Below are 72,089 nucleotides of genomic sequence, written 5' to 3'. Positions count from 1 at the left end.
TCGCTGCCATAGGCCGGGGTAGAATTTATGTGTTGGATTGCTATGTCCTAATGCTCCTGCTGTGATTCGTTTACTGGTTCATGAGGGCCTCTGCTATCTTCACTTGATATGCCTGAAATCGAGTAACAAACTTATTATTTTCGTCTAAAATTGTCAGACTACATGCTTTATACACTATAACCAATTCACCAAATATTTGTAATTGATGTTTGTGGGTTACGAACAGCATCTTCAGTTTGTTAGGATCAGCAACCGACCTTCCAGTACTTGTAATAAGACTGGCGATGTAAGCAACTCTTCTGCTATAATCTCCCATATTCCAATATTCTTTGAAGACATTTTCTCGCTGTTCATCAGAAATACGGTCCTTGCACTTCATTCTACACACTTCCAGCCTCTTATATGAGTTTCTTTTGACAAGTTTTCCTCTCTTTGAAACGTATTCCTTTCCATGGTTCCTGTTTACCTTCCTCTGAAACCTTGTATCAGGTGTTTCGCCTTTTAAACTCATTTATTTTGTTGCTCCATCTCAGAAGTATCCTCTGATTCCTCTGTGATATGAAAGTTTTGCAGATTTCACTGGACCCTGCAAAACAAAACATTTGAAATCATGGTTGTATACATCATCACTGATGTATGACAGAAAAAAATATTTAAACGTATTTCTATGATTTCTAATACATTTAAATGTCATACAATTTGATTACCTAACTGGCTTTCTGAATCAGATGAACGCGTTTCAGCTTGTGGGACATACATTGTATCTTTCTCGAAATAACTCAATACTAGACAAATGCCATTTGAAATTAATGGGACATGATTTGAACCTGCAGAAAAATAGAAAAGAGCACAAGAGTAATATTAAGACTCATACTGTTACCTCATGAAATAAATAAAAAACGGTTCTATATGAGGTTTGAACTAATACTATTCGTCAATAACCACTGGTAATAGGAGTCGATCCCTGGTGTAGGTACTCAAATTTATGAGTCATCCATTCCCAAATATATTTTGCACATTGGAACCATTCTTCAAAGTCGTTCACTCCACACCATAAAAACTTTGGTAGGTAATATTTGGGTTTTACAAGCAAGCTGATGAATGATGAAAATAGTGTGTTATCTTAATACAAGGTGGGAATGCCAACAAGAGTGTAATGTAATAATGGAAATGTAATGTCACAATTCACTTTTTTATAATAGCCTCTACCAGGATGTTGCTGGTAACTGCAGAGAGAATGGCAACAACAATATTAATGTAATAATGTAAATACAATGTCACTTACATTGTTACATATAAGAAAAGAATTAGTAAACATGTGTTAAACCTGGAAAAATACTGTTACCCTAAAACCTCATAAAACAACGCCCTTCAGAATGTTATTTAAAAAATCAACTTGTGTTTAAAGATGTAAGCCTTGAAATATAATTGTATGAAGGGGCACAAGTTAATGTATGTTCTTTTCCACAACAACAGATAATGTGCAAAGGGGTATAAGTCAACTGATATCCCTTTCCCCAGCAAGAAACTTCGTTTTCAGAAGTCTTATCAAACCCATAAAGTATAACTCGGGAAAAACCTCTCCATGTAACTTATACCCCTTTCCTCAAGCAAGATCAGACATTTCCGAATGCACTGGATGTAATAACTCAAATTGGCCATTTTAGGACTTATACCCTTTCCCTGTGGGCGACCAATTATTGGTGATCAACATACATACTTAAAAATTTTGCACCAGTAACACACTCTATGGATCCATTATGTACTTTATGTTTTGTTATATTAGTTTTTTTATTATATTAAATGAGTATTTCACCACACCTACGTTTGCACTTGGTAAGTACTCTAGCATGCGTACATTGATTCTCTTGCAGTATCTGCAGCCGGTACAAACGAAAATTTTTTTTGTAGCTTGTAAGCCTTAACATAGTCAGAAAGTAATTGTGCGAATACGTATGGTAGCTGCAGGACACGACAATATTACAATATAAATGATCAGCTTATTCCTACGTCCATTACTACCCATAACAACGGATATTTTAACCATTCTCTGACCTCCAGCATCATCCCAATGGCCTGGAAAAATGGGCTGATAAAATGTCTACCTGAAAAGGAATCTGCCAAAGAACCTTCTGACTACAGGTTCTTTTGCAGTCTATCACCATTATCTAAAGCTTTAGAATACACAGTTCATGATCAGCTTACCAATTACTGAACACCAAATGGTCTTCTGGATGAATAACAATTTAGTTTCCTGAAATGTCGCAGCGTGACGACTACTACTCTCATAAAAGTAACTGGCGAATTGCGTTATAATTATAAAAAATAGTTAGAATGGAAAAATTAAAGGATAGTACAACTGTATTGTTATAAAATGTTCTGTGTGTACAAAATTGTGCTATTGTTCAGTCACTTCACCTTTCGCTGTTTCTCCTTTTTTTGTGTCCATCACTATATATATTTTAATTACATTTGTCATCTTCTGAAAGTTTCTCCTTCTTGTTAATCTGGCGAAAATATGACCATGGACTTACTTTCTTACATTTGAATTGCAGCTGCAGGCAGCCTATTCCAGGGAACACCAGTGTCTCTCAAGATGATATAAAACATGAAGGAAATTCCTCCCAGCCGGACGAAGTGGCCGAGCGGTTCTAGGCGCTACAGTCTGGAACCGCGCGACCGCTACAGTCGCAGGTTCGAATCCTGCCTCGGGTATGGATGTGTGTGATGTCCTTAGGTTAGTTAGGTTTAAGTAGTTCTAAGTTCTAGGGGACTGATGATCTCAGAAGTTATGTCCCATAGTGCTCAGGTCCATTTGAACCATTCCTCCCAACTTGGCTCCACTTCACTTCATTAAAAATACTTAATTCCGTTATTAAATCTTCTCTCATTCAGAATCACATGTAATACTACACACTTGTAGCTCGTCATACTCTCAGCAATACATCTTAACCATTCTTCTGCTTACAAGAGAGTGAAACAAAATCTTGTTCAAAAAAGTGAGTGATGTTGTTTGTTAATTTGTCTGTAGCTTGCTGTGCATTCATAACTAATGTCTTTGCCAACACTTATTGTTGGTCTTTGATTCCATCATTATTACTGTTCCATTTTTAATAAATTTTAACTTTACCATATCTGGGTGGTCTTTCACCATGTACCAGTACAATTGCCTTCACACTATATGTTACTATACTACAGAAATTTACAGAGTTTTTACATGCACATAACTTACATTTACTTTTGCTGATAGGCGTCGATGCCTTTTATTTGTCGGTTTCTCTTTTATTTAATGGAATAGATATGTTAGCTTATCCTATGTATTTCAGAGTTCTACAAGAAATTAAAAGATTATATACCTCATATGATAGTTTCTTACATGTTTGAATTTAGTGCACTGACAGTAATGTTCAGTTTCCTTTGGCCTCACTGCCAGGTTTAGCACCTGCACACTAGTAGGTTTAGTAGCTAAGCACGAGCCACTAACGAGCAACTTGCTAGTTGCTACCATTGTATGTGCATGCACTCATTTCTTCTTCACATTGACTGTCACACTTTCACCTGAGTATTACATATTAAAGAATTTCTGTGGAGTTTGTCTTCATTCTGGGTGCAGTGTGTATGTGTGCTTGTTGTTCGAAATCCGACGCTGTAGCAGAAGATCTCCAATCTTACAGCCTGGACGTCATTATTACCCGTCGTACTCGCATTTTCAGTGGAGAGAACCCAGGCCAACAGCATCCATCGACAAGGTAAGTACTGGCTCGAACAACTATAGTTCATCAGGTTACCCTCCATTCGGAAAGTGGGTGCACTCAGCATCCGTTATGTAGCTTATAAATTATAGATTGCAGCAATCAGTGGTCCTTTTTTAAATTTTATTACGTAAATCCAGATTTCGGCTAGCCACTAGCCGAAATCTTGATTTATGTAACAAAATTTAAAAAAGGACGACTGATTGCTGCACTCTATAATTTATTAACTATAGTTCACTTATTAATGTATCAGGCGTGGCGAAACACAATACTCAGAGATTACTTCATTGCGCATATATGTTAATGTGACCACTTTTCACCATTTATTTTGTTGCCATCAAAACATGGTATAAATTGCTTGTCTTTAAAGTTCACTCCTTTACATGGAGTTTCGTTTTCAACGAAAATTTATACAAGCACTGAGTTACAACAATATATTACAGGATAACTTATACCTATGTCTCACATTCTGCACACCGCTTATAGTAGGAACATAAATTTCTTATGTTTTAAAGCATCACAAATTTTTCATCAACTGGATTCTGTTACTACAGTTTGCTTGTTAGTTTTAACTTATCTCCCTTCACATCACATATACAAATTAATTACATAACACATTATTATGGTACAACACATGCATATGATACATTTATATGTCATTTTATAGATAGACTTTTCTCTTTTATGGAAGCTCATCTCTTTCTTATTCACATTCACAGTAGGACTAAAACGTTACACATGACTGGCCTAACTATGCTTGGCGCCGCCCCCTTGCTTGGGAGGGAAGGAAGGAAATACTCATCTACTGGTTCAAGGATTTATGAAGAAATGTTACTCGTACAATCATGTACTAGTTGCCAAGGAACTCTTATTTCAAAGAAAGGATGTGTACTGACTGATCATTCATGTACTATCATGTTGTTTCTACATGCACTAGTGCTGTTTACTTCAATTCACATGTAGCTTAGTGTTAATTATGAAGGAGTTCGAATCATTGTAGACTTATCTTTCTCAAATGCATGGAAATGTCATCTTTTATGCTTGCATGAAACACATTAAAAATTAAGTGGTTTTATGTAAAATCACATGCTTAAATGTAAATATGTAATTTGCAGCAAATAGGTACTGGTAAATGTCACGGAGCTATAGTGGAATGATGCATTTTTCATTTGCCTTATGACCTTTGTTCAAATATTCTCATTACTAAATTGTTTACTCGAGGTGCTGCCCATTTATTCATTTGGTACCTGCTACTCTTGATGTAATTCTCCTCTTGTGCGCTGTGACAAGCACTGGTCGCTGAGAGAAAAAAACTTAAAAGTAACTTAAAACTAATTACATTACATAGCTCAGTGGTGTCACTGATACATTATATCTGTCTGCAGATTTTTCCATACTTTGTTTAAATACATAGATCCTCGTTTATTCTGTTACCTTGTATGATCATTTACCCTGCAAAGAAAATTACTTGACATTTCTTACTATAGTTTATAGTTTCTTCTTAGCTTACACATCTCATATATTTTTTCCATAATGCTTCCCTTTGCTTGTAAATATATTGTATATAGCTTAGTATTTAATTACATCTCTGTGTACATGTATCAATAGATTCATTAATTGTTAGACAGTAGATGTAATTCTTAGTAGTGCTATTTGCTTTTATTTAAGTTAGGTACTTGTACATATTGCATTCTCATTTGGTTACGCCTTCTGCCAGTCTGTCACTCATGGGCACAGGTCAATGCCTCCTCTCTTACTTCTGATGTCAGCACATATTGTTGAGTGTGCACAGCTGAGCCATAAGGTAATTCTATGAAGTGGTGTATTACTTCTCAATCCTGTTGATTTTACGCTTATGTGTACAAATCAAAAGAATTACTTTATCCTAAAATACTCTCCAGAAAAAATTACACTTAGAGTTATGTACAATATGTACAATTATCTTGCGATAGAAAGAAAAATGTTACCTTGCTTCATCATTCTATAACAGCTTTTATATCTTTGTGAAGGTGGAGACCCTTGTCTCTCCCTGTTTTCTCATAGAATAATCTGTACATTCGAGGATAAGGTATTTTAGAAATTATATATGGTCCAGAATAGAGTAATTGCCACTTCTTATTCAGTTTGCCAATTTAAGGTGCGTCCTAAAGACGATTCGTTGCCCTTCAAAAAATTGTGTAACATGTTTCAATTTCTTATTATAAATTTTCTTTCTATACTCGGCCCTGTTTTTGAGTGTAATCATGGCTTGTTTGATTTGTCTTGTAGTGTCATTTCTGTAGTGAGTACTTCTGGTATGGGTGACTCCCACTCACTCGTTTGTTTTGTGTGGAACATCAGTTCGTTAGGTGTGAAACCTGTTGAAGACAGTGACGGCTTGTTGACAATTTGGATGATAGGAGTTACGTATTCTACCCATCAGGTGTGTTTGTGAGGGGTGTATAACCTAATAAACCGGTTAAATTCTTTAAAAACCCGTTCAACTGTGCTTGCTTCTGGGTGAAAAAGGCTTACTAATACCTGTTTTATGCCCAGTGAGGTCATAAATTGTTTCCACTTTTGCCCAATGAAATTGAAGCATTATCAGTTAGTAGTACTATTGGTTTACCTAATCTTCTCAGATAGTCTTCCCCAATTCTTTTTCTGGTATTTGTGGCTATTGCATTTTTAGTGGCATACATTTTGACATGTTTCGAGAAAATATCGTATAGTGCCACTACATATCTTGTACCTCCCTTACTTCTTGGATATGGATCAGCTATGTTCAAGGATACTCTGTCAAGAGGGTTTTTTGTCACTACAAGGTGTAGCTCAGTATATAGGGTGTATCAAAATGAACATACCGCTTTTGAGGCGTTGTACCATTTATTACGTTCAACTCACAATTACAAATAATACACCAAATGAAAGAGCAACTCAAACAGTTTTGTTTGTATACCTGTGCACAATGGTAAGAGTATGGAATGACAAAGAGTGACAGAAAAACGTGTGGAACAGGTGCGAGTCTTTTCATGCTTAGCCCCAAGAAATATCCCCATGGAAAGTTTATGGGCTTTTCTTTTTCGGTGAATCGAATGTAACTGATGGTTCTTATCTTGATGTGTTACAGCTATGGCCCATGCCTCAATGGGAAGAAGCCGAACAACATATCTTTATTTGGGAGCAAGATGGTGCGCCGCCTCACTGGCGTAACTCAGTATGTGACTGGTTAAATTACATTGTATCCATCTGGTGGATTGGGCGCGAGGGGCCGGTTGACACAGCATTTTAAGCATGACCTCCAGGTTCACACATGATCTGATGCAACCATGTATATGTGCCTCCAATAGCAGCTGATCTATCCGACTTTAGAAACGGTGTTATTGCAATATTTAGTCCTGACACAATGATCAAGGTTTCCAAATAACTCACTTATCGACTCAATTAGTGATCAGTGTTCACACAGAAAAATTTTGAGAAAAAGTGTTTGAGTTTCTCTTTCATTTCGTGTATTATTTATAATAGTAAGGTGAATGTAATATGTGCTACAAAGTCTTAAAACCTGTATATTCATTTTGAAACACCCTGTAGTTTTACGCATTGGAGTGTTTTGATTTTTGACATATCGCACACTTTCTGAATATCTGTAGGACCCTCCTTTTTAAATTTGGAAGATAACAAAGTGTTACAATTTTTTCAGTATATTTACCTACTCCATGATGTCCCCATACCTCAGGTGTTTGTCTTATAAATTCGTCAGGAATACACACACACACCATTCATCATATTTTTTATGTTTCTTACGAAACAAAACGCCCTTTTACTCCAGATACCATTTACTCACCTTCCCACCTTCATCTTGCTTAAGGTTTTGCATGACTTTACTCCATCTGTGATCTTGCTGTTATATAATTTTCATTTGCTTACAAAACTTATGGTAATCACACTGTTGTGTTGTACCTTGCATTAACAGCGTTTTGATTTCTGCATTTTGCTCTGTTAATTCACTAAATTCTTCTAAACTTCGTGGTAACCTAGGCAAGGCATCTGCAATAACATTTTCACTTTCTTTAATATAAATGACCTCCACATTGAATTCTTGTAAAAATAGACACCACCTAGCTAATCTACAGTACAATAGTTTACATGTTAAAAGATGACAGCGACTGATGGTCATAGTAAACTTCGGTATTCTTACCCCACAAAAAATATTCAAACTTTTTAAATGCCCATACTACAGCTAAACTTTCCAATTCTGATACAGAGTAAGATCTTTCTGCTTCTGATAATGTTCGACTAGCAAAACTGATGACCTTGGGAACTTCTTTACCTTCTTCTTCTCGCATGTGGAACAAGCATGCCCCAGCCCCTTTAGATTAGATTAGATTTAGATTAGATTTACTTTCATTCCAATTGATCTGTAGTGAGGAGGTCCACCAGGAAGTAGAACATGCCAGAAAAACAATAATACATGACAAATATTTACAACTCAAACAAATAAGCTAATGTACCATTCCACAGCTCCCAAGTGGAATGATTGTCATTTTTTTTATCAACACTATATGAAAGAATCATTTTAGAAACACCAATGCACTGAATTTAAAATTAAAAAGTTTTATTTATAAGCTATGGTAATCACATGTGCACACACACACACACACACACACACACACACACACACACACACACACACACACACACGAGTTGGGAGTAGAAAGAGTTGGCCACCAATAAATCGTTTAGGCTTTTCTTAAACTGAATTATTGGTTGTTACCCTCTTTTGCCTACTGGCAAATTATTGAAAATGTGTGTTTCTGAATAATGCACACCTTTTTGTACAAAAGTAAGTGTCTTTAACTCCTTGTGAAGATTATTCTTATTTCTAGTATTGATACCATGAATCGAGCAGTTGGTTTGAAAAAGTGACATATTTTAATGGCAAATTTCACTAAGGAATAAATATATTGGGAAGCAGTAGTTAGTATCCCTAGTTCCCTAAACAGGTTCTGTAGGATATTCTTGAGTTCACACCACATATAACACTTACTGCACGTTTATGTGCCCAGAAAACTTTAGCTTGGCTTGATGATTTACCCCAAAAAATAATCCCATATGACATTATGGAATAGTATGCTTTCTTTTTCATTTTTATATCCCCTATGTCTGGCACAATTCGCATTGCAAATAGAGATTGTTAAGATGCTTCAGCAATTCTGTGGTGTGCTCCTCCTAGTTGAATTTATTGTCAAGCTGTAATTCCAAGAATTTAACACTGTCCACTTCTTCTCTCTGCTTGTCACCGTATGTTAGGAATATACTCGTGGGACACTTCTTACAAGTTCAGAACTGCATGTAGTGTGTTTTTTCAAAGTTTAGTGACAAAAAATTGGCTAGGAACCAGTGATTAATGTCCACAAATATTTTGTTAGCCGATCTTTCTAAGACTACACTTGATTTGCTATTTATTGCAATGTTTGTATCATCAGCAAGCAAAACGAACTTGGCATCTGGCAATGTTACTGATGAAAGGTCATTGAGATACACAAGAAAAGTATGGGCCCCAAGATGGAACCTTGTGGGACCCCACATGTAATTAGTTCCCAGTAGCTTAATATATGTCTCTTTCCTAATAACACCATTTGTTTCATGCTATAGATATAATATTTGAACCATTTTGCTGCATTTCCTGTTACACCACAATATTCTAATTTATTTAAAAGGATATTGCGATTTACACAGTCAATTGCCTTTCACAGATCACAAAATATACCAGTTGCCTGAAATTTTTTGTCTAATGAGTTAAGCACATTTTCACTGTAAGTGTAGATATCCTTCTCAATATCAGAACCCTTTAGATATCCAAAATGCAACTTTGGCGGTATGTTATTTGAGATAAGATGGTTATAAAGCTGATTATAAATTAGTTTTCCTAAAATTTTTGAGAATGCTGACAAAAGTGAAATTGGACGGAAATTTGATGCTATCTCTTTATCTCCCTTCTTAAAAATAACTTCAGCACATTTCAACCATTCAGGAAATATTCCAATGATAAACGACTGGTTACACAAATAGCTTAATAGTTACTTAACTCAGAATCATATTCTTTAATTAACTTTGTTGATATTTCATCATACCCACTAAATGTTTTTGATTTTAAAGATTTTATGATTGACATTATTTCTACTGAGGTAGTGAGGTCAAATTCATATTATGGAAGTCACTTGAAATGTCTGGTCTGAGGTATTCCATAGCAGCATCTACAGAATCTGACAACCCCATCTTTTCAATAACAGTTATAAAATGTTTGTTAAAAAGTTCTGCAACACTGTACACATCAGTCACCAATGTATCATTTACTCTTAATGCTATTTGTTCCTCTTCATGTCTGGTTCTACCAGTCTCCTCTTTCACTTTATCCCGTATTGTCTTTATTTTGTTATCTGATGTGCCTGAGATGAGGCATCTATGCATAGACAAAAATCCTTGGACATGTCAGGGTGGCTAAGAATGTTTGCATTGACTAATGTCAGCTTAATGTTACTAAAGTCCTTCTGACTCTTATCATCCCATAAGCAAGGCCTATTTTTCGTAGCAAGTTGAGTAAAGCTTTACTGTTCATCAGTTACTGTGGTACGAATTTACGAAAAAGGGTGCTAGTTCTAAGTAAGCTTTTAGTTGTTTTTTATTTGTTGGAGCTGTACAGTTGCATATGGCATCAAGTTTTTTCGGATCTGTGTTGTTCTGACACAACACATCCTAAAAATTTGACTTGCTCCTTACTAGAGCAAGACTTTTTTAAATTGTCTGTTACTCTGTGTTTGTAAATCGTTGAAATTTCAGTTCAATCAGCTTGATATGCTCTAACCAAGTGGGTGTGACTATTAGCATGTCGCCTACATAAACAGTGACTTTGCTAAGCAATCGTGGTCCTAAGACCTTGTCCAGTGCAGAGATAAACCCTCCTGTACTAATGTTGAGTCCAAAAGGTAGAATACAGAATTCGTAACTTCTGCCACTAGAAACAAGTGCTGTATATTTTCTACTTTCTTCGCCAAGCTTTATTTGCCAGTAGCACAGCTTGAGATCAAGTATACTAAACTATTTTATATTGTAAAACTTTAAAAGCTGTTCGTCCAAGTTGTCTGGCCTTACGCATACTGGTACTAAATCTTCTTGACACATCTAGCATCGAGAACTAATTTTACAGATTCGTCTGGTTTACTTACTGGTAATATAGGACTACAATAGTTAGAAAATGAAGGTAGTATAATTCCCCATTTAATCATATGATTGTACTCTTCCCTTACTGCCTCTCATTTTGCCCATGGAATAGGATATGACGTTACACAAAAGGTTTCATTTGGATAAACTTCAAATTTATATTCATAGTCTTTGATTAATCCTGGCTCCTTACTGAAAACATTTGCATACTTAAATAACAAGTTAGAAAGTTCTTGTTGTTGCATTTCATTTAGTGTCTACGGTTCACTTAGTTTCTGCTCTACCATTTCGTAACTAACATCAGTGTTTGGTTCTTGTTCAGCATCAAATTTCTTTGTGAGATATATAGTCGGAAAGGAATATTGTACTATTACATTTGACTCTTGTTTGTTTTTGTTATTTTTATCAGGTGTTTTGACTAAATCAATCGAAAAATCTGATCCTTTACATAAAAGTGGCATTTACTATTACCTATGTCAATCTGTGTTTTGTGTGTTCTAAACATGTCCATGCCAATAAGACGACTAACTATAAGTTTGTCAATTATAAGAAAATTGCATTTCACTGTAAAATATTCAGTTTGTAATGGAGTAAGTGCTTGATGTTTTACCAATTTAGTCTTGCTGCCCGTAGCAATTTGTACCGTGCAATTTTTGACAGGAAATGTTGAAAATTTGCTTCTCTTCTTCGATTCACATAAAAATGCATTTGACATTAGGTTGGTAGTTGAACCTTTATCTAAAATTAACTATGTGTCAATGTTAAGTATTTTCACCTTAATGATTGCTTGTACTTGTTCTTCCTGGATATTATTCATTGTATCTAACTCATGCTGATACAGATCATCCTTGGTGTCACTGTGTTTGTCAAATCTTATGAAACATGTTTGTACTTTTGCTTTGACGCCATTCCCTGAGAGGTCAATAGCCTGGGGCTTAACTACGACTGGTTGGTGTTTTCCGACGGTGTAGTGTGACTTAATTCATTACTTGGAGTAATTTCAGTTAGTTGCACAGTGTGGGTACTTCGCCAAATTGTATCGTTGGCTGCTCGCGACGTTCCTTCGCGAGTGCTCGTGTTGTCATTAATAAAAGCTGCTGTACCATTATTTTGTTACCCAAAGGTTGGCTGCGGTACAGCGTAAGGTATTGTTGCCACTCATAGGCCACTGCTGCAGATGATTGTTACTGTTACTGTTTATGTTCTGCATATGGCCTTGTGATGGTGGATTGTACTTCGCTCATGCATTTAAATAACTCTTGTTATTTTGAAAATTTCTTTTAAATCGTTTGTTTTTTGCCATTCCCGTTGCCATACTCGCTACCTCTGGGTATTTAACTTTGCTGTTGCGTGTACCATCCCTGCTGTGTGTTTAGATCACGTTTCATTGACTGGTTTACATAACTATGTTGTTTTTGTACCTGGTTTTCTGTTGTTCTATTCGGTACAGATCTTTCGTCATAGATTAAGTCGATAGAATCAAGCACTGACATAAAGTATTCAGTGTCATGCTCTGGTGTTGTGACTAATTTTTCTCTAATGTGCGATGGTAAACGACTTTTCAAAATTTTTAATACGTCTATCTGTGTCTTGTTCAGGTATTTTTCAAAGTATTTGTGTCGATCATCGTATTTGCATTGAATGGTGCAGGGTTGAAAACCTCGCATTGGAGTCTTTCTTGTTCTGCCTCAGACCAGTATTTGTCGAAAAAAGCTCGTTTAAATTGTATACAGGGTGGTCAATTGATCGTGACCAGGCCAAATATCCCACGAGATAAGTGTCAAACTAAAAAACTACAAAGAACGAAACTTGTCTACCTTGAAGGGGGAATCAGATGACGCTATGGTTGGTCTGCTAGATGGTGCTGCCATAGGTCAAACGGATATCAACTGCGTTTTTTAAAATAGGAACCCCCATTTTTTATCACATATTCGTGTAGTATGTAAAGAAATATGAATGTTTTAGTTGGACCACTTTGCGATAGGTGGCGATGTAATAGTCACAAACGTATAAGTACGTGGTATCACGTAACGTTCCACCAGTGTGGACAGTATTTGCTTCGTGATACATTACTTTTCTTTATGTTTTACTGACAATGCGTATCACACTGAAACATTGCTCTAAATTTTCCACAATAAAGCTCAAGGAAATAATAATGAGGAAAAGGTTTCTATCAAAGGAGGTGCCACCAAGTGTAACCATTCAAGCAGCTTGCATAGCTGTCCTACCTTCGCTGTGCTGAACAAAACCGTTTACTATGGAAAATTGTACGTAACCTAGGACTAACTCTTATTCCTTTCCAAAAATTTGTCTTCAGTTTTTAGCTTTATGCTTTACTTGGTCCCTTTTATGATTCAAGCAAACATAAAATACAGACATTTCGTTTTTATGACTAGTATCAATATCACAGGAATTTTTTATTATTATTATTTATGACTAGAATCAATATCACAGGATTTTTTTTATTTTTTTAACAACTGGTGTCCTGAAGTCGTGGTACTTAGGTCACCAGTTGTATTATAATACTAAAAAAATATAATTAAAAATGGAAAAGTTAAACGATAGTGCAAGTGCATTATTATTAAATGTACTACATGTACAAAATTTTGCTATTGTTCATTCACTTTAACTTGCATCATTTCTCCTTTTTTCTATGTCCATCACTATCTATATATATATAAATTATATTTGTTGTCTTCTTGCTCATCTTGCAAAAATATGATGGTGAACTTCCTTCCCTACATTTGAATTGTAGATGCAGGCGGCTGACTCCAAGGAACACCAGTGCCTCTCAAGAGAATATCAAACATGAAGGAATTCCTCCCAACTTGGATACACTTCACTTCAATAAGAATACTTAATACTGTTATTAAGTCTTCTCTTATTCAGAATCACATATAACACAAAACACTCATAGCATGTCACACTCCAAGCAATACATCTTAACCATCCTTCTACATACGAGAGAGTGAAACAAAATCATGTACAAAAAAGTGAATGATGTTTTTTGTTCATTTGTCTGCGCCTTACTGCACATTCATCTTTGCTGATGCTTATGGTCAGTCTTGATTCTGTCATTATCACTGTTTCATTTTTTAATAAATGTTAACTTTACCATATCTGGGGGGGGGGTTATTTCACCATGTATCTGCACAGAATTCAAGTAAGCTATGGACAAACAAGAGGTGACTATTAGGTGCTTTATGGGTTTCAGCAAAGCTGTCGACTCTGTCGTATTTGATATTCTACTTGCTGAACTCAAAAGTCAAAAATTTGTTCAACTGCTGTACAATGGTTCCACTCATATCTTACATCCTGCCAACAGTGTGAATAATCGGAACAGAAAGGTCACAATGGAAGAATGCAGTACCACAAGTCCTACAAGGGTCAGAATTTGGCCCATTTGTTTTCTCATTGTATGCTAATGATGTATCGACTACCATCTCCCATTGCAAATATTTAGACAGTGACGACCTTCAGTTATACCTAACTGTAAGACCAACAAATCTGCACACAGCCATCAAAAACGTAAATGCTGATTCACTTGCTTTATCAGAGTGGGCACAGAACGTAAGTTTGTAACTCAACTCATCTAAAATGAAAACAGTCTTCATCGCTCACAGAAGATTTATTACTACTCAGTTCAGAGTGTCTTTTCCACCTTTAATCCTGAACAGCGCAGAAATCACCTTTTCTTTCTTCTGCAAGCAATTTTGCGATAGTCCTGGATGATCACCTATACTGGACTGCATACACAACTGCAGTCTGTGAGAATTTGTCAGTATCACTTCATTCACTGCACAAACACAAAAAGTATTTCCTCTCAAGCTTTGCAAGGAATGCATACAGTCACTAATACTCCTCATCCATGATTATGGTGATCTTATTCTTCAAGGACTTTTGTATGACAGCTCACATTTTCCTGGAACTGTCGATGTATGCTATTTCGACCATATCATTCCTGCCTATGCACGATTATCATGGTTACATGTCAATATGAATAGAGATTATCATACCCTGTGTTTACTATATCGTCATCTCAATCACTGCACTCCTTCTTATTTATCTTCAATCCTTATGCTTCTATCTGAACTACACAACAGAAATACTCAACAAAGTAAAATCATCTCTGTACCACAATGATATGTTCTCTAAATTAATTTTTTGTATCATTAACCTGACTTTCGAACAATCTTTATTAAAAAAATTAGGCAAATTAAAATCGTTTCAAACTTCAAAATACAGCTAATGGTCCACCTTCTATCACAATTGCTATCTAGGGGTAGCATCTTTCATTCATAATCAAAAGGTCTTTGGTCTCAGGTTCGAATCCCATTACTGCTTAAATTTTCGTTAATAATCAGCATTGACGGTCGAAGCTTTGGCATGAGAAATCACCCCTCATTCTGCCAATGGCCTTGTCAAAGATGGCGGGAAACTGCCACTAAAGGCGGAAGAATCAGCTAAATATCAATGGCATGAGGATGCAGAAGGCAATGGAAACCATTCATAAAATACACTTAATGTGTATCTACAGTACATGTGGCCTGTAACTGAAGAAGTGTCATGATGATCTCTCCATTGGCAAAAGCTTCCAGAATAGTCCCCCATTCGGATCTCTGGGAGGGACTGCCAAGGGGGAGCTTACTATGAGAAAAAGATTGAATAATTAATGGAAGGATAATGTTCCACAAGTCAGGCTGTGGAAAGTCGGAAGCTTGAAGATGGTAGGGAAACTAAAAAAATCTGAAAAGGGAAACGCAAAGGCTCAATCTAGATATAGGAGGGGTCAGTGAAGTGAAGTGGAAAGACGACAAGAATTTCTAATCAGCTTCTTACAAGCGAGTAATGCCTGTGACTGGGCAGATAATGCTGTTTTTATCAAGACCGACACAGACCGCATTTTTGACAAGCCCACTACCTCCCCGAACTTGTTTCCCTAAATGCTCTACAAAGGACTGAGGCCTCATGGACACAAAGGATTCCCCATCAGCTCTGGTACAGACGCGAGGCGGGGTGAATACGTTTAGCTGTCATTCAGAGCCTTTCGTTCCTTGGCAATGGAACGAAAGCCAACAGCAGCATAAAATGGTATAACAGGAGTAGGATTCGTTATGAATAGGAAGGTAGGACAGAGAGTGTGTTACTGTGAACAGTTCAGTGATACGGTTGTTCTTATCAGAATCGATAGCAAACCAACAACAACAATAGTTCAGGTATACATGCCAATGTTGGAAGATGAAGATGAAGAGACAGAGAAAGTGGATGAAAATATTGAAAGGGTAATACAGTATGTAAAGTAGAGATGGGCAAACTGAAACACGTAACTGTTTCGAAACAAATGAAACAGTACAATGTAATGTTTCGATACGCTGTTTCGAAACAGTGAAACAGTTCGTGTTTTGTAATCTAATAAACCTACACATTTTATCATCTTGAATGTCTACTGTATAAGTATGTCCACATAAACACAAATGAGTTGCGAGAGCGCTAATCATATCCCAGAAAGTATGAAATTATCACTTAGGCGTCTTGGCAGTTTCGTATTTCCGCAGAAAATTCGCTGCTTTCGTGTCGTGTGGCTTTCATACTTTTCAATTGGCTGAGGACAGCCGTAGCTGAAGACAGAAAGGCCACCACGAACGGAACTGGAGGTGGGAGCAAACTGCAGAATCAACGGATATGCTACTGGAATTCCCACATTCCGTTAGTATGGGTAATATACCCATCCTGCTAATTGCCATGCACACAAAGGGAATCATTGAGGATAATAGGCACTGTGACTATAGACTCACAAATAACGCCAAATAATTCGAAAAAATAACAAAAATAACAGAAAAAAATTTTGTCTTTCAAGGCGTTTCGAACCGTTATTATAAATTCACCATGCTTCCTAGTCCTTCCCGTTCACCATTACACTATCAGTGATATGTCAAACAGATTGCTTGCAATTATAGCTACATCAGATTTATGTATATGTCTAATAACTGTCACTCTACGCTTTTTTTTATTCAAAATGTTGTAGGCTTACTTACGTTTCTTAATATGTTTACTGTACATGAACAGAGAAGCGTATGTTATCAAAAAGTGTAATTTAACTGAATGATTTTCACATATTTATTATTTTGAATGTGAATAGTATGCGTTGTTTCATTGCTTGGTTAGTGTTTATAAAGCAGATATTACGCCATTTCGGAGTATGACAGTCAGCTAGAAACGAAGCTTTATTTTCGGATATCTTAAGCTTCATGCTATTGTTTGTCACAAAGATTTTGACACTCTTGAAAGTGTTTCATGAAGTGGTATGTTAAATGTGTTTCAGTACCTGTGCCGAGCCCGAATCTCGTCCGACACAGAGGGGAATGAAACATCACTGTTTCGATACAATTAGTCCGTTCCAAGCACTGGTGGACTGAAACAGCCTTATTCTGAAACAACGATACAGTTTCTGTGTCTGGCTTGAGACCGAATGTGGCCCAGTTATCCGAGACAGGGGTGGAATGAAACACCACTGTTTCGAAACAGTGAACCGTAGCCGTTCCGAAACACTGAAACAGTTCCACGTATCGATACACTGTATCGAAACATAGAAACAGTGGCCAAGTCTAATGTAAAGGGATACGAAACCTAATAGTAATGGGAGACTGGAATGCAGTTGTAGGGGAAGGAGTAGAAGAAAAGGTTACAGGAGAATATGGGCTTGGGACAAGGAATGAGAGAGAAGAAAGACTAATTGAGTTCTGTAACAAGTTTCTGCTAGTAATAGCTAATTGAAGAGAAAAGGACCTCTCTAAAAAGGGCCATTATTTAAGTTAGGAAGGAAATCATAGGTACAAAGAAGGTAGCTGTGAAGAAATCATGAAAGGAGGAAGTACAAAAAGGTTCTGGGAAACTCGGGAATAGTGAAATACAAGTCGCTGAGGAACGAAATAAATAGGAAGTGCAGGGAAGCTAAGAAGAAATGGGTACAGGATAAATGTGAAGAAACCGAAAAAGAAATGATTGTCAGAAGGACAGACACAGTGTACAGGAAAGTCAAAACAACCTTTGGTGACATTAAAAGCAAGGGTGTAACATTAAAGAGTTCAACAGGAATTCCACAGTTAAATGCAGAGGAGAGAACGGATAGGTGGAAGGAATACATTGAAAACCTATAGCAGGGGGAAGATTTGTCTGATGTAAAAGAAGAAGAAACAGGAGTCGACTTAGCAGAGCTAGGGGATCCAGTATTAGAATCGGAATTTAAAAGAGCTTTGGAGAACTTAAGATCAAATAAGGCAGAAGGGATAGATAACATTCCATCAGAGTTTCTAAAATCATTGAGTGAAGTGGCAACATAACGACTATTCACGTCGGTGTGTAGAATGTATGAGTCTGGCGACATACCATCTGACTTTCGGAAAAGCATCATCCACACAATTCCGAAGACTGCAAGCTCTGACAACTGCGAGAATTACCAGACAATCAGCTTCACAGCTCATGCATTCAAGTTACTTACAAGAATAATATACGGAAGAATGGAAAAGAAAACTGAGGATGCCCTAGAAGACGATCAGTTTGACTTTAGGAAAGGCAAAGGCAAGAGAGGCAATTCTGGCATTGCAGTTAATAATGGAAGCAAGACTAAAGAAAAATCAAGAGATGTTAATTAGGATATATCGACCTGGAAAAAGCGTTCGACAATGTGAAATGGGGCAAGATGTTCGAAATTCTGAGAAATGTAGGGATAAGCTATGGGGAGAGATGCGTCATGTACACTATGTACAATAATGAAGGCGGAATAATAAGAGTGGACGACCAAGAACGAAGTGCTCATATTAAATAGGGTGTAAGACAAGAATGTGGAGTTTCGCCTCTACTGTTCAATCTGTATATGAAGGAAGCAATGATGGAGATAAAAGAAAAGTTCAGTAATGGAATTGAAATTCAAGGTGAAAGGATATCAATGATACGATTCGCTGATGACATTGCTATCCTGAGTGAAAGTGAAGAATAATTACATTATCTGCTGAACAGAATGAACAGTCTAATGAGTACAGAAAATGGACACAGTAAATCGAAGAAAGACGAAGGTAATGACAAGTAGTAGAAATGACAACAGAGAAAAACTTAACATCAGGATTGACGGTCATAAAGTAGATGAATTTAAGGAATGCTGCTACCTAGGCAGTAAAATAACCAATGACAGACAGAGCAAGGAGGATAGCAGACGGAGACTAGCAATGGCAGCAAGGGCATTCCTGGCCAAGAAAAGTCTGCAAATATCAAATTAGATGAGGAAGAAATTTCTGAGAATGTACATCTGGAGTACAGCGTTGTATGGTAGTGAAACATGGACTGTGGGAAACCAGAACAGAAGAGAGTCGAAGGATTTGAGATGTGGTGCTACAGACAAATGTTGAAAATTAGGTGGACTGATAAGGTAAGGACTCAGGAGGTTCTGCGCAGAATCGAAGAGGAAAGGAATATGTGGAAAAGACTGATAAGGAAAAGGGACTGGATGATTAGACATCTATTAAGACATGAGGGAATGACTTCCATGGCACTGGAGGGAGCTGTAGAGGGCAAATACTGTAGAGGAAGACAGAGATTGGAATACATCTAGCAAATAATTGAGGACATAGGTTGCGCTCTGAGATGAAGAGGATAGCAGAGGAAAGTAATTCGTGGTGGGCCACATCAAACCAGTCAGAAGACTGATGACAAAAAGAAATCTCTTCTTGCAGATCACTTTTTTCAACCGCCCCTTCTCCCTTCACTTATCCCTTCCCTTGTCTACAGAGCTCTCTTTTAAAATTATCTGCTTTCCTAACAGCCATAGTCACTTCAATTTCAATCCTTTCTTCTTTCACTATCACTTCCACTTCTCCCAATATCAAACATTGCTAAACTAATCAATATCATTATTAGTGATATTATTATTATTATTTCTCTTTCCTGTCTCAGACGTTACGTCTGGTTAAGAATGGAAGATGACGCGGACCTTGATCAAGCATGACTTCCTTTTAACTGTATGGCATATGTTACATTGCATATGTTACATTGGATTTAGGAACTTTTGGGTAATTGAACAAGTATCAATAATTACAGATTTCTGTAGTTGCATGTATAAGTTTGGACGTAGCTGTATTGTGTTGATGTACTGGTGGATATTGTGTGGTATGACTCCTTTAGTTGATAGTATAATCGGTATAATGTCAACTTTATCCTGATGCCACATGTCCTTGACTTCCTCTGCCAGTTGGATGTATTTTTCAATTTTTTCTCCTGTTTTCTTCTGTATATTTGTTGTATTGGGTATGGATATTCCGATTAGTTGCGTTAATTTCTTCTTTTTATTGGTGAATATGATGTCAGGTTTGTTATGTGGTGTTGTTTTATCTGTTATAATGGTTCTGTTCCAGTATAATTTGTATTCATCATTCTCCAGTACATTTTGTGGTGCATACTTGTATGTGGGAATGTGTTGTTTTATTAGTTTATGTTGTATGGCAAGTTGTTGATGTATTATTTTTGCTACATTGTCATGTCTTCTGGGGTATTCTGTATTTGCTAGTATTGTACATCCGCTTGTGATGTGATCTACTGTTTCTATTTGTTGTTTGCAAAGTCTGCATTTATCTGTTGTGGTATTAGGATCTTTAATAATATGCTTGCTGTAATATCTGGTGTTTATTGTTTGATCCTGTATTGAAATCATGAATCCTTCCATCTCGCTGTATATATTCACTTTTCTTAGCCATATGTTGGATGCATCTTGATCTATGTGTGGCTGTGTTCGATGATACGGGTGCTTGCCATGTAGTGTTTTCTTTTTCCAATTTACTTTCTTCGTATCTGTTGATGTTATGTGATCTAAAGGGTTGTAGAAGTGGTTATGAAATTGTAGTGGTGTAGCCGATGTATTTATATGGGTGATTGCTTTGTGTATTTTGCTAGTTTCTGCTCGTCCTAGAAAGAATTTTCTTAAATTGTCTACCTGTCCATAATGTAGGTTTTTTATGTCGATAAATCCTCTTCCACCTTCCTTTCTGCTTAATGTGAATCTTTCTGTTGCTGAATGTATGTGATGTATTCTATATTTGTGGCATTGTGATCGTGTAAGTGTATTGAGTGCTTCTAGGTCTGTGTTACTCCATTTCACTATTCCAAATGAGTAGGTCAATATTGGTATAGCATATGTATTTATAGCTTTTGTCTTGTTTCTTGCTGTCAATTATGTTTTCAGTATTTTTGTTAGTCTTTGTCTATATTTTTCTTTCAGTTCTTCTTTAATATTTGTATTATCTATTCCTATTTTTTGTCTGTATCCTAGATATTTATAGGCATCTGATTTTTCCATCGCTTCTATGCAGTCGCTGTGGTTATCCAATATGTAATCTTCTTGTTTAGTGTGTTTTCCCTTGACTATGCAATTTTTCTTACATTTGTCTGTTCCAAAAGCCATATTTATATGACATCTTCAATTTTTTGGTCCTGTCCTCCTCAGTTGCGCGTAATACTACGGTATGTTGATGATTTTCACTTATGGACCGTCTGACAGCAACTGAATAAAACACAATTTTAGCGCCATACGCGTTTCGCCTTTATTTTCTGCAAGGCATCATCAGTGGCCTGTAATATGTACATATGTTAGCTATTTTATTTACATTTTTGTCAATGTGCCTATAGGTTATAAACAGTTCTGGTGGTTGGTATTTCCTATTAAGTAGTAATGTTTTGAACTGTACTTACAGGTTGCGTAGACAGTTTCTTACATATTACGCTCCTGTTGCATTTTTGGTCTTGTTCTTCTTCCTATGAGCGCCAATTTGCTGTTTTTTCTGCATTCCACAGCACTATGCACTGAACGCTTGTTTTAATGCAATGTTTTGGTTTCTGTTGCCGACTGTCAAATGTTTTTGCCAAAGATCGAATATTACTGCCAAACTTATGAGTGTAACTATCGAAGTATCTGTGGTCTGTTCATGTATGTCATGTGTATGTGTGTGTGTGTGTTTTGGTGTGATTTTTTTTTTTTTGTGCTGTGTAATTTAATTTTATTGCATTTTTTTTTTTTTTTTTTTTTTTTTGAGGGGGGCTGTGTATGTATGTGTGTGTGTGTGTGTGTGTGTATTTTGGTGTTATATACTTTTTTTATGTTATCATTTCCTTTATTAAGTGTAGTAAGGAGCCTGTGCTGATGTGTGTTTGTTCATTTATCACATGTTTGTTTTCTGCTATGGCTTTCTGGATGTGGAAGTTTTCTTGCATTTGTATAAGATGTTTGTCATGGTTGCTTATTCTCATTATTTTCATTTCTTGTTCCATGTTTGTAGGATGATGGTTGTAGTGTTTTAAATGCTCTGCAAATGTGGAATGGTTTGTTTCATACTTCCAACATCTGATATGTTCTTTGTATCTTGTTTCAAAATTTCTGCATGTCATGCCTATGTATACTGCCTCACAACTTTGACATTCAAGTTTATATATTCCTGATTGTTGGAATTTGTCCCTCTTGGTAGCTGGCTGGCTTAGGTGTGATTGAAGGGTTTGCCCAGGCTTATATGCTATTTTGAAGCCCTGTCTCTTTAGGATGTTTGCAACTCTGTGTGTTAGTTTATGTGTGTAGGTCATGGTGTACCATCTGGTTCTTTTCTGTGTGGTGTTGTCATTGTGTGTGTTTGTAAGTTTTCAGCTTGTGAGTTCTTTTGTATTGTGGAAATGTTGTGTTTGTTTTTTATTTGTGTTTTTATTTTTTGATTGAGCCTGTGTACCACATGTGTGTCATACCCGTTGTTCCTAGCTATTTGTATGATCGTGTTCATTTCTTGTTCATAATTTCTCTTACTGAGTGGGATTCTGTTTAATCTATGTAACATGTGTCTTAGTGCTGCAAATTTCTGGCTTTTGGGGTGGTTGGATGTGGAATGTATTATTGTGTCCATGGCTGTTGGTTTTCTAAAGATGTTAAATGTATGTTTACCATTTTCTTTTTTAATTGTAATGTCAAAGCAAGACAAACTGACGAGAAAAACATTGCCTCCCCTATGAGGGAATTATGTGAACGATTTGCTAGCACTACAAGAGATACAAGAGTTTGGATCAGTGTGGGGGTGAGTGGCAAGCATGGATAGCCAAAGTGGTTAAGGTGACCACTCACGATAAGCAGGAAACCTGGGTTTGAGCACCGATCTGACAAATTTTCATGTGTCTGTGGTTATCATGTAACGTTGATCGATAATAACACACTTGAAATATCATAAATCCATTTATTAGACACAAAGCAAGAAGAACAAAACATGGCAGTAAACAAGTTGCGTGCTGAGAGAGACATAGAACAAAAGCAGTTCAAAGAGGCCAAAGTCAAAGATAGGGCGCTCTGCGCCAATGACGCCACAGAGCCCCAGCAGTTCGGAGCACAGTGGAGAGAGGCTTCATCATTCGAAATCGTAATCCTCATGCCAGCACAGCAGTTGTTGGTGGCGGCCGGTGCGAGAAGTTGGAGCGCTGAAAACTGAGCTGCAAGAGTCCCTTGCATCCAATTGCTACATACGCAGAGAGGCGTCGGTCGAGGGCAGGTCGGCGGTGTCGGGAGGCGGGGTGATGAGAGAAGCAGATCGCTGATGAGGTCCAGATGAGCGTGGAGATGACTCACCAGGCAGACAAAATGTGCGTCGTCGACCAAAATACCATAGATATCTAGTAGGTGATCCACTAACGCGAACCAAGTCTTTGGGTTATCATTTTGCAAAACAGGCAACTTAGGAAACCTGCCAGGTAACACATGTTGATGCCGCACTAGCAGACGGAGATCCATGTGAGCAGAGTAGGAAGCCCCCGACACTGGGAGTGCATTAGTGCGTCGCCCGAGGTCTACCTGAGGGGGGTAGAGGGCGACCACATGTAACACACGGTGTGCAGGTGCAAATGTCAGTACGGTGTGCTCCAACTGCAGGCCCGACGATGAAAATGGCGCGAGTGTAATGGCCGGCGCCGTTGCAACAGTGGGCGGAAGGCAGTCATGGTATAACCAAGGAGAGACGGTCGCGGAATCTGGCGCGGTTGAGGCGACTGGTATCGCCGAAACAGCGTGTGAGGGAAGGGGGGGGGGCTGCTGCTGAGACACTAGGCATATAAGAATGAGCAACCCTGTGCATAGGAATGTTCGAATCACGATTCTGGAACTTCGTCGCCACATCAAACCAAGCCGAAGTAGACTGCATAGCTGAGGGGTAAGCCACAACGTCCTTAACTGGGAGATCGTCAGCGATGTCATTAGATGGCGTGCACTGTCCATGATGTGGCCATTATTGAGCCGTCACGCTTGGGAGTGGCCATGTTGGGCTGGTTAAGGTTAAGTGGCTGCCGGCATGGGCGGGTGTAGATAATTGTTCACTTTTAACAAAACGTGCATTAGGTACACTTGACCACTCGTGTTCACAAGCACAGTTAATAGGATGTGTGGCACTAGCACCAAAAGACACTGGTAGACCCATTGTCCCAAAGACAATGTTGGCCGCCACATGAAGTCTGTTAAGGGGCTCCGGACAGGCTCAAAATCATGAAAAGTTCAATTTTTACTTTTTTGCGTTTTCTGAGTCTGCAGACTATTACCTTTTAATAGATATATAATTTATTCAATTCCGAAGACTACAACTATTTTTAAATTTTTTTTGAAATGTGTTCTACATGGGTGTGACCCACTGTGGCGCTGTTAAACTGCTGTCAAATGGTGTTATTATTAACGTCCGTGTTCATCAGGTACATTTTAGTGATGTGAGATAAAGTATGTGTTGTGGCTAACCCGTGATGGTTCAATATATATCGCTGGTGTGATTGTCGATTGTTTCATGTTTATTTACTCTGTCGTTATCTCGAAAATATTCGTAATTAATTCTGTTTCTTGAGTCTCTGTTTTGTTGAAGTATAATAATGAGTAAAAGTAAAGTTATTAGAAATCCTCTGAAGGCTTTTAAGATAAGGAGAAATGTTGGAAAGCCAAAGATATGTGTTATTACTGTAAACAATAAAGACGATAACCAAGTGAGTGAACCTAACCTCTCAAGTACACCTGCCCATAGCGGTCAAAGTGGGAAAGAAAATACTTCACAGAAGAAGCTTGGTTCAATGAGTGAAAACTATGAATGTTTTATGGGCGAATCGGATGTGAATGAAATATTTGATATGTCGGTTCTCAAAGGAATTTTTTCAAACTGTGTAAGATGTATTCATTGTAGTGAAGTTGGTCTGGAACTCTCCATAATAAAGCACGTAGGACTTGCTAGTGAAATACAACTGAAATGTGATAAGTGTTGATACATGACCACCTTTTGGAACAGTGTTGCAGTAACTGCAACTGAAGAAAATGGTAGCAAAATCTACGAACACAACAACGAGCGATGCTTGCTTTAGACAAGGAATGCCTTCGGGCTGCAGACAGGGCTGTAAAGAGTCTAGAAATACAAGCAAGAGTAAACAGGAGGAGGAACAAGAGGAAGCTGAAGGAGTAGTTTGCAGAGGATGAAGATAATCCATCCTATGGACCTGGAATGCACTAAAAAGTTAATCCAATCTTTGTCGACACTTCCCAAAGCTTTTATTTTCTCATACTAATTGCATGTTTTATAAGGATCTTCCAAACATATTTGTTTCAAACTTTCAGTAAATGTTACACAGTACCTTCTGCATAATTTAACACAGCCTTTTTCCAAAAAACTGTATATTTTTTAATATATAAATAAAAAATTGCAAAAAAATGTTGTGAATTTTCATTACAATTGGAAAAAATCATCTTTAATAACTGAACTAAAATTTTGTAAAATCCCTGTGTTAAGTTGTAGCCCATATTCCAATAAATAATCTGTAAAGGTTCAACTTCCTACCTCAAATACTTTGTGAGGAAAGATGTAATTTATAAGCGTTATTTTAACATTGCAAGTATAGGGCGTTCCGGAGCCCCTTAATGAAGAAGAGAAGCACAAAATAACTCACGATCATATGACGATGATGTCGGGGTCACCACTGTGGTTATCTTGTAGTGCTTACCGGTAATAACACACTTTAAATATCGTAAATGCATTTATTACACGAAGTAAGAAGATCAAAACATGGCAGTACACAAGTTACTCGTTGAGATAGATTTAGAACAAAAGCATTTCGAAGAGGCCAGAGTCAATGATAGATCTCTGCACGCCAGAGACGCCACATGTCTACAGCAAACCATACATCTGATGTAACATTATATTCAGAATTTTAAAATATATTTTATAATTTAATATGGCTGCAGATTCTCAGCAGTGTCTGTTCTTCACACATGCATTCATATCAGAAGGACATCCGCATCGAACTGTACAGACACTGTAAAATACAGACACTGCACTAACTATTTCTTACATTATACATTACAATTAAAACAAGAATTTACGATTCACTGGAATTCGATTTCTGACACGCTAGTCTATGTTTCTGAGAACTTTCCGCTTTAACATTCACAAATAATGTTTAACAATAGAATGTGTGAGTGTAAATACGTCTTCTATCAATTGTTGAAATATAAAATTTTAAAGACAAATTGTGTGAATTTATCAAAACAGTTCTCTGTATTACGAGTTCTCACTTTCTCAGGCACAGCTTGTAATCATCTGCAGAAGTTAAGGTAACTTGCCATAGAACACCTGAAACTATGCTACCAATTTTCATAAAGATTACATGGCTCCAACTGAAACACATGAACTCTTAGAATGGACAATAGGAGTGTGCCTTGATGAATGTTTTTATATACACTTACTCACATTAGTGCTCACATTGGTTTCATTACAATTTCTTTTGTGAAGATCAGTAAATTTCATTTTTATACCCTGGTCCATACTTGCAATGTATGTGCTGACTAACTATCTTCCATAGACGCTCGAAATTTTAAATGCTAGCAACATGTCTGTCTAAGAAGTAAACTACAGTAATATCGTTTCATCTTCAAGTTTTTTTTCTAGAAACGTTTACATCTAACAATCAAAAATAAGTTTACTTTTTTATAATTAATCAGTATGTATTTTTCTTCCTATTGATTGAATTATAGTGTCTGTACTCTACTTTCCTCCAAATAGTGATCTGAAACTTCCCAAAAAATTTCACTTGTTTTTTGTGTATAAAGTAAACACGTCAGAAAATTTAATTCTCAGGAAATTCAGTTCAAGTTTATGTTTGATCTATGACTAATCTCTGTTGTTCCTAAAACACACCAGTTGCATAATCATCTTTGATTACACATTCCTCATCTTCCCTCATCCTTTTCTTATTTCTTCTTGTTACTCTGGCTTCCTTAGTTGCCCTGAGGAACCACTTTTCAGCTTGAGCAATTCTCATGGAGTCAATTGCCAATGATGATTGTCTCATATTGAACCCAGAATATATTCCTAGCAACTGTAGAACTCCTCACCTGCTAACAGCCCCACATAAGAACAAATTACAAGCATAATAATATGCTTAAGGAATATCGTCTGAGTTATGTGACTAGGTTCACGATTCCTGTCAGAGGAGTCACAGTTCACAGTAACTGACTTAAAGTCATCGTGTAAAACAGAAGTGATTTCTGGTGTTCCACAAGTTACTTTTATAGGCCCTCTGCTATTTCTTATTTAGGAGATAATTTAAGCAGCTGTCTTAGGTTGCTTGCAGATGATACTGCCATTTATCATCTAGTAAAGTCGCCAGAAGACCAAAACCAATTGCAAATCGAGTTGGAAAAGATATCTTTTCCACAGTATTTTTTCACTTAAAATAATTTTTTTCTAATTTGGAAAGTCGCAGAACGCTGTCTTTTGTGTAATTTTACCAGCTAATACTGATGTAATTATAAACAGCATCTTCTCTGCTCCACTTATCTGCAGTATGTAAATATTTTTTACTACAAATACAAAAAAAATATGTTTTTACGAGTTTTCACAAATTATGTACTCGGAAACCTCCATCCAAATACTTTTGAGAACTATACAAAATATTGTTTGGTTAATGTACCAGTAGTTAGAGCAAACACAGTTACAAAAATTTTTCTATGTAAACTGTCAAAAATGTTTCAACATTCTGCATATTTTGCATCACTGAATTTCTAGTGTAAAATATGCATGTTGGCAACAATGTTTTGCTTATAACAAATGAGTGAGAACTTGCACATAAACCATTCTGCATCGAGTTTTGTGATACAATGTCAGTGAGCATATACAGTAACGAAATAGTGAGATGTGTTGACTATGAAAAAAGACACACAAAGGTGGTGTTTAAGAAAAATGAAAAATACTTCACAGTTGTTGGAAACAGCAGAAATATCTTGGTCCTCAAGTAAGCGTTTTAGCATTACATCCATTGCGCAGGAATTGCTACACTCACTACAAGAAGAAATTTAGCGAGAACCCAGCTGAATAATCACCATCATCGAATATATTCCTGGGTGTGAAGTTGTTGGTGCATTGAATGTTAGCGTTTCTGCAGTGCCCCCTACTATATTCCCATTCAAATGACCAGGAAAGACAAGAAGCACAAGAAGAAAACTACAAAAAGAAAAGTGGAAGAAATTGAGGCAAGTTTTATGCAAGCAACATCTTCAAAACTTTGTGAAGTGTATAATGTAGATGCATTGGTGCATAAACTCAAGATAGTGATATGTGCATGAAATGTGTTGTGTGGTTTCATTTCAAAAGGTTGTTATATAAAGAATGACAAAGTTAATTGGGTATGCCCAGAGTCTTACTTTTGGTGTCAGTTGCAACATGATATGCTCATTGTTGCTATGGAGTACTACCTAAGTGATGACAAAGACCGCAGCAGGCAAAGTCCTAACCAGGCTGATGTTATCTCCATTAGTGAAAATGGTGAAAGAGTTAAAAAGTTAAATAGATAAAAAGATATATATGACAAGATCAATAAGAGAAGCATACCTCCTAATGAAAAAGAAGAACCTGAATTTAAAGACTGGTCTCTCAAAATTCTACTCCTTACAACCAGAATGGTTAAAATGCCAGTCAGTGAAGGAAGTATGCACATGTATTTCCTGCACTAATTTAAAGTTTGTTTATTTCATCATAAGCAGTGTCACAGGAAAGAAGTACACAGAGACTGACCTGAAGCTTTTGTGTATATGTCAAGAGCTGCAAGATAAGTGCTGGTCGCAGGAGTGTGCAGTGTGTCCTGGTGCTGAAGTGATGTCTATTGAAGCATTACACCTTCAGGATACTGACAATGACATAACCTATGCACTATTGGGGGAGAGTTGGGGAAGACAGTAGAGTCAGAGAAGTTTTTTTTATAGACGTTAGGCAGTGGGTCATGAAAGGAATAGCTCACTATCATATACAGAGGATTCAGAGACAGGCCACAGCAGAAGTAAAATTAGTCACATCCCAGAATACTGACACATTAGTTCATCATTTTGACTTTGCTGAGAACTGGTCTGTTGCTTTGCAGAACGAAATTCAAAGCTACCAGTGGTACACATCACAGGTATCAACATTCACATGCATTGGTCCCTTCCTTGGAACATCATACTGTTTTGCTACTGTCAATGATGATCTCACTCATGATAGTGCTCATGTAAGCTATGCTGTCAGCATGGTAATTGATGATATAGCGTTTAGAGGTCATGCATTTCCTAAAAATGTGTATGTGAATGATGTTGCAGCACCTCATTTTAAAAATCGCTTTCAGCTTTATGAGATTAGTCAACTCTGTAACACAGGAGTTAAGACAAAAAATGGATATTTACAGCAACAGGTCACGTAAAAGTGCATTTGATGGGATAGGAGGCCTCTGTGGGCATCTTGCAACAAGATTTAATCTCCAGCATGTAGCTGTTAATGCTATAAGAGATGTTACTGGATTTGTACACACCATATTAACATTAGTAACAAACATTAAACTCTTAATTCTAAATGAAAGTATGTTAAGGAAAGTCCATTTAAAAAGAGAGAAGAGTGGTATGCTATAAAGCCTGTGGTAGGAATTGAATCAAGTCACTACTGGGTGGCATCCCAGAGTTGCACGTACTTCGCAAGAAAGATTCTACACGAAATGCAGCCTGTTGTGTGTGAAATGCAGAGAACACAGTATACATTATAGTGAGCCACTTCATTTCTTGTATGCATGACAATCAAAGATGGGTGGGACAGATAATAAGCATCTCTCATGAGCTGCCAGATATAGCCATCTCCTCTATGACACCTCATGGTCCTGCTAATCTTCCAAATGGCCATAATCAAAAAATCAATCTGCAGATGCCATTTTCCAAGTACTGCTATTGTTGGATCATCCTTGACCATGTGGAAATTCTTGTTGTCTATACAAATTCAATGAGAAGCAGATGAAAAAAATAAATGAACAGTTTTTAACAGTGCATTGTTGATTGTTACACTGTACACAGTTTTAATTCGTGGAAAGTGGCGAAGAAATAAGATCATGATGGAAGACAATAATAATTTGTGAATAATATAAAAAGAAACATGCATATAAACTTTCTGTATCTCATTTTTTTTATAAAATGCTTTTGAACAAAATTATGAATTGTTTCCTCACTCACTTATAGTTTTGTTAAGTAATTATTTTGATTCAAAGTTTCGCATGATATTTACCTGCAATCAGCGATCAATTTAATTATTTAAGTATCCATAATTTTTTTATCCTTGAGAGTATAGCTGGGTATACCTAAAAAATTTCTCACATTTTGTACAGACAAGTATTGCCCCTCTGACTGTATATTTCCTGAGTACAATGTCCAACTAATTTATTAAGAAATTTCTAGAATATTTAGAATGGGGGTTTTGGAGAAAATAATTTCTAAATCGCCTAAAAATTTCATATTCTTTCATCTTTAGGTACAAGTATTTTGACAGTTTAAGAATTTCATACATTAATGTCATAGTGACAGTTAGCACTCCTTCCACTTTATCATTTCTCAAGACTGTTAACATACCATGACTATTCATATTTTCAAAATATAATTTTGAAATGTCGAATTAAGTCTTGTGATGCTGAGGGAACTAGATTAGGAAATGAGACACTTAAAGTAGTAAATGAGTTTTGCTATTTGGGGAGCAAAATAACTGATGATCGTCGAAGTAGAGAAGATATAAAATGTAGACTGTCAATGGCAAGGAAAGTGTTTCTGAAGAAGAGAAATTTGTTAACATCGAGTATAGATTTAAGTGTCAGGAAGTCGTTTCTGAAAGTATTTGTTTGGAGTGTAGCCATGTATGGAAGTGAAACATAGGCGATAAATAGTTTAGACAAGAAGAGAACAGAAGCTTTCAAATGTGGTGCTATAGAAGAATGGGTAGATCACATAACTAATGAGGAGGTGTTGAATAGGATTGCAGAGAAGAGAAGTTTGCGGCACAACTTGACTAGAAGAAGGGATCGGTTGGTAGGACATGTTCTGAGGCATCAAGGGATCACCAATTTAGTACTGGAGGGCAGTGTAGAGGGTAAAAATCGTAGAGGGAGACCAAAAGATGAATACACCAAGCAGATTCAGAAGGATGTAGGTTGCAGTAGGTACTGGGAGATGAAGAAGTTTGCACAGGATAGAGTAGCATGGCGAGCTGCATCAAACCAGTCTCAGGACGGAAGACCACAACAACAACAAATTTTGAAATTCGCAAAAAGTTACAAATTTTTATTGTTTATTTAAAAAAACAAAAAGGGAAAAAACTCAGAAATGTGTATGTATTAATAATGTCTATTAGTATTGGGAAAGAAGTATTTATTGAAAATAAATTTAGATCTCTCACTTTTGGTTTCTTTATTAGAATTTTTCAGTTTTGCCTTTTGTTATGACATTTCCAGAAATACTCTCCTTTAGAAATGTGACTAGCGTTTTAATAGATCGTCAGAAAATCAAAATATTGTAGTTTTGGAGAGGCATCACGTGGAACTTCAAAGTTTGCCATGCAAGCTTTGCCCAGGTCTTTCCAGTCCACCAGAAACAACTGATAGGTGCCTAGCGCATTTCTCTCACAGGAATGTTGCGGAAGTTTTTGGATATTGTGCCAACAGGCAACATGTGGGAGAGATTTAAACTGCCTGCTTTCCTTCTATAACTGTCCACTTATTCAATATTATTTTTTTGTGGGGCAGTAAGTTTGAGTTTACATTTTTTGTTGGTATTATACTCATTTACAATCCTGCCACTGTAGATGAAATTCAAAAAATCATCATGTCTCTAAAAAGTAATAACTCTGCAGGGGTTGATAATATTTCTAGTAATTTATTGAAATATTCTTGTGTGTGGATAAGGGACAATGTCATATTTTCAATGGTTCCTTTCGGAAAGGTGTTATTCCCAGTAAACTTAAGCATACCATTGTGAAGCCCCTGTACAAAAAGTGCGATAAAACTGAATTAACAGACTATCGACCTATCTCTTTGCTGACAGCTTTCTCTAAAATTTTAGAAAAGCTAATACATGCAAGAATAACTGATCATCTCATGAAGAAGGGCGTTCTCAGAAATAGCCAGTTTGGCTTTCAAAAGGACTGTTCAATGGAAGATGCCATCTATGCACTTGCAAATGAAGTCCTAGAAACCCTTAATCAGTAAATGCTAGCACTTCGTATCTTCTGTGATTTGTCTAAAGTGTTTGAGTGTGTTGATCACCAGATTCTCTCACAGAAAGCAAAATTAGCAGGAATAAGTGGTGTTGCAGGCAACTGCCTACAGTCATATCTCCAAGACAGAAAACAAAAAGTTGTCTTCAATAGTTCAGGTGGAGTATGTGATGTTTCCTCACATTCTGAATGTGAGTTCCATTATATGTGGAGTGCCTCAGGGCTCAATTCTCGGACCACTATTATTCCTGATTTTTATAAGCGGTCTAGCAATCTGTACAAGCCTGCTGTGTAAATTTACATTATTTGCTGATTATAGCACAATTTTTATGATCAGTGGAATAGATAGTAATCTTGAGGGGTCGAATAATCACATACTCTCAGATGTGAATAATTCGTTCAAGGTTAATGGCCTCTCATTAAATTCTAGTAAGGCCAGCTTTATTCAGTTCTGTTCAAAAACAGAAAAAGCGAGAGAGAGAGAGATAAGTGTGATATGTGGTAATCAGCCAATAGAAAGAATGGAAACAACAAATTTTCTTGGAGTGCACATTGACAAGAAAATGAACTGGTCTTCGCATATTATAGATCTCTGTAAGGGGCTTAGCTCTGCTACATATGCTTTACAGGTTGTCACTACATGTGTTGAACGTAACACTGCAAAAGTGGCATACTATAGGTGTTTTTACTCGCTCTTTGAAAGTGGCCTTAATTTTCTGGGCAACCAGCTATTAGCAAGGAATGTGTTCATTGCTCAGAAATGATCTTTATGAGTTATATGTGAATTGCACCCAAGTCTCATATAGAAATAGCTTTCGAAACCCTAAGCTATACACAACTACAGGCCAATATATTTTTTCTCTCATGTGTTTTGTCTGGAAAAATATAGAGATATTTCAACCAAACAGTAATTATCATAAGCATAACACACAAAGGAAGAATGACATACACAGCAAGCACAGAATTTGAGCTTGGTGCAAAAGGGTTTCCACTACACTGGAACAAAACTCTTCAGTGCTCTTCCTCCTGTAGTGAAGACAGAGATTCATATCAAGTGTAAGTTTAAGAAAACACTAAAAATATTTGTCCTAGAAAAAGCTTTTTACAATCTAGATGAATTTTTAAATAAATAAATTGTAAAATTTTAATTTTACATAATACAAGGTGACATAATGTCACTAAGAATATTATTTCACTTAGGCTCTGTATCCGTTTGTGCTCTGTATCTGTTTTTCCTTAGTGCTTAAATGATTCTAAGAAAATATGTATCGTCTTTATGTATTTCTGCTCAGAGAATTTACTTTACAAAGTTTTATATAATTATGTACTCAAATGTCTGTACATGCTATAAGATTATCATATTGTATCTCTAAAAAAATTGACTAGTTCCACGTCCTTGTGAACCCAACACAGTTGGACCTAGTGAACAGAAATCAAATCAGTTATCTACGATACAATTTGCTTTGTTTATTTCTTCGACATAGTTGGATTTTGTAATAGATAAATTCGTTGTTCGCTCGTCGTTGAAAAGTAATTCAGCTATGAAATGTGCAGATATTGCTTCAGGTGGCTACAATTTAATCACTGTATCGAATGATCAAAGAAAACTGGTCATGTTGGTGGCGACCATTCTTCCCAAAAGCGGTGGAAAGACAAATTTAAGTGGATGTTATATGATGAGAAATGTGATAAACTATTTTGCTCTGCATGTAAGCTAATGAGTCTCACTAGTGGGCCTTTTGCGAATAAAACTAAATAAGACGATGCTGTGATAAAAGGATTCATTGAAGTTGGCTTCTCATCTTAGTACACAGCTTTAGAAAGGTTTTCTTGTCATGAATAGTCGAATTATCACGTGTCCTGGTGTAGCACGAAAAATGCAATTGGTAAAGCTGTGAATGTGGGGCGTTTAATATTTAAAAGTACTGACAGAGAAGTGAAGTCTGCAGAAGTAGCTGAGCTGAAAATATTATCTTCATATCATTACATAATGGTCCACGGGTTAGCGATCTGTGGTCCCATTGTAATTATAATGGACTGTTCGAGTTAGTTGTTGAGAATAACTCCAATCTGTCCTCATGGCTTTGGCATACGAAGTACAGATGGCTTTCACACAATATAACAAAAGAAGTAGGTCCTATTACAGCTAAGAAAGTCTTACACAATATGAGAAAATACGTAAAATATCGCAATATTGTTCGATAATTACAGTTGAACTAGTGACATGTGTTAACAGGAGCTAGGTTTGATTTGATTTCGATGCATCAGTGTTGAAAATTTCAAATTAATGAATTATTTTATTAAATTAATGTTCTCACTGGTTTTTCTGTATATGCCAAGTTATGCAGACGTATTGCTATACCACTGCTTTTCCTGGGTTACAAACAAAAATCAAAGATACTGGGCTATGAGTTCTGCATGTTCACTGTTTGATCCAGTCTGTGAACATTGTAACCCAAGCATCAATGCAATATGAGAAGATGGCGAGAGATTATCTTTCAATATGTGAAAGAAATTAACAATTTTGTTTGTAGGTCCCCTAAGCGACTAGAAATATTTTAATCTCTGAAAGCTGCCCACGGTGCTAGCTTTATTCTTCCAGTAGCTATTTTTTGAATTTCCTGCCGCATTTCAATTCCTCTCAAAAATTTGAGTTTTCCGCCATTTTTGTGTAGGGAAACTGGCATTTGCCAGATGGGTGAGGGGAGCATGATGGGGGGGGGGGGGGGGGGGGGGGGGAAGGGGAAACCCAATACTCATTTATAACAACATTGTTGACGTCACCAGTAGCATACTCTGTCCATGAATGCCGCTTGTTATTTCACTCCCCCAATACCCTCCATGGTACGATACTAAATTCTTAAATTCAATCTTGCAATTCACTAGGAAATGCCGAAACCCCTTTCTTCCCAATTCCCTATATGACGAAAAGCCTTGAGACATTATGGTCGATCAGTTCAGCAATATATTCTACAGTTACATTAACCATTATTTTCTTGGTGCAACAACACAAACTTGACAAAGCTTCAGAAGTGTCTGCCCCAAAATTACAGCCCTCACACACTCCCCTATCATACTTCGTTTACCCAAAGCTGCATCAATTTCAACGACGACATCCCCCCCCTCCCCCTCCCCCCCCCCCTCCCCCAAAGAGCCCCTGTACTGCAAATACTCCCCAAACTTCACAAAAAAGTGATTACCACTCTATTACAGTACACTCACTGACACGACACACATCAACATAAAATCATGCAGGATAATACATAAACCAACGATATGTGATCAATATAATGTGTTTAAAGAGCAGCTCAGTCTTTTTGAAACACGTTCTTCTTACTGAGCGCCACTGTTTGTCACGACTACACCTCAAAAGATGTAACTCAGTAGTTCACTGCCTTGACACACTCGCTAATTTCATATTTTGTTCACTCTCAAGGCACCAAACAAAATTAGCAAGTAACACAGATAACTGTAGAAACTTAACTGTACACAACATGTCCACAACCAAAACAGCAGACAAGTCATCCTTATTCATACACACAGATAAATCCATACCTCGAAACGAACATTATGTATCTTAAAATTAAGCAAAATATAGAACAAAATTCCAAAGGACAAATGTTCAGACTACAAACGCTGTCTATCATTCCAGGTGATGACCTATAAAACTCAAAAAGTAGACAATATCCTTTATTTAAAGATACATTCATTTATTTACATTTCATTTCCAAAGACTACATATATATCATCCGTGTCTAAGAGATGGCGCCATTGTTAAGAGCCAACAAGAAGTATCCCATTCTCCAGTATACTCGAAATTTATCTGAATAAAACTAAAGGGTAACATCATTTCAGCGTCACTTTCAACTGCCCAAGATGAGCTATTCTCAACGATAGCAAAACTTGGATAGATGTACTGCCGAAGCCAAGGAACTTCTGCTACAATCGTCGTTTCTGCTTTGTTGCTGTGGAAAAGACTCCAGTGTGAAACAACGAAGAATTTATTTCAAACCCTAAAGTTTGCAAAACAGCAGCAATTTCAGGGAAGCACTGTCAGGGAAGCAGCAGTAACGTTTCTGAATAGATAAAGAGCATAAAACCGTTTAAAAGTCACTTTATAATTAATCATGACGAGCTAAACTCACCATACAGCAAAATTGGAGCAAATGTACTGCAAAGTCAGTAACATAGGAGCTTCTACTTCTGTCGTCCTTTCTGCTTCGCAGTCGAAGAAACGCCTAAAGTACGAAACAACAACATACTTATATCAAGCAACTCATGTTTTCGAAACAACAACAGTTTCTTACCACAGTGAGTGTAGTGTATACGTCCATAAGAAAAAGCCTCAACAAGCTAAGACACAAATTTAAAACCAATGATAAAAATCATTAGTGCGGCCGCTGTAAGCGTCGATAAAGATATATTTTGCTACGCCGAAAGGCAAATAACAAATGATAAAAATTCCATTCAATTTTTTTTGTCAATTGTTAGAGAGACTCTGTCTTTAGTTCTTGTGGCGCGAAGACGTATTTCTTGTGATACAATGTACTGTCTGAATAATAATCATATGAAAATATGAAGTCTGAGTTCGTTTTTGTGCAAAACCACGAAAATTTTCTTTTCTTCCGCACATTATCCCAATGACATCTCAACAAGCTACCTGCATCAGAAGAGGAAGTGCGATCAAGAATTACTATTATTCACATGGTCATGAAAGAAAAAAACTTATGGCGGAAGAAGACGAATATAACCAAGCACACCAGATTCGATGTAAGTTCATGACACCATTGGCTCAAAAGTGAAAGACAATTTATTCGCTGCAAAATTAATTAAAATCAAATATGTCAATAGTATAATAATTTGTTTTATATATTTGTTTTATATATATATATATATATATATATATAAAACAAATTATTATACTATTTGCATATTTGATTTTAATTAATTTTGCAGCGAATAAATTGTCTTTCACTTTTGAGCCAATGGTGTCATGAACTTACATCGAATCTGGTGTGCTTGGTTATATTCGTCTTCTTCCGCCATAAGTTTTTTTCTTTCATGACCATGTGAATAATAGTAATTCTTGATCGCACTTCCTCTATATATATATATATATATATATATATATATATATATATATATATATATATATATATGAAACCTGTTGTGCAAATTATTCAAAATTATTTATGACATTGTGTGAGATTTTTTTGCATGCACTAATTATTTTAAAATTTTCATGTACAATATCACGACTGGTAGCAAAATATCTAGAGCCAAAAATTCTTATGGATAAAGTAATCAGTTCAAACGGGAATCAAAAGTGAAACCGGAATTTACGGAAAATTTTGAAATACGCTGTTTGTTTCATTGCATCAAAGGTAGGACTTCTACACAACCACTTCCTTAGCTATCTCCTGTGTGGTAATTAGACAATTTCCCTTCCTAAATGTATTGCAATGAATTTTTCAGAAATTTTATGTAATGATTACCGAGAGAAAAGTTTGGAGTTTTTGTGTCATAACACTTTGTTCGTCATAAAAGTAGCTATTTAACACTTGATGACAAGTAAATCGTATGATTAAATTTCCAAAAATAATACAATGCAATTTTCTATTTTTCAAAATTTTAATTTTAATATTCAAGCAAAATGGCACAAAATCAGTTTCCATTATTGCTGACAATGGCGAAAACACAATGAGCCAAGATGGCGTAAAATTGCAAGACAGAATATCTGAAGTACCAGCGCCATGTCTTCCACACTTAGAGCTTTTAAGTAATTCAGAGATGAACATAACCGAGGTAACAAGTGTTAGTGAGCTTTCACAGAGTTCTAACTTTGATGATACATTGATGATTATAGATGAAACTACATCGCGTATCTCCTCGAGCAACATTCTGCTCGCACAGGAAAACATAGAAAGCGGAAATAACACGATTTTTGATGACACTTTACCGTCACCTATCATACGAAATCCATATGTCAATTTACAAAGTACAGTTGTTAACAACCAAAGTACATTAGATAGCAACCAAAACAGCGCACTTGCCGCTATACTTCAAAAACTCTGTAGCTTGAGTACAGAAATAAAAACTACAAACGCCAATAACACCAATTTGTGTGCAGACATAAACACAAAATTTGGCAGTTTGTCACGAAACCTTACCATAGGCACACAAGACACAAACAACATAAAACAAGAGTAAAAACAAATTTTAAAAGATTTTCAGGATACAGTCACACAACAGATCAGTGATTTTACTAAGAATTTTCTCGAGGACATGAATGTAAAATTTAAAGACATGGAAAAACAACTAAAGCAAGATGTACTTTCTGAAGTAAACAATGACATTACGGAAATACAACAGAAATTAGACACCCTTAACGAGCAGAATGATACAGTAGAACAACAAATAAAAGCGATTAAAGACACACACAAACTTGGAAGCTACACAAACACAGTTAACTTCCACAGTAATGAACATTTATACCGTATTGAACAAACTGCATAAGGATTACGAAAATATACCAATAGCTATTGACGAACTCACTTTAAAAGTAGCATCACTTGAAATCGAATTAGTCTGTGCTAAAAGGAAAGAGACAAAATTAGTGAAAATTTATCTGATGTAATTTCAAAAGCTGAAGCAGGTACTTTGGACAAAAGCAGTACCGCAGTGGAAGAAGTAGTGAAGAAATTATTCAGCAAAAGGAATGTGACATTATCGACAATGTGAACAATTTGCAAGCTACAGAGCACGGGAAATGTCATTGCAAACCCTACAAACAATGCCAGTAGTAATGACAGAACGCAGAGTGTAAGTTTACAGGGCTTAACACCAGAACCAGTACCTACAAGAAAGTAAATAATTATGTAAATAATTATGACAGCTATTTAAACACAGTGCAAAATGCAAACAACTTCTCCACAATATTTGCTGAGGAAGGTCTATTAAGACACCGTCAATTTCCAACATTTATGAGTGAAGGTATGAGAATGAACCTTGTTGTATTTATTAGTGCTTTTCGACATGTGTTTCCTAGAAATTGGACGGAAGCACAAAAGATCAGGTTTGTTGTTGGGTACACGCAAGGCGATGTACTTTTGTTGGCGACGGAGGTAGCTGAGCGCTGTGCCACATATTTACAATTTGAATGGGCATTTCTTGACAAATACTGGCCAGAAGCCGTACAGGAGAGACTTAGGCGAGAGGTTTTTAACCCCACCCCTTTTAATAGCAAATATGGTAGCTTGCGAGGGTATTTTGAGAAGTATCTCAATAAAACACGTTATTGGACGAATCCTATTTCTCATTCTGATGTTTTAAAAATTCTAAAAAGTCGTTTGCCATCACACATTCGTGAAAAATTAATTACTACAACTGAGCACGAGACATAATATTTTCTATCCATTTTAGATTCAGTCGATCTAATATATGAGAAGAGAGTAATAACAAGTAGGGCGTCAGACAGCCAAACATCACAACATAACTCGAATGGTCAATACAAAAAGCCAGACGCGAACATACAGCAAGGCTGGTACACGCAACCACAAGGATACATTAACTGTGGTAATGGATATGGGAATGGAAATGGTAGGAACAAGAGAAAACTTTCTATATAATAGGAACGATTACCAACCACAAGCTAATGTCAATGCCTCCTCTCAAAGCTATGCACTAGGTGTAAATAAAAACAGTCAGCTGTACCAAAGGCCAGCGTGTGGCAACAACAATAATATGCCACACGCTGTATCGCAGCCAACCTTTGCGCAGCAAAATCACAATACAGCAACATTCCACAACAGCCATATGAACACAAGAGAAAGCATGCCGCGAACTAGAAATGATACACACTGGGGAAACAATCACACAGTACAACTGACAGAAGTTGTACCATGCACAGAAGTAGATCAGACTACATCGCAGGAAAACCCGAATCAGTCGTAGTTGAGGCCCATACTATAGATCTTATAAACAATTGGGGCAAATCAGATTTGCAAACATTTTTTGTACGTTTCGATGAGCAAGGAGACATAAAAGACGATCTATACCAACATGAACTAGGAACTGACGAAAAATACACTAGAAGAAAAGGTGCAAGCAGTAGATAGGGTGAAAACGTCTGGTGTAGACAAGCAGTTAATACTTGATTGAGGGTCCATGGCTAATTTAATGTCTGAAGCATTTTTAACTGAATTAAAAAGACAGAATAAATTTCCTGTTCTGCCAGGACAAAACTGCAAAGTACAAACCGCTACCAACGGCAAAACCAAGTTAGTAAAACACCAAACTATTATCACCTTGCAAATTGAATAGTTTTCTGTGCAGTGTAATTTTTTAGTAGTAAACAAACTTATTGTCAACTGCTTAAAAGGTATGGACACATTTAGAACCTACAAAACTCAAATAGACATAAGTAATGGTAAGTGCCTTTCTTTGTGAATGACCAAAGATATTCTATCAGCCTGATTACAACACCGGAGAGGTATGACGCAGTAAACCTAGAACCCCGTGTCACTGTACAGTATTCATATCACACTGTGTATTTTTTGAACAAATGTGATAACGAACATGATACCAACACTGAAGTTAACCAGGCATTAGTAGAGCAAAACTTGAATCAATCAAATATTCTAGGTATTACACAATGACAAGAACTTCCTGACTTAATTTTTAAATATACAAGTGTTTTTAATAAGAATCCAGGAGTAATCAAAGATTATGATCATAAATTTAATGTCTATCCTCATGAAACATTTTGTGTTACGTCTTACCCTATACTGTGGGCAAAACGTGAAGCAATTAAGCAGGAAATCAATAGAATGTGCAAATGGGGAACATACAGCCATCATTTTCTCCATACTGCAGCCCAATACTACCAGTTAGCAAACCTGATAGATCAGTATGACTAGTTTTAGATGCTAGAGGCATAAACAAAATCCTAGTACTAGTAAGAACAAAGACAGATAATTTAGATGAACAGTTACTAAAATTTCATAACACCAAATATTTCAGCACCCTCGACCTTAAAAAATCTTACTTGCAAATAAAGCTACATGAAGAACGTAGAAAATACACAGTATTTGTCTGCAGTGGCAGGAGTTATGAATTTTAAGTTCGACCCTTTGGATTAAACATTAGTGCAGGCGAATTTATATCAGCTTTGGACAGGGTCTTAGGACTAGAATCGCTCAGTAAGGTTACCATTTATGTTAATAGCCACATCAACTTGGGCGGAACACATCAGTATAATGGAAGAAGTATTTCAGAGATTTACAGAGTACAAAGTAACAGCAAATCTTAAAAAAACTAACTTTGGCAAAGAACAAGTAAAATTTTAGGACATATCGTATCAGAACAGGGTATATTACCAGACCTAAAGGAACTATATTTCATATGTAATTGACCACCTACAAGGAACATAAAAAAAATTGAAAGCATATCTAGGACTAACCTCCATTTTGCGAAAATTTATACCACGTCAACTTATGAATAGCGATGCCCTACTTAATCTTTTGAGAAAGAATAAACCTTTGTTATAAAATGAGAGATGCCAGGAGGGCTTTACCAAAATTAAAAATGTATTAATATCAGCAAACATTTTGAGTCATCCTGACATGTCTAACGACTTTTGTTTAAGCATGGACGCCTCGTCTCAGGGGCTGGGGGCATGTTGGTTCCAGATACAAGAAGAAGAAGGAAAAACAGTACCCAAAGCCATCAGCTTTGCCAGCAGAACTTTATCAGAGACAGAAAGTTCATATTCCATATCAGAACTGGAAAGTTTAGCAGTAATTTGGGCGTTTAAGAAATTCGAGTATTTTCTTTGGGGTAAAAACACTAAGGTCAATTGTGATCACTAATCATTAACTTCTATCTTAACATGAAAACTGTTACACCGGAGGCTAGCGAGGTGGTGTTTCTACCTGCAGGAATTCAATTTTGAAATAATATACATAAAAGGCAGTCAGAATATTACCGCAGATGCACTATCAAGATTAGCGCAGGGACTAGAGTTCAGTGAATCGTCTGAACAATATTCAGAAATCTGAACATCATTGATGCAAAGTAATACACAATTATCAGACTACAAAAAATTTTGTAACACCAAGCCAAGATGTGGAGAAAGGTAATACAGAATCTCAACCAGAATACAAACCATAAGGTAAGTAAATGATATCAGTTATACAAAGGCGTTTTGTTTCACCGGAAGCACAAAAGTTCTAATCATTGGTGTGTATGCCTTCCAGAGGAATATATCGACGAATTTATCAAACACACACACGAAGTATGGGGACACTACAGAGTAACAAAACGTACAGACAAGATTTCCAAACTCTGTTACTTTCCTAATTTACGACGACGTGTTTCACAAATATTTAAAAATGTGCTATTTGCCACAGGACAAAACCATCCAATATGTCAAAGTTGACAGAACTACACCACACTAACCAAAGCTCCACTGGAAATGGTTTCTCTGGATATCACAGGGCCATATCCTAGAGCAAAAGGAGGTGTCAAATACATAATAGCTCTTTATGATATTTTTACAAAGTACATCAAACTTTATGCTATCAAAACCACTACAGCGAGTAGCATTATAAGGAGAATTGAAGAGGATTATTTATGAAGAGTAGGGAAACCAAAAGTAATATTAGCAGACAATGCAGCCTATTTTGTAGGAAGAAAATGGAAACAATTCATGAACACAGGGCATTAAAGACATCTTGGTAAGTTTTCCACCCAGAAGCAAGTCCCCTGGAGAGGGTGTTTAAATAATACAATAGATTTATAAGGACATATGCTCATAATAAGCATTCATGATGGATTGAATATGTGACTCCATTTATGCAAATAGTAAACAATCTCCCCCATTTTCACACAGGTTTCACTCCTAATGAACTGACATTTAACACAAAGCAAACTGACGAATGGGAATCACCCATACCAAAATTACCTACTAAAGAGTTAACTTTACATAGTAAAATCAAACGAGCAGTAATTACACTGGAGAATAGAGCAGAATACAGAAAGAGAATATACAACAGAAAGTTAAAATGAGTTACACATTTTTTTGAAGAGCAACGATCCTCTTGAGAACACATCCCAAATCGACAAAGATCGGAAAATTGAACAAAAAGTGGCAATTACTAAACTCAGGGCCATATATTATTGCAAAAATACCTTATCCTGGAACTTATAGGTTGGTATTCGAAGAAATGGGGAGAGACAAAGGTCTCTACCCTCACAAAGACTTAAAAGCTTTTCACAAGTAGAGACACAATATCACAGCCGTTTTCTTGTCATAAAATATATTTATAAGAAATGTCATAGTTTTATAAGTAAAAAATTTTATTATGTGTATTTTTGAATGAAATATGTATAGACTTAAGTGACTTTCTTGTTTTGTAAGCAAAGACAAACTTTTGACTAGAAGGAAGTGTAAAAACAAAGCTTCAAGCGAAGCAAAATGCAAACTGGAGCAGCGTATGACTCAGCTGTGTGTGCTCAACAATGCATGCTCACATCAGTACTAGGGAAGAGGCATTTACTTGCGCAAGTGCAACAGGCCAACTCGTGGCGCAACCAAATAGAAATGCGAAGCTGCACAAGTGTCAAGCCCAATTTCAAAATAAATAATAACATATAAGAACTATATTTACTATCAGGGAACAGAAGAATATAATATTATATTTATATAAACATGCGAAGTTGCGTCAATACTAAAATGTATACATTGTAACTAGAATTAAAAGAAATCATTACAACGAAACATATAGGACATGTTAGCTAACAAAAGGATAAGATACCATAGGAGATGTCAAAGTAACTTTCTTTGCAGGGCAAATGAATAAAAGGAATACAAATGCAAGTAAATGAATATATAAACAAATAAGAATGAAACATGAAAAAAGTCTGCAAACGAATGTGATGACCGAGTATATGTGTGGCCTATGAGCTACGAAACACAATTAGTTTTTAAGTTAGTTATAAGTTTTTTATATTGCAGCGGCCAGTGCTTCGACATGGCGCGGATGAAGAGATTTATGACAGATGTTATAGGTACCAAATGAAAAAACAGGCCTCAACTCAAAGAAATGACTTACTTGTTAGTATGTCTATGTGTATATTTTGGTCATCAAGCAAATGAAGAACAAGAATATACATTGTCGCAGTGCAACTGCAAAACATTTACCCATACCTACTGACTACAATGTGAACATAAACATGGAGGCATGTGACCTCAAATAAAACTAATCAATTCATATCGCTTCACATGCGAATATAAAGGACATTTCCACATAATCGTAAAGAGGTAAGCATGATGTAATGCAAAAACCTTTGCATTAAGAACACAAAGCTACATGTAAACAATTATAAGCAACACAGTGGTAGATAGTACATGAGTCGTTAATACGTTTCGGTTCCATGAAAAGAGAGTTCCCTGATAAGTGATTTAAGGAAGAATGAATAGCATTTCCTTAGTAATCCATAAACCAGTGGAATAGTATTCCTTATTCCCTCCCCAACGCAGGAGGCGGCGCCAAAAGGTAGTTAAACCAGCAATGCGTTATGTAGCATCCTGATGTAAATGTTTCTCTGTTTCTCCCTAGAAAAATATTAAACTCTCACAACTGACGTCTGCATGACTGGAACATAAAATGTGGATGCATTAAATGCATATTGTGACTGTTTTTGTGCATCATCAGCATCGACAAGTGCATTGAATATGGTATTCTGCGGCTTGAATTCACTCTTCTTTTTTTTCTTTTTAGCAGTTGCATTGATTTGATTTTGTAAACGATACTGACAATATTATACACATGTATAATGCATTATTCAAATTACAACTTCTCCCGGATAATTATTTTGTTCAAATTGCACAAGAATTCCACCTGACATAGTGTAATAATGTTGACTGTAAGCTGTGTTCATATCACTAAAATTACAGATCGTACATCAGAGCCATTATAATTATTTTGTCTTCGATGGATTTAATTATTCTTAGCAAACTGATCATGAAAAGGAACCACAGAATGCCACCCACACACAACACTGACATATGCTACCAGAAATATTTTTCTCCATGATTCGTGCGTAGTTTAATTTTGGCCACATACATCAGCAATGAAATCGTGTTCAACAATAAACACCATCAGCACTGACCTTAGAAAATGTAGTCTGATTTGATTATTTTTTTCTTTTACAAATAGAGTTCAATACCACTGGTGCAAATTTATTTCTTACACATCGGAATATTGGAAGTTTGCAGTTTCAAGTAATTTAAATTTGCCGCTGTGATAAAAGTTAAGATGGTGGCCAACAAAAGATAGAGGATTTCTTTTATAATTAAGATTTTCCTTTTCCCAATAAATCATTTAAATCATTTAAACTGATGCCACCAATAAAAAAAATATTAAATTGTTTTGAAAATTAGTTTAACACAAACCCATGCTATTTTCAATTAGAAGTACAGACGAAGTTACTATATAATCGCAACTAACAATGGCTGCGCTTCTTGCTGCTATGATAACAAAATTAATACAAAATTATAATTAAAAGAGAAAGTGAATTTCCAATAATTAATCATAAATAGTTTTAACGCATTTGGCTCTATTTGTTTTACCATCAAATGAACGTAAGTACAATAATTTTACATTAAATGTTTTTCATTTAACAGGCCTCAAATCGATTCGCGTCTTGCGTCGGCGATGTACATCAGAAGAAGACGACAAAAGGGTACAAAACAAAAGAAAAGAATGACATAGATTAACAAAGAATGCGAAACAAATATTGTCTCTGTTTTACATAATTATCATCTTTTTAAGAAATAATTACATAATTGAATGAATATTATCCACACATTCATATTCCACTAGTAATAAAAAATGTATATATTGTGGATGTTATATTGCCCCTTGGGCTGATAAAAAAATAGTTTATTCACCATGTTTATTTTTCATCACCTTTTTTTTTATCAGTCCACATAATCCACAAAGATTCATTGTATTTAATGTCCGAATATTTGACTTCAATGTAACTTGTCACAGAAAATTGTATTTGAATTGAGCAATAAAAAAAAACTCTGTGACTGTATTGCCTCGGAAATTGCTTTGGATACTTCCCAGATTATCGTATTCCCCCCCTCCCCCCAATTCGGGTTAGCTGGAATCGGAAAACCGTCCAAGGTGTTTCAAGACAATACATTCACCTACTATTTACAGTCAGGTGTGACATAGTTGAGATTGTGCAAACTGGAACACGAATTTATGTTTTTGTCGTATGTGCGAAATACATTAAAGTTTTATAATTGTTTTTTTTTTAAACAATTTTAATATATTTCTTGTGTATGATAAAATTTTCTTCCACGTCGACCCGTCGGAACGCAGTCAGCTAATGACTGCCGCCGGTCGGCCCCTGGCCGCGACGGCGCAGCGTCAACTGCCGTCGTCTGCTTCGTGATTGCGATCTGCTGCTGGCTCTGCAGCAGCTCTGGATTCTCTTGTGCCTGGTCACTCAGTTCAAGATGGGTACATGAAATGTCAAAATACATGTGTCAGTGACAAGATAAACACACTTACCATCCTGTGGAGAAGATTTGTTAGTGTCCATATCACTCACATTCACACAGAAGGAATTAATTTTGTCGTGTATCTTGACACTGTTCAATACAATGTAGTGATTCATTTAGGAATTCATCACAATGTGCACATTTCAATCACGGCACTGTTAATCACACACGTGTCCGTAGCGTGCTTTGTGTATACTCAGAGAATATGATTACACTTTCTCTCTCGCGACGTGCTGCGAAGGCAACATTGCATTGTTTTTGTGCTGCGCAGCTGGCTCTACAGTCAGTCACATAACATTTTACCCGCAAAGACGCGCCGAATCGAATTATTAGAGGTCACGAGTTCCTTTTAACTGCTCATATTGGCAACAGAACTTAACGTCCATAGCGTTGCTGTTACCTTCTACACTACGTGAGTGTACTTAAGGTTTCTTGGTCACAGTTTATCACTGTTCACATTTTTCGCTGAATAAATTAGTGTCCACTAGACTTTTGTGCTGTTCTTGTAAGACACAGATCAAGTTTCTGATTGCTGTGAGTACATGTCAATAGTACTTACACACAGTCTATATGCGAACGACATCTTTCATGAAAAGAGGTGTGGTACATTTGCACATATTTTCGCATTACAATGACTGAATAACAAGATCAAAATTTTATCCAGTTACGTAAACATCATACAGTATAAAACTTTAGGAATCTGCTACATTGTTGTGATCATTAGGTAATTCTCGAACAATCGAGATAACAGTACATTTCCATGTTCATGGCAAATACACATATTTTATCATTTCTTCGAACAGAGATCCATGTTTGACTTCTTTTAACCGGAATGTCCCTGATAAGTCATTTTATATGACTTCATAATGAAATGTGTACATTAATTAGTACACAGTCAGATACTATTCGAGAGGTGGCTGACAGGATCACACAGCTCACACATGACCAACAGTCGTTGCATGTATGGGACTATATGACTCAATCTCATTTAAAACACGTTATGCATTTCATTGATATGTACGCAACAAAAAATAATAAAATTTATTACATCTAATACAATAATATTTAAGTGAACTTTTATGAAGATACTGATTTCTTTTATTAAAATGTGTTTATCATGGAGATTCTTTACTTCTTGCACAAATAATTCAAGAATATTATAGTGTGACACTTGATGTGTAAATCTACAAACTAACAAACATATAATATCATTGCATTACCAAAACTAAACATCACATTTATGAATGTTCGGTACATTAGCACCTCTTATTAGTCCTTTCTAAATACAAACATTTTATTGCAAATATTTTTTATGTCTTTATGGCAATATAGTCCCTAGTCCAGGGAACCGAGTAACCTGTTCTACAATAGGTATTGTGTGGGAATACATTCATTTCATGCTGATAATCTTTTATGATACCAGGTTGTCCAACAAATACTTCATGATATTCAGACAATAATTCGGTCAATTGCTTGGCCTCAGAAGTATTCAGGCAAGTTGTCTTCTTTATTTTTTCTTGTATTGTTGCCACGATGTCATTCGCATCACTGGATACATCGTTATTTCGATTTTGACTACATATCTGCTAGTGCTCTTGGTCCAACATTAACATCTTCTGTTTACTGACAGAAAGGTGTACCTTTTGCATTAATGGAAGATTTGCACCGAACTCCCGATTCAACATCAAAGTTATCAGTCACTGTTGGTGATTAAGATCACATGTCCCCCGGGCAAGATTAATTATAGCTTCCTTTTCCCGAAGGAACTCAAGTCTAAGTGCCACTGGTATGGATAAGTTATCTATCAAATAGCAATGTGCATGTCAAGCGATCATTTCCTAAGGTAACTTCCGCCTGTGTCTGGAATTTTATGGTTTGTGTCTTATTTCCCAGTGCTCCAATAACCTTGCAATTTGCGACGGGTAAGATCGGTAAGTTTCCTAGTTGTGAAACCTTGAAAAATTGCACCTGTATCGAGCAGAATTGTAGTTGGTATCCCATTTATACTCCCGTTGACACTTGCTTGAATTATTTACTTTTCTATCTTATCAGAAATAACAGGTTCTTGATATAGCTCATCTTCTAATTTACTTCCATCCTGACATCGAAACATGTTTATATTGTGGTTATTCGACCTACTGCCTTCCTTGTTGCCCTCGGTCGCCTGGCGAAGGCCTACAGGGACCACAATTAGTTTGTCGGCTTCTCTGAATTTTGTTTGGTATCAGAAGGTACCTCTGTTATTTTCACATTCTGTGAATTTTCTGTTGTAGTTGGAGGTGGTCTGCTTGTATCCCACCATGGTGGATATTGACTGTTTGACATCGGATAGCTTGGACACAGTTTACCGGCTGGCCGGTATTAAAAGAACCTTGCGATGGTTGCCAATGGCTTGGTCCTGGTTGCCACCAATATTCGTTATCTCCACGCATATTCTTTGGCTTATCTTTGTACGGACTGTTTGGTCTGTGGTCATTCCATCTTTTTCGGTTATTAATGTCACTATGAAAATTTGAATTCTGATTGTGATGCTGCCTTGGATTACCATTCGGCTGTTGGTATTCTTCGGCTTTCCTATAATCCTTGTTATTATTATCGTTGTAACCACAGTCTTGGTTGTATTGGTTTCTATTACTGTTATTGTTGTAATTGCTGTTTCCATAAGATTTATTTTTATTTTGTTTAGGACTAGCTTCGCCCCTATTTACTTGTTTGAATTCCATGAATTCTTTCCGTTCAGACTGTTTGCATTGCTGGTGACATCAGAAGTTTTTCTGGTGTCCTCCTGCACAAGATCCAAGGAATCGAGTAGAGACAGAAATTCTTTTAAGTCGGTGTCTGTAACATTGAACAGTTTCTCTCTAATTTGGATTGGTAGTCTGGCTTTTAGTACTCGTAACAAATCTCTTGTGGTAACTGGCTCATCCCAGTATCTGGTCATGCGAACATATTTTTCAAAATACTTCCTTAATAAACCTGATTTCGGATTATAGACTTCGGCATTGTATACTATTTTACTAAGTCGCTCTTGAATAGACGCCGACCAAAATTGATCTAAAAACACATTTTCAAAGTCATGAAAGGTTTTACAAGTTTCTGAGGCATTTAATGCCCATAATGACGTATCACCAGAGATATGTGATACCACAAATTGTGTCTTTTGTTCTTCTGACCAAGATTTTGGGAGAACACTTTTGCAATTACGGATAAATACAACAGGGTGTACATTTCTTTTACTTTCTTCATTGAAGATCGTAAACTGCCGATGCTTGATGAGACTCTCTTCATGCATCGGAGTTGTTAGTTGCATTGAACTGCTATCATCTGCAGGTGTTGCATTTACCTTTTTACAAGTACACTCTGCTTTGTTATCATGATTGTTTCTTGTTGTCACACATTGCTGTGGCAAAATAATTGGTCACCAAAGTCTGGTTTTCTTTGCGGCACAAGATTCGGTGTAGAATGTTCTGTGTACGTTTGCCTGTCAGCATCAGTGTTGTTATTGCTGCATACTGACAGATTTTGTGGGTTACAGTTTTCAGGATACATCGCTCTGGCTATCTTGGTTTTGACTTGCCTATGAATTTCAGAAGGAATATCTTCCTGTAATGTTTCGACAGCTGTGGCTAGAGCTTTGAATCTATTTTCAAGTTTGTCCACATCAGTTTGAAGGCTGCTAACCTGAACTGGAATTTTCACTAATAGGTCGATCGTGAATTTCACTGCATCAATCTCTTGTTTCACATGATTAGTAATTGCACTATCCCATTCGTTTACAATTTGATTGATCTGGCGGACAATTTCCTCATCTCTTTTAAGAAATACGTTGTTGATATTTTCAACTAATTTCCTTTCCCTTTCTTGGTCTTTAATTTCTTGTTTCTGTCTCTCTGTAGCCCTTTCTTCCCTCTGTGTGTAAGTAAATTTTTCGAATAATGCTGTTAACATATCCTGTAATGGCATAGCTTGTGCGTTGTCCACTTGTGCCCCTGGGTCAGTACAAATAGTGTCCCTCTTTTCTAACTGATTGACTGGTGAAGTGCCAGTTTGCTTCGGCAGCTCTTCAGTCTCACTACCTGTCAGAACATCATCTACAAATTTGTCATCGGTAATTAAATTCTCTAATGAATGAGTAGGAGTGTGAACAGATTGTTCTACAGGAGGATCTGATATCATTTCTGCCTCCATATCCTCTCTAGGTTTAACCAGTTTCCTGGGTCTAACCATTTTATACACAATATAACAAAACGAGTCTATATACATCACTGACACATATACATCAACACAAAATAATCTTATAACTAACAAACACACACACACACACACACACACACACACACACACACACACACATACATACATACATACATACATATATATATAAACACTGAAAACTCTTTAGATCTGTGTAGAGAATCATTTGCAAATTTTTTACATTTAGTAGTAACTTATTCACAGCCGGTTCATTGGATCTGTACTACTTATGGCTGCTGGTGTTGAATCTAAGTTGAATGCAATGAATGTTGCCTATATGCAACTGCAAGATTACACAAATCAAAGATGCATCCCTGTTCCTACCTTTGTACTCTTCTGAAGTGGTCAGCAGTGCTCTATTTGATTCATCTGTTGCACCAGCTCTAGCATTAGTAGTAACAGCAACTCGGTGGACAGGTGTCAATGTTCGTGAAAAACAATACATACAAATAATTAATAGGTTGTTGTGCCAATTTATACCTGTAATAAATTACAAATTTTTGTGTTATTATTTAATTTAAAAATGAACAAATGTGCATTGGTGGTCCCTGTTCGGGCGCCAGTGTGGCGGTTTTTGTGCATCATCAACATTGACAAGTGCAATGAATATGGATGATATGATACTCTATGGTATTCTGTCGTTTGAATTCACTCTTCTTTTTTTTCTTTTTAGCAGTTGCATTGATTTGATTTTGTAAACGATACTGACAATATTATACACATGTATAATGCATTATTCAAACTACAACTTCTCCTGGATAATTATTTTGTTCAAATTGCACAAGAATTCCACCTGACATAGTGTAATAATGTTGACTGTAAGCTGTGTTCATATCACTAAAATTACAGATCGTACATCAGAGCTTTTATAATTATTTTGTCTTCGATGGATTTAATTATTCTTAGCAAATTGATCATGAAAAGGAACCACAGAATACCACCCACACACAACACTGACATATGCTACCAGAAATATTTTTCTCCATGATTCGTGCGTAGTTTAATTTTGGCCACATACATCAGCAATGAAATCGTGTTCAACAATAAATACCATCAGCACTGATCGTAGAAAATGTAGTCTGATTTGATTATTTTTTTCTTTTACAAATAGAGTTCAATACCACAGGTGCACATTTATTTCCTACACATTGGAATATTGAAAGTTTGCAGTTTCAAGTAATTTAAATTTGCCCCTGTGATAAAAGTTAAGATGGTGGCCAACAAAAGATAGAGGATTTCTTTTATAATTAAGATTTTCCTTTTCCCAATAAATCATTTAAATCATTTAAACTGATGCCACCAATAAAAAAAATATTAAATTTTTTTTGAAAATTAGTTTAACACAAACCCATGCTATTTTCAATTAGAAGTACAGACGAAGTTGCTATATAGTCACAACTAACAGTGGCTGCGCTTCTTGCGGCTATGGTAAAACAATTAATACAAAATTATAATTAAAAGAGGAAGTGAATTTTCAATAATTAGTCATAAATAGTTTTAAAGCATTTGGCTCTATTTGTCTTACCAGCAAATGAACATAATTGCAATAATTTTACATTAAATGTTTTTCATTTAACAGGCCTCAAATCGATTCGTGTCTTATGTCGACGGTGCACATCAGAAGATGACAAAAGGCTACAAAACAAAAGAAAAGAATGACGTAGATTAACAAAGAATGTGAGACAAATATTGTCTCTGTTTTACATAATTATCATCTTTTTAAGAAATAATTACATAATTGAATTAATATTATCCACACATTCATATTCCACTCATAATAAAAAAAATATATATATATATATATATATCATGGATGTTATAATATATAGTAACACAAGGTAATGGATGTAAATAAGTTATTTGTATTTATGTACAAAGGATTTTTTAAAAGCTAACAAACAAACCATACTAACCAGCAACTGTAATTGAAAAAGGAATTTTGTAATGGTTTAGCATTTAGAATTTTCTACGTTTGATACATGTAATGGGTGGAATGTCTGCCTTAGATGTAAGTCATTGTAATATGCATTGTTATGTCAAAATGTTTGTGTGAATTTTATGTATATATCGAGCCATATGTAAAAGATGAACTTGAAAAACTAACAGAAAGGGAAAAAACCTCAAGGACTAAAAACAATTCTCATGTCAAAGTGAACGATGAAATAGATAGTGGTATCCAAACACGTGTGCAATAGTGCAATGAATCAATTATGGTAATGTCATGCTACGCAATGTCTGATATATTAATCAGCAACTACAATTGCGCAGGCACCACTTACCTTATAGTCGGGTGTTGATGTGCAGTATTCACCCCACTGAAAATGTGGATACGATGGAGAAGAACCTTCCTAGGCCGTATCAAAGGTGAATTATCTGCCACAGCGTCGGTTCTTGGAGAGTAAACGCATATGCACCACACTCACAATGGAAGACCACACCACAGCAAATTATTCGACGGATAGTACGGCGCTCAGTGTGAAAGTGACACTAAAGCAGGAGTGAACGCGCGAACGACCGTACATAATAATGTGTGGAGCATTAATGGCTCTTGCACAGCCAACAAAGACATTTCGTGCGAGTGTGACCAGAGACTTGTAATGTTGCCAAAAGGACAAGTAACCACTCTAGCAGCACTCTCATGTAAATACTTAATGAACTATAATTAAGTATGTAAGTTATGTATTTCCTGTAAAATAATGTGTAAGCAAGACAAGCTGACATCTCCAACCCAAAATACAAAGAAAAATACGCTGACAAATAAAGGTCATTGTGCCTCTTTCGGCAAAATTTAAGTTTAAGCTGTACGAGTGTACACAAAACACTGTGTGCCTCCATTGCATGTCACCGCAGAGTGTGGGGGAAATTGTATATGTATACAAGGAAAAGCTCCAACAAGCTACGGCAAAAATTTAAAACCAATGATTATAATAATTAGCGTGGACGCTGTAAGCATCGATAAAGGTGTATTTTGCTATGCTGGAAGGCAAATAACAAATGATAAAAACTCCATTGAATTTTTTTTCAATCATTAGATAGACTGTCTTTAGCTCTCACGGCAAGAAGACGTATTTCTTGCGATACAATATATTGTCTGAATAATAATCCTATGAAACTATGAAGTCTAAGAGTTCGTTTTTGTGCAAAACGACAAAAGTTTTCTTTTCTTCCACGCTTTATCCCAGTGTCATGTCAACAAGCTACCTGCATCAGAAGAGGAAGTCTGATTAAGAATTACTATTATCCACATAGACAAGAAAGAGAAAAAATTATGGCGAAAGAAGATGAATATATCCAAGTATACCAGATTGGACGTAAGTTCAAACACCACTGGCTCAAAAGCCGACGACATTGACCTTAGATAAGGACTTAGAGTTTTCGCAGTGGCCAGCGGAACGCTTTCCCGGACGCGCACACTAGGAGCTCTAGGTGTGCGCGTCTCCGCTGGTGCGCCGCCAACGCCAAGCGATAAGAGTGTTAACATAACAAAACTGTTGCATCCTTGAACCTCTGGTCCTCGGACACTATACAGGGTGTTACAAAAAGGTACGGCCAAACTTTCAGGAAACATTCCTCACACACAAAGAAAGAAAATATGTTATGTGGACATGTGTTCGGAAATGCTTACTTTCCATGTTAGAGCTCATTTTATTACTTCTCTTCGAATCACATTATTCATGGAATGGAAACACACAGCAACAGAACGTACCAGCGTGACTTCAAACACTTTGTTACAGGAAATGCCGCCATAAATGAAAGTCAAGAGGGTTGAGTACAGGAGAGCGTGGAGGCCATGGAATTGGTCCGCCTCTACCAATCCATCGGTCACTGAATCTGTTGTTGAGAAGTGTACGAACACTTCGACTGAAATGTGCAGGAGCTCCATCGTGCAGGAACAACATGTTGCGTCGTACTTGTAAAGGCACATGTTCTAGCAGCACAGGTAGAGTATCCCGTATGAAATCATGGCGGTGAATCGAGGAAGTACAGTACATACTGACGAAACTAAAATGAGCTCTAACATGGAAATTAAGCGTTTCCGGACACATGTCCGCATAACATCTTTTCTTTATTTGTGTGTGAGAAATGTTTCCTGAAAGTTTGGCCGTGCCTTTTTGTAACACACTGTATAAGCGAGCGCGCTCTCGCGCTACGCTCAGTCTGTGTCTTGCTGCTGCACAGGCAACTGCCTTGAACGCCGCCAACATGCCCTACAGGTACACTGGAAAACTCTAAGTCCTTATCTAAGGTCAATTTCCTCGGACACTATATAAACGAGCGCGCTCTCGCGCTACGCTCAGTCTGTGTCTTGCTGCTGCACAGGCAACTGCATTGAACGCCACCAACATGCCCTATACGAGGCATCGTCGTACCCGCACAACAGTCTACAAAACTATAGAAAATATTGAACTTACAACAACATCAGGAGACAAGAAAAATCGCATTCCTGTGAAGAGTGTTGCAGCCCACGCCCTCGTCGATGGACCCTGTGTATTTCTTGGATGTTGCCTTAATTTCAGCTTGGATATAAACGACAGTTTCTCACATGGAAATGGATGGTTCACTGTTGCCATAGTAAGAGGTGGTAGCGGTGTTTCTAGTGTACCTGGACTTGAAAGTTTTAATGATAGAGATGTAATTTCCTATCGTACCTATCATATGTTTGAAATTGGTAATAAAGATTTTGATAAATCAGCTTATGACTCAACCTCTCCACTTGTCTTGTATATATATATTTGCACAGTAGCTGCCGAAATGTTTCTCAGTAGCAAAAGAGCACAACACCATTTGGACATAATTTTCAACTACCCAAGATGAGATAAATTCACCATACAGCAGAACTCGATATGTGACCTTTTTTGTATAACAATTCTTTTATGTTATTATTTAAAAAATTGTAAATTGAATACTATATGTAAATAAATAAAAGAAGGCTCAGCCTTCATGTGTTTTGAGGGGCAGGAAGACAAATGTCCTTCTTCCATTTATGCATCTGATCAGCTGTGTGGAAGCATCTCTTTCTTGTACTGATATGACTTTGTGATTAATGATAAAATTTGAAGACAATTTTTACTGTACTTGTTAAGTTACTGTTCCAGTCATCTCTTTTAAAATTTTTATGTATTAACTTGTCAGTTTTTGAATATTTTCCAGATAAGTTGAGAGAATGCACGAAGGACTGATGTGGCTTCCGATCTGCCATTGGCGCGATTTGGTAACTTGTTTAAAAGTCTATTCTTATTGTACAACTGAACCTGCATCCTTAGTGACAAACTTCGAACACACATCACGATTATTACAGCAATTAACTACTATCATATAACAATCAGTTATTTCCACCAACCACATTCTAAATTAGAATGGACCACATCAGGAAATTGCGTGTTTTCAAATAGCAACCTGTAACAACAACTAGCGAAAAGATAAAGCTTTCATATGCAGCTTGATCAGAAAAGGATAATTATTTCATTTTGTTTAAAGGCATCTTTCTTGTAATGCTATGACTCTGTGATTAATATTAATATTTGAAGACAATTTTGACTGTACTCCTTATGTTACCGATCCAGCCATTCTCTTCTAAAGTTCTGATGTACTAACTTGTCAGTTTCAGAATATTTTTCGGATCAGTTGTGGTGAACACACAGACGATTGATGTGACTTCTGATTGCCATTGGCGACATTTCTTAACTTGTTTAAAATTCTACTTTTATAACACTGCTAAACCTGCATATTTAGTGACAAACAACCAACACATATCACGATTATTGCAGGAACGCACGACTATCATTTCGCATTAGTTATTTCCATTAAAGACATTCTAAATTACAACGGAGCTTTCCAGAAATCTAGAAATACGGAATCAACTTGAGAATCCCTGTCGATAGCGGCCATTACTTCGCGCGAATAAAGAGCTGGCTGTGTTGCACAAGAACGATGTTTTCTGAAACCATGCTAATTACGTATTAATAGATCGTTCCTTTCGAGGAGATTCATAACGTTTGGATACAGTATATGCTCCAGAACCCTACTGCAAACCGATGTCAATGATATAGGTCTTTAGTTCGATGGATTACTCCTACTACCCTTCTTAAACACTGGTGCGACCTGCGCACCTACAGTTATTTATTTATTTAGCTAAACACTAAATTTGTTTCTTGTCATATGTTGTTGTTGTTGTTGTGGTCTTCAGTCCTGAGACTGGTTTGATGCAGCTCTCCATGCTACTCTATCCTGTGCAAGTTTCTACATCTCCCAGTACCTACTGCAACCTACATCCTTCTGAATCTGCTTAGTGTATTCGTGTCTTGGTCTCCCTCTACGATTTTTACCCTCCACGCTGCCCTCCAATGCTAAATTTGTGATCCCTTGATGCCTCAGAACATGTCCTACCAACCGGTCCCTTCTTCTTGTCAAGTTGTGCCACAAACTTCTCTTCTCCCCAATTCTATTCAATACCTCCTCATTAGTTATGTGATCTACCCATCTAATCTTCAGCATTTTTCTGTAGCACCACATTTCGAAAGCTTTTATTCTCTTCTTGTCTAAACTATTTATCGTCCATGTTTCACTTCCATACATGGCTACACTCCATACAAATACTTTCAGAAACGACTTCCTGGCACTTAAATCTATACTCGATGTTAACAAATTTCTCTTCTTCAGAAACGCTTTCCTTGCCATCGCCAGTCTACATTTTATATCCTCTCTACTTCGGCCATCATCAGTTATTTTGCTCCCCAAATAGCAAATCTCCTTTACTACTTTAAGGGTCTCATTTCCTAATCTAATTCCCTCAGCATCACCCGACTTAATTCGACTACATTCCATTATCCTCGTTTTGCTTTTGTTGATGTTCATCTTATATCCTCCTTTCAAGGCACTATCAATTCCGTTCAACTGCTCTTCCAAGTCCTTTGCTGTCTCTGACAGAATTAAAATGTCATCGGCGAACCTCAAAGCTCTTATTTCTTCTCCATGGATTTTAATACCTACTCCGAATATTTCTTTTGTTTCCTTCACTGCTTGCTCAATATACAGACTGAATAACATCGGGGAGAGGCTACACCCTGTCTCACTCCCTTCCCAACCACTGCTTCCCTTTCGTGCCCCTCAACTCTTATAACTGCAATGTGGTTTCTGTACAAATTGTAAATAGCTTTTCGCTCCCTGTATTTTACCCCTGCCACCTTCAGAATGTGAAAGAGAGTATTCCAATCAACAATGTCAAAAGCTTTCTCTAAGTCTACAAATGCTAGAAACATAGGCTTGCCTTTGCTTAATCTAGCTTCTAAGATAAGTCGTAGGGTCAGTATTGCGTCACGTGTTCCGATATTTCTACGGAATCCAAATTGATCTTCCCCGACGTCAGCTTCTAGCAGTTTTTCCATTCGTCTGTAAAGAATTCACGTTAGTATTTTGCAGCCGTGACTTATTAAATTGATAGTTAGGTAAGTTTTACATCTGTCAACACCTGCATTCTTTAGGATTGGAATTATTATATTCTTCTTGATGTCTGAGGGTATTTCGCCTGTCGCATACATTTTGCTCACCAGATGGTAGAGTTTTGTCAGGACTGGCTCTCCCAAGGCTGTCAGTGTTCTAATGGAATGTTGCCTACTCCCGGGGCTTTGTTTCGACTCAGGTCTTTCAGTGCTCTGTCGAACTCTTCACCCAGTATCATATCTCCCATTTCATCTTCATCTACATCCTATTCCATTTCCAAAATATTGTCCTCAAGTACATCGCTCTTGTATAGACCCTCTATATACTCCTTCCACCTTTCTGCTTTCCCTTCTTTGCTTAGAACTGGGTTTCCATCTGAGCTCTTGATATTCATACAAGTGGTTCTCTTTTCTCCAAAGGTCTCTTTAATTTTCCTGTAGGCAGTATCTATCTGACCGCTAGTGAGATAAGCCTCTACATACTTACATTTGTCCTCTAGCCATCCCTGCTTAGCCATTTCGCACTTCCTGTCGATCTCATTTTTGAGACGTTTGTATTCCTTTTTGCCTGCTTCATTTACTGCATTTTTATATTTTCTCCTTTCATCAATTAAATTCAATATTTCTTCTGTTACCCAAAGATTTCTACTAGCCCTCGTCTTTTTTTCCTACTTGATCCTCTGCTGTTTTCACTACTTCATTCCTCAGAGCTGCCCATTCTTCTTCTACTGTATTTCTTTCCCCCATTCTTGTCAATTGTTCCCTTATACTCTCCCTGAAACTCTGTACAACCTCTGGTTCTTTCAGTTTATCCAGGTCCCATCTCCTTAAATTCCCACCTTTTTGTAGTTTCTTCAGTTTTAATCCACAGTTCATAACCAATAGATTGTGGTCAGAGTCCACATCTGCCCTGGAAATGTCTTACAATTTAAAACCTGGTTCCTAAATCTGTGTCTTACCATTATATAATCTATCTGAAACCTGTCAGTATCTCCAGGCTTCTTCCATGTATACAGTCTTCTTTTATGATTCTTGATCCAAGTGTTAGCTATGATTAAGTTGTGCTCTGTGCAAAATTCTACCAGGTGGGTTCCTCTTTCGTTTCTTACCCCCAATCCATATTCACCTACTGCGTTTCCTTCTCTCCCTTTTCCCACTGACGAATTCCAGTCACCCATGACTATTAAATTTTCGTCTCCCTTCACTATCTGAATTATTTCTTTTATTTCATCATACATTTCTTCAATTTCTTCGTCATCTGCAGAGCTAGTTGGCATATAAACTTGTACTACTGTTGTAGGCGTGGGCTTCGTATCTGTCTTGGCCACAATAATGCGTTCACTATGCTGTTTGTAGTAGCTTACCCGTATTCCTATTTTCCTATTCATTATTAAACCTACTCCTGCATTACCATTATTTGATTTTGTGTTTCAACCCTGTAGTCAGCTGACCAGAAGTCTTGTTCCTCCAGCCACCGAATTTCACTAATTTCCACTATATCTAACTTTAACCTATCCATTTCCCTTTTTAAATTTTCTAACCTACCTGCTCGATTAAGGGATCTGACATTCCACGCTCCGATCGTGGAACGCCAGTTTTCTTTCTTCTGATAATGACATCCTCTTGAGTAGTCCCCGCCCGGAGATCCTAATGGGGGACTATTTTACCTCCGGAATATTTTCCTCAAGAGGATGCCATCATCATTTAACGATACAGTAAAGCTGCATGCTCTCGGGAAAAATTATGGCTGTTGTTTCCCCTTGCTTTCAGCCATTCACAGTACCAGCACAGCAAGGCCGTTTTGGTTAGTGTTGCAAGTCTATATATATAGTTACATATTTTAATGACAATCAGTATAATTCACAATAGCGAATCCAGCAATGTGCAGTTTAGCTAGAACATGTAGTAGGATAATGGGGGCGCTAATACACTTTTGATATCAAACTGATATGCAAATTAATTAAATTAATCAATTAACGCTCCCCTCCATGAACACACCCACCCCCACCCCCGAAAACGACCACCTCCACGTAATGTGTTTTCGTCAGCCTGAATGTGGGTCCGAGGCACCACACACCCTCCCTGCTCCCCCCACCTAACCTATTATTGGCAGTTTCGAATTTTGGAAGGAATTTCAAATTTGGTGGTAATTTTGAATTTTGGTGGGAATTTCTTTGTCCCAGGGCTGTGTTGATGCCCCACCTCACCCCCCATCCCCGACCACCCTCCCACCTGGGAACTGGCAGTAAATTATAAATGGCGGTGCCCTGTTTGGGAGTCAAAACTGGTCCTCCTGGAAGGAAAAAACCCAAGTGCACCTCCCTAACACAATTATACCACTAGAGGCGCCTGAAATTCGCAGTAGCCAGTAGGAATGCGGCACCCAGTTACATCTAGGATATAATCGGACCCAATAACTTTGCAGCCTCAGTTGCAGTCAGTCAGTCAGCATGAAGCACTAGCAGAGGTCGCCTAGTGCCTCTCAGATGCAGCAGCAACAGAAGTGGAAGAAGCTGCAGAAGAGTAAGTATACTCTGCTTAATGTCTGTGTTTACTACCGTGTGAGGAAGATGGGTCTTTGTGCTTCTGTCATCGATGGTAACTGTTTTTCTTCTTTGCTCATCAGTGGAAGAGAAATCCTCCAGTCTGTCGGGGTCTACAACAGCGACGTGTCCCAGCCCTTTGGGCCCTGCAGCAGTGTCAGCAAACTGGGTTCCTGTTGCACACCTGGTCATGGGATTCAAAAGACTGTCTCAAGCAGCAGTTGACCACTGAGTATCATCACAGGCATCCTCCTCCAGTGATTTACTATACTGCTCTGATCTATCCATTACCACAGTGTACAATGACTCTGCACTCTGTGTGAAATCAGGTGACACATCCATTTATCTACAGCACTCCATCAGCAAACAATTTTCTATCTACAGATGGTGCAATCCATTATATTGGAAAGACTGAACATATGGTTGCCTTGTGTTAAAGCTGTGCATAGAGACAATGTAGAGTGCTCAAGTATGAACAGTGTGCATATAGACAATTTCGAACAGTGGGTCAGTAAGGTGTCAACGATGACTAATGTACTGCCGATAAGTTTGAGAGAAATACATGCTGGATTCTATGCTTACAAGAAGGCTTTATTTTCTGTGTTCTGCGCTGGCATTAAGATAAAAAATGAACCTGTTGATGTAATGTATACTCTGTATGATTGCTGAATAAAAAATGTATATAACCATAAGTGTGTTTCATTATTATTTACCTCTCATTATATTGCAAATACTAAAGCTATTGCCACCAGTATTTTCACTGCAAACATGCAACAGCAGAAAATTATGTCATTTAAGTAATTTCTCTGTATAAGCCCATCACATGCCAGTTCCTGACATAGTCAGTATCACAGAAGAGCATAAAGTTCATTATTTTCTATAAAATCCCATTGCTCACCAGTACCTGACTTAATAGGTATTATGACAGGGTGGGTGAAGCATCAAGACTTTGTTGTAAGCGGATGGAGCTGTGATGTTGTGGAACAAGACCAGAAAAGAAGAATGGTGTATGCCTGAGGTTGTTGCTGTGGAAAACCAAGATGAAATTCGTCGATATTTCTGTTTTGGTCGTCATATGGCTGTTGATGTATTTTATCTGAGTCAGACATATTCCAGAGTTCGAAAACAGCGGGTGAGGCCTAATACGAACCTTAGTATAGCATTCAAATACGACATTCTGAATATAAAATACATTTACCAGGCTCATGTAGGAACCAATATATAATTCATTCGTTTTTTGAAGATATGTCGTATTACTGGAATCACTCGCAGTATGGGTTTCTCGTTATTGATAAAACAAGAAAAATTAATGGTGGCAGGTATAGACGGTACTTCCAGGAGTTCCTATATACACTCCTGGAAATGGAAAAAAGAACACATTGACACCGGTGTGTCAGACCCACCATACTTGCTCCGGACACTGCGAGAGGGCTGTACAAGCAATGATCACACGCACGGCACAGCGGACACACCAGGAACCACGGTGTTGGCCGTCGAATGGCGCTAGCTGCGCAGCATTTGTGCACCGCCGCCGTCAGTGTCAGCCAGTTTGCCATGGCATACGGAGCTCCATCGCAGTCTTTAACACTGGTAGCATGCCGCGACAGCGTGGACGTGAACCGTATGTGCAGTTGACGGACTTTGAGCGAGGGCGTATAGTGGGCATGCGGGAGGCCGGGTGGACGTACCGCCGAATTGCTCAACACGTGGGGCGTGAGGTCTCCACAGTACATCGATGTTGTCGCCAGTGGTCGGCGGAAGGTGCACGTGCCCGTCGACCTGGGACCGGACCGCAGCGACGCTCGGATGCACGCCAAGACCGTAGGATCCTACGCAGTGCCGTAGGGGACCGCACCGCCACTTCCCAGCAAATTAGGGACACTGTTGCTCCTGGGGTATCGGCGAGGACCATTCGCAACCATCTCCATGAAGCTGGGCTACGGTCCTGCACACCGTTAGGCCGTCTTCCGCTCACGCCCCAACATCGTGCAGCCCGCCTCCAGTGGTGTCGCGACAGGCGTGAATGGAGGGACGAATGGAGACGTGTCGTCTTCAGCGATGAGAGTCGCTTCTGCCTTGGTGCCAATGATGGTCGTATGCGTGTTTGGCGCCGTGCAGGTGAGCGCCACAATCAGGACTGCATACGACCGAGGCACACAGGGCCAACACCCGGCATCATGGTGTGGGGAGCGATCTCCTACACTGGCCGTACACCACTGGTGATCGTCGAGGGGACACTGAATAGTGCACGGTACATCCAAACCGTCATCGAACCCATCGTTCTACCATTCCTAGACCGGCAAGGGAACTTGCTGTTCCAACAGGACAATGCACGTCCGCATGTATCCCGTGCCACCCAACGTGCTCTAGAAGGTGTAAGTCAACTAACCTGGCCAGCAAGATCTCCAGATCTGTCCCCCATTGAGCATGTTTGGGACTGGATGAAGCGTCGTCTCACGCGGTCTGCACGTCCAGCACGAACGCTGGTCCAACTGAGGCGCCAGGTGGAAACGGCATGGCAAGCCGTTCCACAGGACTACATCCAGCATCTCTACGATCGTCTCCATGGGAGAATAGCAGCCTGCATTGCTGCGAAAGGTGGATATACACTGTACTAGTGCCGACATTGTGCATGCTCTGTTGCCTGTGTCTATGTGCCTGTGGTTCTGTCAGTGTGATCATGTGATGTAACTGACCCCAGGAATGTGTCAATAAAGTTTCCCCTTCCTGGGACAATGAATTCACGGTGTTCTTATTTCAATTTCCAGGAGTGTATATAAGCATGCAAAAAGGTGAGTACATCAGTATGCGCATCACCATGGATAAATTTGCACGTTTGCCGGGATCTCAGCTTGATAGGATGGGCGTGCATTGACAAAACATTCGCTTGTACATGGACACGTAAATCCAAACTTTCGAACATAAATTTCGAGGCGTACAGAAGAAAGTAGAGTAGTGGCAGCCATGGGCAGGTGGCAGCACTGCAGGTTTGTGACTGTTAGTGTGTAAACAGCCCGCCATTTCAATAATCATGGATCAATGGAATGGACAGCAGTGTGCATTAGCCATAAAAATGGTTTATAAAAACAATGATAGTTTGGTAGCGGTGCAGAGGGAGTTTCGAAGTACATTATTTATAATTTCTCGAAACGCGCGATAAATGTTGGATTAATAACTTTGAAGAGACTGGATCTGCCTTCAAGAAGAATCCAGCAGCACGACCAAGAAGTGTGCATTCTCCAGCAGACATTGATATTGTATGCAAGTGTCTTTCTGAGCCCATGGAGTTCAGTTTGTAAGCAAGCAGCAGTGGTTGGAATGTCCCGGGAGAGTGTTCGCAGAATTCTTCATCTGGATTTAAAATTTAATTCGTAAAAAATACGGATGGTGCAACAATTGAAGGACAACGATTAGCAGTTACGATTAGGATTCTGTCATCAAATGACAAAAAAAAAAAAAAAACAATGACGATCAATTTCCAAACAAGTTGTGGATGCCAGGTGAGGCGCATTTTCATCTCACAGGTTATGTGAATAAACTTAATTACCATTACTGGGAAACACAAAACTTAATGACGTTGTTGAGTGCTCTTTATACGCTAGTAAATTGACAGTACGGTGTGGTATTTTATCACAAGGGATTATCGGACTGTACTTTTTCCCAAATGAACAGGGAAACACAATAACTGTCAATGCTGATAGTTACGTGGAGATGTTACGAACTTTAGTTACACCTGCACTGAACAACTTTCCAAACATTCAAGAAGCCTGGTTTCAACAGGATGGAGCGACATCACACACTTCATGGCAGTCAATGGCATATGTGCGAGAATTGTTTGGCAACCGTGTGATCTCACGATTCGGTAACATTCCCTGACCGACCTAGATCGCCAGATTTATCCGTTTGTGGGTTTTTCTTGTGGGGCTACTTCAAGAGCTAAGTCTACACGACTCGATCAAGAACCCTGGATGAATTAAAACATAGAATGTGGGATGCAATTCACAGTATCTCAGCCGAGATATTGTAGTGGTCAATGAGGAATCTCAACAGCAGATTTCACGAATGTAGGAGGAAGCCATCTAAAGGACGTAATTTAAAAAAAAAAATGATAAATGGCATCAATGTTTCGTAAAAGGGGAAGTTGTGAAGTTTCAATTACTATGAAACCATTTTCTTTCCTTCATCACTTCTAGTTTTATTGGATTGTGGAAATGTTCCCGTTTTTCTGTGTCACCCTGATCATGAAATAGTCATTGTTTACTCTGGACAACATGTAACTTTAAGTATTTAGGAAGTGTTTAATATCCATAAATGTTGTTATTTGTCGTGTAGAAACTGTGGGAGTAATCCTGACTGATGACTTTAGCAGTTTCAAAAAAAATGGCTCTGAGCACTATGGGACTCAACTGCTGAGGTCATTAGTCCCCTAGAACTTAGAACTAGTTAAACCTAACTAACCTAAGGACATCACAAACACCCATGCCCGAGGCAGGATTCGAACCTGCGACCGTAGCGGTCTGGCGGGTCCAGACTGCAGCGCCTTTAACCGCACGGCCACTTCGGCCGGCCTTTAGCAGTTTGGTTCCTGAGGAATTCACTCTCGTTTGAACATTTTTTTTGAGTAATGCTGTTTGTAACAATCACGTACATATACATATATACATATTGTAAAGAACAAAATGGGTGTTGGGAGTTACTGAAGCAGTGTAGGTCGGCCTCTTACTTGTTCGGTAGCATCAATCCTAAATCATTACAACACCACTTACCGAACTGCTACTGCACATACTTCCAATCGTTGATTCATATCAGTTTTATATATATATATATATATATATATATATATATATATATATATATATATATTTCTTACAACTAAAATTTATTCGCTTGAGGTGCAGCCTGTTGAACTTGTATGATACCATACCACCCTCGGACCTTATCATTTCTTCTTTAACGCTGTGTCGATGCACTGGTCGCTGCAAAGAAAGAACTTGAAACTAACTTGTATTAAATCTGTAGTGAGTCAGTGGCCACTGATTCACTCTTCTTTTACACCAGTATGCAGCAGTTTTATTCGCCTTCTCTGTCCAGTACATCATCAGCTTTCTTTACCTTTACTCTGTACAGAGAAGTATCTACAAAATTCTCTAAACTGTGAGATATTTATGCTCTTCTTAGCTGTTACCGTTCATAAACTTAATTGTATCTTACAGGTCCCCTGCAGTTCACTTTCTGTATATAATAAGTTAACAATATTATTTTACATAGATATTACTCATAGTCTCTTGAAAATTTCCTTAGCTCATGATTGCATATATACAGGGTGAAGCGAAATTCGCGCACTCGGGCTTCGCAGCACGACTCTTCCCATGCCAGTGATAAATAAATATCTGTCACAAAATTTCATCCGGTGAGTACATCCGGCAGAAGAAGGACATTAAAGAGTGGCAGTCTGGCAACACTGTAACCACATGTATGGTAAATAACACCGTCAGTAACTTTTAGTTGTGCTGTGTAGTTGGTGTAGTGGCGAGAGTAGTAGCATGCAGGAGGTCGATGGTTCGATCCTGCTTTGAGGCAAATGTTTTTTATATGGTAAATGTAGTCCAGATGATACGTTATCTGGCACCTTAATTGTCAACAGCGATTGCACTGCGTCCTCTAGAAAACATTTTCACTTACATACTACAATCGTATAAATGGAAGATTGGCCATCTTTGAAAGAAACCCTTTCCACATCGTGGGTGTGAATTTATTAGCACCACTTCATCTATTAGATGCGAAACCTGTTTTCTTTGCCCCCTTCAGTGGACCCATAGATTGGTACCAATAATAATTCTTGCCTTGTTCAGGTCCACTACATTTCATTACGGCCTTATATTGCCAGTAGGGCTAGCTACTTGCTTTGCAGATAATGCCCAAACTCGGTTACTATTTGTATGTGTTATCACCATGGTCCCACTAATTATGCCTTTCAACAACGAGTCCGGTAACCACATGCCGTTTAGTACATGTTGTTGTTGTGGTCTTCAGTCTAGAGACTGGTTTGATGCTGCTCTCCATGTTACTCTACCCTGTGCAAGCTTCTTCATCTCCCAGTACCTACTGCAAGCTACATCCTTCTGAATCTGTTTAGTGTATTCATCTCTTGGTCTCCCTCTATGATTTTTACCCTCCACGCTGCCCTCGAATACTAAATTGGTGATCTCTTGATACCTCAGAATATGCCCTACCAGCCGATCCCTTCTTCTAGTCAAGTTGTGCCACAAACTTCTCCCCAATTCTATTCAATACCTCCTCATTAGTTATGTGATCTACTCATCTAATCTTCAGCATTCTTCTGTACCACCACATTTCGAAAGCTTCTATTCTCTTCTTGTCCAAACTATTTATTGTCTATGTTTTACTTCCATACATGGCTACACTCCATACAAATACTTTCAGAAACGACTTCCTGACACTTAAATCTATACTCGATGTTAACAAATTTCTCTTCTTCAGAAATGCTTTCCTTGCCATTGCCAGTCTACATTTTATATCCTCTCTACTTCGGCCGTCATCAGTTGTTTTGCTGTCCCTGACAGAATTACAATGTCGTCAGCGAACCTCAAAGTTTTTATTTCTTCTCCATGGATTTTAATTCCTACTCCGAATTTTTCTTTTGTTTCCTTCACTGCTTGCTCAATATACAGATTGAGTAACATTGGGGATAGGCTAAAACCCTGTCTCACTCCCTTCCCAACCACTGCTTCCCTTTCATGCCCCTCGACTCTTATAACTGCCATCTGGTTTCTGTACAAATTGTAAATAGCCTTTCGCTCCCTGTATTTTACCCCTGCCACCTTCAGAATTTGAAAGAGTGTCTCCCAGTCAACATTGTGAAAAGCTTTCTCTAAGTCTACAAATGCTAGAAACGTAGGTTTGACTTTCCTTAATCTATTTTCTAAGATAAGTCGTAGTGTCAGTATTGCCTCACGTGTTCCAATGTTTCTACAGAATCCAAATTGATCTTCCCCGACGTCAGCTTCTAGCAGTTTTTCCATTCGTCTGTAAAGAATTCGTGTTAGTATTTTGCAGCCGTGACTTATTAAACTGATAGTTCGGTAATTTTCACATCTATCAACACCTGCTTTCTTTGCGATTGGAATTATTATATTTTTATTGCAGTCTGAGGGTATTTCGACTGTCTCATACATCATGCTCACCAGATGGTAGAGTTTTGTCAGGACTGGCTCTCCCAAGGCTGTCAGTAGTTCTAATGGAATGTTGTCTACTCCCGGGGCCTTATTTCGACATAGGCTTTTCAGTGCTCTGTCAAACTCTTCACGCAGTATCATATCTCCTACTTGATCTTCATCTACATTCTCCTCCATTTCTATAATATTGTCCTCAAGAACATCGCCTTTGTATAGACCCTCTATATACTCCTTCCATCTTTCTGCTTTCCATTCTTTCCTTAGTACTGGATTTCCATCTGAGTCTTGCAAGTCGTTCTCTTTTCTCCATAGGTCTCTTTAATTTTCCTGTAGGCAGTATCTATCTTACCCCTAGTGATATGCGCCTCTACATACTTACATTTGTCCTCTAGCCATCCCTGCTTAGCCATTTTGCACTTCCTGTCGATCTCATTTTTGAGACGTTTGTATTCCTTTTTGCCTGCTTCATTTACTGCATTTTTATATTTTCTTCTTTCATCAATTAAATTCAATATTTCTTCTGTCACCCAAGGATTTCTACTAGGCCTAGTCTTTTTACCTACTTGATCCTTTGCTGCCTTCACTGCTTCATCACTTAAAGCTACCCATTCTTCTTCTACTGTATTTCTTTCCCCCATTCCTGTCAATTGTTCCCTTATGCTCTCCCTGAAACTCTGTACAACCTCTGGTTTAGTCAGTTTATCCAGGTCCCATCTCCTTAAATCCCCACCTTTTTCGCAATTTCTTCATTTTTAATCTACAGTTCATAACCAATAGATAGTGGTCAGAGTCCACATCTGCACCTGGAAATGTCCTACAATTTAAAACCTGGTTCCTGAATCTCTGTCTTACCATTATATAATCTGTCTGATACCCTCCAGTATCTCCAGGCTTCTTCCATGTGTACAACCTTCTTTAATGATTCTTGAACCAAGTGTTAGCTCTGATGAAGTTATGCTCTGTGCAAAATTCTACCAGGCGGCTTCCTCTTTCATTCCTTACTCCCATTCCATATTCACCTACTACTACTGTCGAGTTCCAGTCACCTATGACTACTAAATTTTCGTCTCCCTTCATTATCTGAATAATTTCGTTTATCTCATCATACATTTCCTCAATCTCTTCATCATCTGTGGCGCTAGTTGGCATATAAACTTGTACTACTGTGGTAGGCGTGGGCTTCGTATCTATCTTGGGCACAATAATGCGTTCACTATGCTGTTTGTACTAGCTTAGCCGCATTCCTATTTTTTTTATTCATTATTAAACCTACTTCTGCGTTATCCCTATTTGATTTTGTATTTATAACCCTGTAATCTCCTGACCAAAAGTCTTGTGCCTCTTGCCACTGAACTTCCCTTTTTAATTTTCTTACCTACCTGCTCAACTAAGGGATCTGACATTCCACGCTCCGATCTGCAGAATGCCAGTTTTCTTTCTCCTGATAACGACGTCCTCTTGAGTGGTCCCTGATTGGAGATCTGAATAGGGGAGTATTTTACTTCCGGAATATTTTACCCAAGAGGACGCCATCATCATTTATCCGTACAGTAAAGCAGCATGCCCTCGGGAAAAATTACGGCCGTAGTTTCCAATTGCTTTCAGCCCTTCACAGTACCAGCACAGCAAGGCCATTTTGGTTAGTGGTACAAGGCCAGATCAGTCAATCATCCAGACTTTTGCCCCTGCAACTACTGAAAAGGCTGCTGCCCCTCTTCATTTGTTGGCCTCTCAACAGATACCCCTCCATTGTGGTTGCACCTACAATATGGCCATCTGTATCGCTGAGGCATGGAAGCCTGCCCACTAATGGCAAGGTCCATGGTTTATGGGGGGGGGGGGGGAGTTTAGTATATATCTCAATGCATAATAATAATTATTATTATTATATCGATGGGATTGTTGGAACATCACGGCGTTTACTGTTAGGGAAACAGTGTAATTCGATATCGAACATTTCACAATTAGCGGTGTTGGGATGAATATTTGTCAGAGGGGTAATGTGCATTAGGTGGAACAGCACACAGGACTGATGGTGTGTTTATACTATATGCGCTGTACACCAGACAGGGCCTAGTAGTGAACACAGTAACGTGCCAAAGACAGACTCCAATGTACATGCATACACATGTCTAATTTTCTCATTGTAAACCTCTAAACCGGTGTGGCAGATGTATGGCATACACAAACCATGAATATGTGGATATGCTTCTGGTCCTTGTTGCATCTGGTAATTGGGCTGGCGTTGCTGCTCGTGAATATGCTGCTAGATATCCTCGTTGATGCCATCCAGATAAAAATGTGTTTTATCATCTGAAGCTGTGCCTTCAGGAGTCAGTTTCTCTCCTTCCACCATCGCATGACAGAGGTTGTCCATGGACTCGCCGTACTCCAGCTACTGAGGAAGCTATTCTGGGGGTCATACACTGAGAACCTCAGTGAAGTATACGTAGCATAGCAGCTATTTGTCTCGCAACACACCATCGTTAATGTGCTGCACGAGTATGGGCTGCACTCCCATCATTATGCTTTCACACAACACCTGCATCCTGTAGATCGCCATCAGCAGATGCAGTTCTGTGGATGATTCCCAACAACAACAGGGAGCAAACGACGACTTTGTGAACACTGTAATATGGTTGGATGAAGCAGCATTCACTCATGAGTGTGTCTTCAATGTGCACAATGCCGAACATTGGTGTGAGGTTAACCCACATGTCGCCCATGACAGTGGATATCAAGTTCGCTTTGGTATCAATGGCTGGGCCGAAATATTGGGCGACAGGTGTTTGTCCCCCTACATATTGCTCGACCGGTTGACTGCATGAAGATATCATGCATTCCTCTCAAGCTACCTGCCTGATGCTCTGGAAGATGTTCCATTACATGTTCGGAAGAGGATAGGTTCCAACATGTTGGTGCACCTCCACACTATGGAATTAATGTGCGAAAGTATTTGGGCAGAACATTTCCAGGGAAAAGGCTTGGACGTGGAGGTCCACTAGTATGGCCACCATATTCACTTGACCTAAATCCCATGGAATTCTTCCTGTGGGGACTCCTGAAGGAACACGTGCACTCTACTCTGCAGATGAATGTGGAAGAATTGGTGGTATGTGTTCATGCTGCTCTTGTTACTGTGGACGCAGTTTGGCTGCAAAGGGTCAAGAGCTGTATGATTAGTCAGGTTGCGCAATGTTTGGAGGTGTAGGGAGGTCGCTTTAAGCATCTGTTCTTCTGAGAACAATGTATCTGTTGTGAAGGTCATGTGGTCATTAACGAGGACATTATTATTGTCACTGGTTGCTAATGTGCGACGTCTGTGCGCTCATATTACATGTAGTACAAATGGCAAGTAGATGCTGCGCTATTGTACTGCACTATCATCTTTATCATCTAGAAATTGATGTTGTTTTTGTAGTTATTCTGTCCTATGACAGGTCATTTGTTTCAACTGTTTATGTCTTATTTGTCTAACAACATATTTGTTATGTTCAACTTTTCAAAATGTTGTAAATATAGGATACATGTGGTTAAGAAACGGTGTATATTACA

The sequence above is a fragment of the Schistocerca americana genome, chromosome 7 (assembly GCF_021461395.2).
Source record: "Schistocerca americana isolate TAMUIC-IGC-003095 chromosome 7, iqSchAmer2.1, whole genome shotgun sequence".
NCBI classification, from domain to species: domain Eukaryota; kingdom Metazoa; phylum Arthropoda; class Insecta; order Orthoptera; family Acrididae; genus Schistocerca; species Schistocerca americana.
The sequence above is the reverse complement of the archived record's forward strand: the minus strand, read 5'-3'. Positions refer to the sequence as shown.